Genomic DNA, 72,089 nt, shown 5'->3' on the forward strand with positions numbered 1-72,089 from the left:
GCCTTGGGTTTCGCCACACGGGTCGGGTTCTGGTGCGCGAGCATAACAGTTTCGCCTGTGTATCATTTGCTGCCGCTCCGGATATCCTCTAGGTCTGGAGCCGGTAACGCAGACACGGCCAACTGTGTATGTAGGGACGCCCGAGCAAGCCGGATGTAACACGAGGATTCGAACCGGCGATCCCCGTATTGGTAGGCAGCGGAATAGACCTCCACACTACCCGGACGCCAGATTATTTTTTATATGTTTATGTATTTTTGTGTTTTTTTGTATTTTTTATGTTTATTCCATTCTTATGCTAATCCTTTAATTTCTTTAATTCTTTATTTTGTTCTTTTAATATTCTTATGTAATTTTTTTTGTCTTGGTCTGTGTTCTTTTTTAATGTCTTTTTAGGCCTTCATGGCTTCATAAATATGTATTTATTGTATTTTTTGTACTTTGTATTTTCTTTTTCAAGTACCTGTCTTTTAATTATTACTCTTTTTATTCTAATTACTAATTCAAATGTACGCTCACTATTAATACTAATATTGATATTATATTATATAGAATACATTATATATGTTATATAATTGATTGATTTTAATATATTTTATATATGATTGTTCCTGTTGTAATGATCTGTGCCCTCTGGCTATGTTAACTTATGACATTAATAAAGCAAGGACGACTTCTCTCGTGCTGGGTGTTTATTCACCGACCGGATTCCGACTGACGTTGTTACGTACATCACGTGACTTTGTTGTGGCGCTACGGAAAGCCGTAAGGGACATTAGCAAATCAAATATTACTAGCAAATATTACATCTCCCTTTTTCTGAAAAGTGCTGCTTTCTCTGCAGAGATACAGACCACGTTGAGCTGGTTTATAAGCGAATACAATCTTAAGAAAGAATATGAAAGTGGAACTCTTATATAACTGGACTGCAACAAAGTAGTGTAAAACATTTCCTTCACTGTCTAAATGTGACACCGTAATAACATTTCATCTTTTTTTCTTTTTCATTTCATTACTGGTAACTGCAAACAGCGGGTAGGTACACAAGGTAAGTGAACGCTGTAAATATTTCTTTTCAAAACATAGCAGGTATAGTACAGGTTGGTGTAAAATTCTCTCTTTTTTTAAAATTCATAAGTCAAGGATTTGTCTTGGTTTGATCGTGCGACCTGACCTCGTGGTGTAACCAGGCTGTGTGTCTGGTTGTCGCTGATTGTTCGTGTCTGGAGGTTCAGCATGCTCTTGCTGATGGGCTTGTGTGCTGTTGTTAGCGCTGGTAACAGTCTGCTGTGAAGTGTGTGTGTGTGTAGTGTGAGTGTTCACTCTGCTTTGTCGCAGGTGTTGACGGTTGCGTTGGTAGATCTGACCTTCTTTGGTTTGGATGTGGTAGCTCCTGTCTGTGTTCGCTGGTCTTTCCACAGTTGCAGGTCTCCGGGATCCATCCTCCTGCCGGAAGCGGATTGGTGTGCCTGCGGGCAGGTGGGGCAGAGGTTTGGCTGTTCGGTTGTAGTATGCCTGCTGGCGCTGTTGACATACCTCTCTCCTTTTGTGAACATCCTCCTGACTGGCGATCTGTGGCTGCAGGTGTTTTGCTGTTGATGGGAGAATGGACCGCAGCCTCCGACTCATCAGTAGCTGTGCCGGTGATTTCAGGTTGTCCACCGGTGTGTTGCGATACTCCAGTAAGCTCATGTAGGGGTCTTTGTTCTCAGCTTTGGCTTTGTCCAGGATGCGTTTGGCCGTCTGGACAGTCTTCTCGGAGAGGCCGTTGCTCTGTGGGTAGTGGGGGCTTGTGGTGGTGTGTGAGAAACCCCATGTCTGTGAGAAGCTGCGGAACTCACCAGAGCTGTAGCACGGACCGTTGTCGCTGATGATAGTCACGGGGATTCCGTGTCGAGCCATTGCTGCTTTCAGCTTCATGATGACGGCAGATGAGGTGCAGCTGTAAAGTCTCTCTAGCTCGAAGAATCTGGAGTAGTAGTCCACAGTGACTATGAAGTCCTGTGAGTTCCATGTGAATAGGTCTGTGCCTATCACTTGCCACGGCCGCTCGGGTATGGCGTGTGACATCATTGGTTCCTTTGCATTTGCGCTGCGCCGTTCTTGGCATATGCTGCAGTCTGCTACCGCATCCTCGATCTGTTTCCCCATGCCAGGCCAGAACAGTAAGTCTCTTGCTCGGCATTTGCTTTTTTCCACGCCAAGGTGGCTGGCATGGATGCGCTGTATCATGTCCTTGCGAAGCTTTTGGGGGACAATGATTCTCTCACCTTTGAACAGGATACCGTCCATTTCTGAGATTTCTGCTCTGTGGTTCCAGTATTCCTGGATGCTGGGCGGGCACTTTTTCTTTGTGTCTGGCCAGCCAGTGAGTGTGGCTCGTCTGAGTGCGGTGAGCTGTGGATCTTGCGCTGTTTCCTGCTTGATTTCTGTGAGTCTTGTGTCGCTCACAGGGATGTTGCTGAGGACTGTGTGCACTTGGGCCTCCATCCCTTCCTGTAGGTCACTGTCGTGGTGTTCTATTGACTTGCGTGACAGTGTGTCGGCCACCGGTATGTCCTTACCGGGGCGGTGGATGATTTGGATGTCATATTTTTGGAGCGCCAGGATCATCCGTTGCAGCCGGGGTGGTGCTGCTGCCAGTGGCTTTTTTAGTATTGCCTCCAGAGGCTTGTGGTCTGACTCCACAATCACTTTTCGTCCGTACATGTACTCGTGGAACCTCTTGCAGCCGAAGACCACAGCGTAGAGCTCCTTCTCTATCTGTGCGTAGTTTTCTTCAGTGCTGTTGAGTGACTTGGACGCATAGGCAATTGGTTTGCCATCTTGGAGCATGACAGCCCCAAGGCCACTTTTGGATGCATCCACTTGGAGTCGCAGCTATTTCTGCGGGTAGAAATATGAGAGTACTGGACCTGGGTGTTGTGTAATGAGATTCTTCATCTCTTGGAACGCCTTGTCGTGGACTGCATCCCACACAAACTCACTGTCCTGTTTCAGAAGCTGTCTGAGGGGTGAGTTTATCTGTGAGAGGTGTGGAGCAAATCTGGCGAGGTAGTTGATCATGCCGAGGACTGTCTCCAGCTCTGCTTTGTTCTGTGGGGGTTGCATGTCCTTGACCGCCTTCACCTTGTGTGGGTCTGGTTTGATGCCTTCGTGTGAGAGCGTGTGGCCGAAGTAGCGTACCTCGGACACGCATATGTGACACTTGTCGGGGTTGAGCCTCACCCCTCGCTCCCTTGTGCGCTTCAGCATCGCTCTGAGACGCTGGTCATGTTCCTCTTTAGTCTTGCCGAACACTAGTATGTCGTCCACTATGGCCATCACACCGTCCAATCCTTCATATGTTTCATCCACGCGTCTCTGGAACTCGTCTTGAGCGGACACGATTCCGAATGGCAGTCTGAGGAAACGATACCTGCCAAACACTGTGTTAAATGTCGTCAACATTGAGGATTCAGTGCTCAGTTTGATGGCCCAATAGCCTGACCGCGCGTCTAACACGCTAAAGTACTCAGCTCCAGCGACCTTTGTGGTGGCGTCCTCCAGCGTGGGGAGGGGGTAGTGAGGTCGTATCACTTTGTTAAGAGCTCTGGGGTCTAAACACACTCTAAGTTTGCCTGTCTTTGGCTTCTCAACAATGACGAGTGCGTTCACCCATTCTGTGGGTTCTGTTACCTTACAGATTATGCCGCCTTTCTCCATGCTGTCAAGCTCGTCCCTCAGTTTGCTGCGTAGGGCGATGGGGATTCTGCGTGGCGGGCAGACGACCGGCGTTGCATCTGGTGTGACGCGGAAGGTGCACTCGCCTGGGAACTCTCCTATTCCCTGGAAAACATCTGCATACTCATCCATTATGCTCTGTGATGTGACATTGTTTTCCTCGCTCACAGCCATCACTATTTTTACCAAGTTTAGGTCACGGCATGTTTTCATTGCCATGACTGGTGGGGCGTTTGTGTCAATGACGTAAAAGTCCAGCATCATTGCATTGTCTCTGTACTTACATTTGAGTTTGCGTGTGCCTTTCACGCTCAGCGCGCCTCCTCCATATTCAGTGAGTCTGTGTATTGCTGGTTTCAGTGTCACATTTTTGAACAGCGCCTGGAACAGGTTGGTGGGAATAGTATTGGCCTGTGCCCCAGTGTCTAGTTTAAACTTTACCTTCTGTGGAGGTGTGCCAATTCCAACCTCTACGTAAGCCTGCTCGTTGCTTTTTCCGTTGTTCTCTATTGAGATGCAGTCTATGTACAGCTCTGTCTGTTCTCCCACAGCGGTGCTCTCCACTGTAATGTTGTCGAAGTACAGTTCTTCCTGCTCTCTGTCAGTGGTGTACTCTTCTGGGTTCTCTCCGACGGCATGTACTGTGCCGCGGTAGTACTTTGTCTGTCCCTGGGAGCTAGACTTGCATACTTTAGCAAAATGATTGAGCTTCTTGCATTTAATGCATTGTTTACCCTTAGCTGGGCAAGTGGCTTTAGCGCCGTGTAGCCCTCCACAATAGCTACACGCCCTAGCGGTGGTGCTAACGTTACCCTCCCTTTGTCTGAAGTTATCGTTAGCTGCTTTGGGTGCGTTCAGTTTGTAAGTCTTTCTGCCTATTGCGTGCACCGTTTCATGTGTGCTGCCCTGGCCCATAAACTTTAGCTGTTGCTTTGCTAGCTCGTGTGAGCGGGCTACATCTATGGCTTTTTCTAGCGTTAGCTCAGCTCCCTGGCTAAGTAGCTTTTCTCTCACTCTGGGTGAGTTGGTGGCAAACACGATGCGGTCCCTGACCATCTCGTCGGCATTTGGGTAGCCACAGTCTTTGACTAGGAGCTTTAGCTCAGTTACAAATTGTTCGAAGGATTCACTCTCTCCCTGCATCTTTTCATGAAATTTATATCTGGCATAAATCGGGTTTGCTTTGGGGGTGATGTACTCAGTGTACTTATCGTAGTACGTTTCTAGCTTCTTGGCTTGTTCTCCGCTGAGTGTCCAAGTGTTGTGCACATCGCGCCCTTTTTCCCCTATCCAGAGCAGGAGGTAGCTGCATTTCTCCTCTTCGTTCTTCCCGCGCAGGGGGCCCTTGAACATTAGCTCCGTTGTTTGTCGAAATCGTCTCCATGCTTCAGGTAAGTTCGCCGATTCCCAGTCCATCCGTGGAGCTGGAACGCCGTACGAATCCATATTGGGTATTTAAACTCCGCTACTCTGACACCATGTAATGATCTGTGCCCTCTGGCTATGTTAACTTATAACATTAATAAAGCAAGGGCGACTTCTCTCGTGCTGGGTGTTTATTCACCGACCGGATTCCGACTGACGTTGTTACGTACATCACGTGACTTTGTTGTGGCGCTACGGAAAGCCGTAAGGGACATTAGCAAATCAAATATTACTAGCAAATATTACACCTGTTTTGTTTTTATTTAATCTCTTTTAACTATATCTGACATGGTTGTCCCTTTGCTGCTTTTGTGTAAAGCACACTGAATCGCCCTGTGTACGAAATGTGCTAAATAAATAAACTGGCGTTGACAAAGGTCACCAGTTGTGTGCTTTCTGCCTTTACAGCAGAGCTGCCATCAAAACCAGGTTTATCTTGGATTCTGTCCATTTTCCATTTGCATGAGATCTTTGAACCCCAAGGCAGTACACAAAGAAGTGCGTTTTTGGTAAACCGGAACCGGTTCCGGCTGAATAAATACCGAGCGCCGCTGTTAAACGCGCCAGTCGTCCCGCGGGTCAGCTGCCAGTGCTTCCCTGAAACCATGCTTCACATCAGCTTCAGCACCACTTTGCGTGAGTGCGCCACCGATCACAGTGCAGTGATACAACGATGGCACATCCGGTCTGGAACCTTTCTGAAACGAGAACACACGCTGGTAACGGGTTTTCTTGGGGGGTTTTGTAGATACTATTTGAAGGTTTAAGCTTGCTGATACTGTTGTTTTTTTTTTGTTGTTTGAAATAATTATTCTGTAAAAAATAACCAGCTTGTGAACGCTAAATACTGTGCATACTACTTTTTACATGGAGGAAAGCACACCATAATACGAAAAGAATCTGATTATTTTTACACAATATTAAGATTTTAAAAAAATCTTGTATGAAGACTAAATCAAAATGTGGTTTTCGTTGAAAGAAGTGACGTGTTTGTCTCCCTCAGTGCTGGCAGTGGCTCATTGTGTGCTCACAAGTGCAGGTAGGAGTGTGTCTGTGCGGCTATGTGTGAGAAAACCTGCGTGTATTTTAATCTGCATACCAGTCTGATGCCTCCTCCATACCTGCTCCTTGTGTTCCCTCCGCAGAAAGAGTCATCACCTGTGAGGGCAGTTACAATGTCCATCGGTTAACCTGTGGTAAGACTTTTTACTTTCGGGGGTCTTTCTGTCCGCTACCCTTCCAGGAATACAGGCCTACCGGCTCGACTCGAGTCGGCTCGGCTCGGCTAAACTCGGCTCGGCTCGGCCTGTTTTCGTTTTCCATTACTGGAAAGTATCGGCGTTTTGGTAACTGTTACCACTTCTCTGGTACCGCCTCTGTCGAGGTTCCGAAAAAACTGGAGCAGGTATCAGAATCAATGCGACCAGCTACACTGAGGGGTGGGTACTGTTACGGTAATGGAAAATGATACAGAAGCGAGTCGAGCCGAGCCGAGCCGGTACCATGTAGCGGGAAAAGGGGCATTACATTGTAGCGAATTTGGGGGACAACGCAAACACAGGAACTGCCGCGGCCGGGACGCGAACCCGTATCGCACGCACCTCAGGAGACATCGCTAACCGCTCGACTAAAGGGTCAGACTCGCGATCTAGCGGCCAGCGTGTCTTCTATGCATGCACGTTACAATATTATAGGCAAGGATGTCACCGCTTCCGGTGTGACAAGATGGCGGCACGAATTCACATTTGGGGCGGCCTTACCCAGTACCGTCGATGCCGTGTCTTGGTCCACGTCTGCGTCTAAGTTTTGGTCTTCGTTTGTTGGCTGAGAGAGCTGGCGCTGGATCGGCTGGGAGGGCTTGGTCTGCTGTGTTCGGTTGCCTCAGGGACCACGGCCCCTGCCTGGAGCCGAACCCAAGGAGGTAACACCGAGGGCGGTCTGACAGGACGCGTAATTGGGGCAGGCTAAGCTAACTGCTAGCCCATGCAGACCGGCGGTCCATCCACAGTCATCCTGGCTGGCGTTCGTTCACTTGGACAGTGAATTTAAAAAAAAAAAAATTTTTTAGTTTGGTTATGTGTGTTAGTCTGGTTATGTGTGTCAGTCTGGTTATGTGTGTTAGTCTGGTTGTGTGTGTTAGCCTGGTTGTGTGTGTCAGTCTGGTTGTGTGTGTCAGTCTGGTTATGTGTGTTAGTGTAACGGGGGCAGTCCTATGCTGTTCTGTGCTGGTCAGCCTGCTGCATGCCCGTCACTCTCATCATTAGCTCTGCGTTGTGTTCTAGTTGGGTGGGGCCCCAGGTGTTGTGGGGGGCCCTCAGTCTCTCATCATCATCATCATCATCATGATCAAGGAAGGAGCGGGGACACACAGGACTCTATTTGGCCCACCTTGCCGTTTATTTTGGTTTCAAACCCTTCGACAACCGTCCAGTCCTCCAGCGGGAGCGGTGTTTCTTACGGACGTGGGGGTCGAAGTTCAACCACTGCCCGGACTCCACTCGTGTGCGTTAGAAGGAGAAACCGTCCACGGGACTCCGATGTAAGAAAGGATAAACAAGTATTTTATCCCACAGCTTGCAGTATCTTCTTACAGGGATACTCAAGGTTACGTTCTCCTCAACCAGCAAAACTGTCCTACGGTAAGAAACACGTGTGGCTCGGCTCGATTGCTGCTTGAGACTCCTCCCACAAAACAAAAATGGCCTCTCCCGCGTTCCGTCTTCCGTGTACCCACAAGACCTCTCTCTTAAAGCGACAGTACATGTATATGACGGTCGTTGGAAAACATACATAAAAGTAAATAATGACATAAAATAAAATGTAGTAAACACAAATAACAGCACACAGACAGGATTTGGTGATATTTCATACTCAAACAAAATAAAATAAAAACATTAATTTTAACCTGGTTACATTCACCCCTCCTGAAATTCACCAACATCCTGACAGCAGGATAAAAAGAGAAAGAGGAAAGGAAAAGTCCATCACTGACTACTGGCACAAGTGAAAAGAAGGACCTAGTCCTCCAGTCAACTTAGGAGCTACCTCGGTTACGAGGTCCAGAAAATAATGAGGTTGATCAAGTCTCAGAATTCCCTTAGATCAATGTGACGCCTGATACGCCACACCATGCACTTGGCCCAAAACAACCCTGTCTGATAGACACCTAATAACTCACATTAAACTAGTTTGAATGACTCCAACCTCCATCAAAGTTCAAACCCTCACATTCCGTAGAAATGGCATCTGAGCCATAGATTCTATTAACCTGTTCACTGACCTCACCACCCTCCCTGTGCGTGTCCTAACCCGACCATCGCTCTCTATTTGTGTGCGTGAGACAGTGCGAGCTGCAGCATCTGTATCGAGTGAGGGTGGTGCCCCTGTGTGCGAATCAGTGTGAGATATAACACCTACATCGAGTGAGTGTGATGCCTCTATGTGTGGTGCATGTGTGTTGTGTGGTGCGTGTGTGTTGGGTGGAGACTGAGCAGTGGCCCCCACAGGACTGACTACCAGACTAGACGGAATGAACTCTTCCGATTCTGCCCACTCAGATCTAGGCGAGTCTCCAAGTGATGAGACTGCTAGCCCCACTGCATCCCCTGAGACCGTCAGGCCATCTGCACTGTCCTCCTCATCGGACTCTGCGCAGTCAAGCAACTGACTGGTTGTACTGGACTCCTCACCCTGATCTAACTCAGGAAGGGGCAAGAAGTTGACCTCCAACAAACGGTTCCTGTGCACCACTCTGGTGTGCCCCTCTGCATCCTGAATCTTGTAGACGTGGATATTGGGGTTGACACCGACAACCGTGTACACTCCGTTCTCCCATTTGTCAGCCAACTTTCTCTTCCCTCGCTCACTCTGGTTCGCAACCAAAACACGATCCCCGACAGACAGGACAGTGCCCTTGGCATGTCTGTTGTACTGTCGCGCCTGATGCTGCTGCTCAGCCGTGGAGTGCTTCTGAGCGATCTCCATTGCACTCCTTAGACAGGAAAGCAGAGACTGAGCATAAGAGTCATAGTCAACAACGTGAGGATCATGCAAAACCTGCCTGAACATAACATCCACCGGCAGTCTTGGGACACGCCCATACATCAGGAAGAAAGGTGCATAACCCGTGGTCTCGTGAACAGTGGCATTGTACGCGAGCGTGAGAGAATGGATCTGCTGAGGCCACTGTTGCTTCTGCTGAAGCGGAAGGGAACGGAGCATATTCCCCATCGTGCGATTAAAACGCTCTGTCCCGCCATTACCCATAGGATGGTAGGCCGTCGTGTGGGACTTCGCTACACCCGCCAACTTGAGAAGCTCTGCAATCAGGTTGCTCTCAAAGTTTGTGCCCTGGTCAGAATGTATTCTTTCCGGAAACCCGTAAACACAGAATACATGATCCCAGAGTTTCTTGGCGACCTGCTTCGCTTTCTGATTGGTGCAGGGGAACGCGTGAGCAAGCTTAGTGAAGTGGTCAGTAACCACTAAGACATCGACTGACCGCTGCTTACTGTCCTCAGCGGACCAGAAATCCATACACACAAGCTGCATCGGTGCGGAAGTTTTAATGCTCTCCAGGGGCGCGCAAGCAGCTGGCTCTGGGGTCTTCCCAAACACACATCTCCGACAGCATCTGACATATGCTCTGATATCCCTCTCCATGTCAGGCCAATAAAAACGCTGCCTTGCAAGAGAGAGAGTACGGTCCTGGCCCTGATGACCAGCGTGATCGTGGATGCCAGACAGTGCCTTGTCTTTCAGACTCAGAGGTAAAACATACTGAGACCTCCTCTGCTTGGACACTGGGTCCTTTGTCACCCTGTACAAGACACCATCATTGACTTCCAATTTCTCCCACTGTTTCAACAGCCTGAGGACCTTCTGGTCAGCACCATGCCTCTCACGCCTCGATGGCCGCTTCCGAACAGAGACAAAGGGCAACACCTTGGAGATGCAGGGGTCCTGCTCCTGACTCAACCTGAGCTCCTCGGTGGATAACATTGGCAGTGTATCCTGACCACCCGACAGATGCTGAACGTGCTGGACCAAACTGAGTGCTGTGAATACTGATGCATCAGGCCAGTCACATTTGGCTTGACAAAAAGCCCTGACCTCAGCTGCATCACAAGCAAACCCAGATCGCGCACTACTCACTGTTTGGGACTGGCAACTGAGTCTGAAAACATCCTGCACAGAGTCCCCCTCAACCCCGTCGGCTTCCTGAACAAGGGCCGGGTAGGGCTCCCTAAGTAGCCTCTGACTGACGGGCTTGGAAAAAGGGTCGCGACTCAATGCATCCGCCACCACGTTTTTCTTCCCTGGCAGGTGTTTGAGATCGAAGGTGTAAGACGCCAACTTAGACACCCAGCGGATCTCACACGCGTCAAGCTTCGGCTTCGTTAGGAGATAAGTCAGCGGATTATTATCTGTCCAAACGGTGAAGCTTTGACCCTTCAGCCAGTGGCTGAACTTTTCACAAACACTCCACTTTAGCGCCATGAACTCCAGTCTATGAGCTGGATACTTCCGCTGTGAGGCACTGAGGGACTTGCTTGCAAAACCAACAGGTCTGGCCTTGGACTCTCCTCGGGGCACTTGAGACAGCACCGCGCCGAGTCCGTCCAAAGACGCATCGACCGACAAAATGAAAGGCACCTCAAAGTCTGGATGGGCAAGCACCACACACTCCAGTAACATCGTCTTCAACAGATCAAATGCTTCCCCACATTCCACCGTCCAGTCTGCGGAGGTAAGCTTACGGAAGCTGCCATGGGGCTTCTTATCCTTAGCCGACCTCCCCTTCCTCTTTTGTCCAGCTGTAAGGGCGAACAGGGGCTTAGCCACGGAGGAGCAGTTCGGGAGGAAATGCTGGTAGTAAAATACCATACCAAGGAAAGATTTGATCCTACGAACAGAAGGCGTGCACCCATCACCTTCCATGAGATCCTGCACTGTCATGTTGGAGATGACCTCTACTTTGGAGGGATCGACAGACACACCTCCGCCATCAACCACGTGGCCCAAAAACCGCACCCGCTTCTGCAGCAGATGACACTTCTTCGGAGCCAGTTTCAAGTTGTTTTCCCTCAACCTCTGAAACACAGTGCGGAGCCTCGACAGAGCCTCAACCTCTGACGGCGCGAAGACAAGAAGATCATCAAGATAGCACAAAAGCTTCGTGAAGTTCAGATCCCCAAAGATCCCAATCATCATTCTCATGAAGGCTGCAGGGCTATTACAAAGGCCCTGTGGCATGCGATTGTATTCATGCAACCCAAGGGGAGTCGTGAAAGCAGTGTACTTCTTGTCATCTTCATGCATTGGGATGTTGAAGAAGCCAGAGGTGAGGTCCATCGTACTAAAGAGGCAGTTACCACCCACTGGCTGCTCGCTGTTACCCAGCACAGCCCCTTCGCTGATACCTGGCCTGGCCCGTTCTACGTAGCGTGTGGAGGTGAACTGAGAAGTGCCAAATGTGGTCGGGTCTCTAGGTCCTGGTGCTCTGGTGTCTGGTTCCCCGCCCTCTAAGAGCTGCCCGAAACTCCTACCTACACCTAGCCGTAAACCCCCACCCACATCTAACTGGTACCCCCTCTCCATAGCACACTGGCGATCCAAAAGATCCTGATCACCCCCACCTACGTACGAACCACCCTCTGCCATGTTCCTACCTCTAACACTCAGATAAAATAAAAAATAAAATAAAAAAGTGAAAAGCTCAATTCATTTAAATAATTGAATCTAGAAATCACTAAGAGATTGAAACAATCACACACAATCAACAAATTCACCAATAGATTAATCACATAAAATAAAATGTAGTAAACACAAATAACAGCACACAGACAGGATTTGGTGATATTTCATACTCAAACAAAATAAAATAAAAACATTAATTTTAACCTGGTTACATTAGCCTGGTTATGTGGGTTAGTTTGGTTATGTGTGTTGTTGTAGCTCTTGGACGGGTTTTGTCTCTGTGTTGCACGGCTGTGGGCCGGGGAAACAGCATTTGGTCTCATTTCATGTGTGCAAGTGCATGAGGTGGAATGACAAAGGAAGTGTTGCCGATTCTGATTCCTGGTTGCTGGGATGGAATATGATCAGTTTCTACCTTTATCATGAGCCCTAAACTGGTGGCACACAGTTGAGCATCAAATACTCTGTATATGAAATACTCGCGATGTACACACGGCATGTACCACAGCCTCTTATATGGTCGTCCTCTTCCTGCATCCTGTCCTCTGTGTAATAGATCATGGGGTGATCAGTGTCAAGGAAGCGTCGAATGGACGCAAGAACGGAGAGACTTGTAGTGAGGGCGTACCACCAGAGCAACTTACCAACACAGCATGTTCTCTGAAGGGCGCGCTGGATGTGGTAAAAAACAGGTACACATCTGTGTTGACCTTACAATTAGGAAATACTATTTGACAAAGAATGTTTTGATCTTCTTTCGCGTTTCAAACCCTCCCCTATGCTCCGTACAGGTGTAATGGCATGAAGGTGTGTGAGCTTAGCACGGCAGTCTTTGCCAGTACTGACCCCTGCCCTGTCACCTACAAATACATGGAAACCTCCTACACCTGCCTCCCAGCATGTCAGTTTCATGTGTGCTACTAACTGAATAATAATGAATCATTATTATGAAGCAATGCATAACATAAACCTGAACTGTGTTTCATGTGTGTAAAGCAACAAGTCGTTATCTAATGTCAATCATGTAACTTTGCCCCAGATCACCTTGTTGTGTGCGAGAACTCAGTGGCTCAGCTAGAGTGTCGTAAGATCCTATTTCCTCTTCTCCATGGATATTATGATTTTTAACATACATTTTAGAATCTGTGATAAAAAAACAAACTATTTCATTGTGTGAGCTTCATCCTTCATGCCACTTTCCTGCCCTTTCTTTCTCAGCTAGAGACACGATCATAGTGTTCCACGGTGCTAATTATGGACGCCGTGACAAGACCAAATGCTCGTAAGGGCATACTGAGTCTCAGATGCAAGATGTCGACTGCTCAGACCCAACCAGTAAAGTCGCCGAAAGGTGCTGTACCCTACTCCAGTATGAGGATAATATAGAAGAGTAATTTCACGTGTCTCCCTTAAGCACTAACATTATATTGTGGGTTTGTTCAAATTTGTTGCAATTTACTCACCGTGTAAGTAAGGGAATTAAGCCATTGTGTTAACTCAAATGTTCAATCAGACAATGACCGAATGCTCTTCGCTTTGCACAGGTGTGCTGGGAAAAGCCACTGCGCAATTCCTGCTATCGATTCATTTTTAGGGGACCCCTGTGTTGGCACATACAAGTACCTGGAGTTGGCATATACATGTAACTGTAAGTATCTCAAAAGCTATGTAACATTCTGTTTGTGTGTGTGTGTGTGTGTGTGTTTGTGTATATATATATATATATATATATATATATATATATATATATATATATATATATATATTGTGGTGACCCACATCTATATAACTAGAGACATTCACCTAAGAGATAATGCACTTCCGCTTCCGGTACAGAGTTCAGTGTCGTTGTCGAATGTATGACATGCAAAGTTGGAGCTAGTAAACTACCTCGACTACGTCTACTCTCACGTCTCCTGTCTCGTTGTTTTCTAACTCCACATTGGTGACCCCGACGTGATCGAACTACTAATACGAGTATGTCTGACAACGACGACGCCGGTGCTAACAACATGGCTATTGCTAACGCTAGCATTTACACCGCTACTGTGAAGCTAACCGACTTTTGGCAGCATAATCCACGGCCGTGGTTTCAACATGTGGAAGCCCAGTTCCAGCTGAGAGGGATAACGCAGGATGCAACGCAGTACTTCTACGTAGTGGCGGCGTTAGACGCATCGACAACGGCGCGAGCAATGACGCTGTTGGAAGCTCCGCCAGCTGCTGGCAAGTACGACGCTATAAAGACATTCCTCCTGAAACTATTTGAACTGTCGGAGCTGGAGAAGGCAGACCGTTTACTGTCCCCGAATGGCCTCGGCGACGGCAAACCGTCTGAGTTAATGGAAAAAATGCTGTCTGTGCTGGGATCGGCTGATCCGGCCTTTCTTTTCACACACATTTTTCTGAGGCAGCTCCCCGCACCTGTACGCACAGCACTGGCCAGTTCTCCTCTCGCCGCCTCCAAGGACTACTGTTCTCTGGCTGCTGAAGCAGACAGGGTTTTCCTGGCCAACCGGCAACAGTTTGTGCATGCCCTGCTACCCCACCAGACCGCCCCACCACCACCTGTGTACGACTATATGGACACCGCGGCTGCGGTGACAGCCCGCCGCCAACCTGATGACGGGCTCTGTTATTACCATGCCAGGTTTGGGGCAAAAGCAAAACGGTGTCGCAAACCTTGCAGTTACAGGGTTCAGGGAAACGCCAAGGCCGGCGCTCGTCAACGGCTATGGGCGCCGGCCGTGACTGCAAGCTGTTGTTCATCAGAGACTCCTTGTCGGGCTGGCGGCTGCTGGTTGACTCTGGCGCTCAACGCAGCATACTACCAGCACAAGCTGTGGAAACGATGACCGACAGTCACGGCCCCCAGATGGACGCCGCCAACGGCACGTCCATTCGGACGTACGGTATCAGACATGTGGACGTGTGTTTTGGCGGCCGACGTTTTGGCTGGGACTTTGTGATGGCTGCTGTATCCACCCCGCTCCTAGGTGCGGATTTCCTCTGTGCTTTCAACCTGCTGGTGGATGTTAAAAACTGTCGCGTGATTGATGCCGTCTCTTTTGCATCATACCCCTGCACGCTTGGGGGCGCTGGAGCGCTGTGCCTCGCTAACACACTCTCCACCAGGGATCCATACCAACGCCTGCTCGCAAATTTCCCCGAGCTCACCACACCCACCTTCTCCTCGGTGGTGGCCAAGCACGGCGTGGAACATCATATCACCACAGTGGGCCCCCCAGTTTACGCCCGGGCCCGACGCCTCGACTCGGCCAAGCTCGCAATAGCCAGGGAGGAGTTTTCGACGATGGAGCGCCTCGGCATTGTCCGCTGTTCTGACAGCCCGTGGGCTTCCTCTCTTCACATGGTTACTAAGGCCAACGGGGGTTGGCGCCCGTGCGGGGACTACCGTCGCCTAAACAATGCCACGACCCCCGACCGGTGCCCCATACCGCACATACAAGATTTCTCTACCCACCTGGCGGGCGCTGCCATCTATTCCAAAATCGACTTAGTGCGGGGGTATCACCAAGTGCCGGTCCACCCACTGGATGTCCCAAAAACGGCTGTCATCACACCCTTTGGGCTCTTTGAGTTTTTACGTATGCCTTTCGGCCTTAAAGGGGTGGCGCAGACGTTTCAGCGCCTTATGGATTCTGTGCTCCGCGACATGCCATTTTTGTTTGTGTACTTAGACGACATCCTCGTCGCCAGCGCGTCGGCGGAGGAACACATGACGAACCTCAGACAGCTGTTTGACAGGCTCAGCAAACACGGCCTCATGATCAACTCAGCTAAGTGTCAGTTCGGGGAGTCGTCCATCACCTTCTTCGGGCACCACATCACTCCACAGGGGGCCGTTCCCCTCCCTGCCAGGGTTGAGGCTGTCACCATGTTCCCCCGCCCCCGCACTGTACAGTCGCTGCAGGAATTCCTGGGCATGGTGAACCTTTATAACCGTTTCCTGCCCCGTGCCGCCCACATCATGCGTCCCCTGTATGAGGCCCTGCAGGGTAAGAAGTCTAAGGACGAGCTGGACTGGTCTTCGGGGATGGACGAGGCTTTTGTGGCCGCCAAGACCGCGCTGGCCAACGCTGCGCTGCTAGCTCACCCGTCGCCTGCCACCCCCATAGCCCTTACAACGGATGCCTCCGACTATGCCGTGGGGGCCGTGTGTGAGCAGTGGGTGGGGGGGGGGGCTGGCAGCCGTTGGCGTTCTTCAGTAAACAACTCCGTGAGAGCGAGCGCAAATACAGCACCTTTGATAGGGAACTACTGGGTCTCTTCCTCGCAACCAGACACTTTAGGTTCCTATTGGAGGGCCGACAGTTCACCGCTTTCGTGGACCACAAACCGCTGACGTTCTGTATGGCCAAAACCTCAGAACCGTGGTCTGGGCGTCAGCAGCGCCATCTCGCGGCGGTTTCCGAGTTTACCACGGACATACAACACGTGTCGGGCAAGGATAACTCCGTCGCCGACTGCCTTTCACAGGCGGTTGTTAACGCCGTTCACTTGGGACTCGACTACGCTGCTATGGCAGCGGACCAAGCCAAGGACGCGACCGTTCAAGACTACCGGTCGACCCCTACGGCTGGAGGATGTGACGTTCGACGCGGCCAACACCACCCTCCTCTGTGACATCTCCACCGGTCAACCGCGCCCCCTGGTGCCTACTTCCTGGCGGCGCCGAGTTTTCGACACCGTCCACGGCCTTTCCCACCCGGGAGTGAAGGCCTCGACCAAGCTGGTGAGCGTCAAGTTTGTTTGGCCTGGGCTCCGTAAGGATGTTAGAGCCTGGGCCGGCTCGTGTGTGGCGTGCCAACGCGCCAAGGTGCACCGCCATACCAAGGCCCCTTTGGCGCCGTTTGTGGTTCCAGAGAGGCGGTTTGACCACGTCAATGTTGACCTGGTGGGTCCCCTGCCCCCCTCCCGTGGTTATACGTTCCTCCTCACTATTGTGGACAGGGCCACCAGGTGGCCAGAGGCTATTCCCTTGTCCTCCACGACGGCAGCAGAGGTAGCACGGGCGTTCATCGGCTGCTGGGTGGCCCGTTTCGGCACACCGGGTGACATCACGAGCGACCGGGGCTCCCAGTTTACCTCGGAGCTCTGGACGGCGGTCGCTGAGCACCTGGGGATGAAGATCCACCGCACTACGGCGTACAACCCGCAGAGCAACGGACTTTGTGAGCGGTTCCATCGGGACATGAAAGCCGCTCTGCGGGCAAGCCTCACTGGCTGCGACTGGATGGACCGGCTCCCATGGGTCATGCTCGGCCTGCGTTCGGCCCCGAAGGAAGACTTCCAGACCTCCTCCGCTGAGCTGGTGTATGGCCAGCCCCTGCGAGTTCCGGGGGAGTTTCTTCCGGATGCTACGGCTCCCTGGTCGGCCGCCTCTCACCTCAGTGCGTCCCGGAGCGCTGCCGGTGCCTTCGCTCCCGTTCCGATGTCTCAACACTGCCTCCCCCGGTCCTACGTCCCCAAGGATCTGCCATCGGTGAGGTACGTCTTCATTAGGCACGACAGCCATCGGTCCCCGCTGCAGCCCCCATACGACGGGCCCTTCCGCATCCTGGAGGCGGGGGATAAGAACTTTGTGGTGGACATGGGGGGCAGGCCGGAGCGGGTCGCTATAGACCGTCTCAAGCCCGCTCACTTGGACATTGGGGAGCCAATGCAATTGGCCCTACCCCCGCGGCGGGGACGCCCTCCTAGGTCGGCCCCGGCACCTGCCTCTGTTCCTGCTTCGGCCCCGCCTATGGCCCGGGTTTCGGCCCCATCTGTTTCCCCTCCTGTGAAGCGCAGCCGTTATGGCCGCAGGGTCCGCCCCCCGACTCGTCACTTGTTTTCCTCGTGACTTTGCACTATGTCATTGACTGTTCTGTTGTAGAGTCTATTTTTATGTTCATGACTTGCGCTTTTGCTGTTTTGCATTGTTTTGTGTAGGTGAATTCTGGGGGGGCCTGTGTGGTGACCCACATCTATATAACTAGAGACATTCACCTAAGAGATAATGCACTTCCGCTTCCGGTACAGAGTTCAGTGTCGTTGTCGAATGTATGACATGCAAAGTTGGAGCTAGTAAACTACCTCGACTACGTCTACTCTCACGTCTCCTGTCTCGTTTTCTAACTCCACAATATATATATATATACACAGCGTTTTTTTCCGAAACCGTCAATGGTGCTGCGAATGCTGGACTAATGAGGAGCGGAATATCAACACGGATACAGGAAAAAAGATGTTAATGCATAGCAGTACAGGCCTGTTTCATCAGCTGCTAATGTTTTAGTCACAAAGAATCACACAGTTTACGTTGCCCAGCGTCACGCCCCTAATTTCGGTTGGACAGCGACCAATCAAATGTGGAAACATTCAAATTATAATAGCCAATGGGGTAGGTACTTATGATGCACAGCAACCAATGGAGGGGCAGGAAACATTTCAACCAATGGGACTGGGGTTTGTCTTGAAAAGCATTTAGGGGCCAGGGCACTGTTGAAATGGCATACATTAAAAATATAACAAAGTAACTTATGTGAATTATATATTGGGGTGGTGTTGGGGCACAGTTGGGAGGACAGGTAGTTAAAAGAAACATATTTAAAAAGGCAAAGAAAAAAAACCCTAATAAATGTCATATGCGTGTCATCTAATGGGGGGTGGGGGGAGAATAATAAAGACGTTTTACTTATAGTTACAAAGGAGATATTTTTTTCGGTGTCTACAGCTGGTGGCCAATTCGTTTATATTATTCAAGGTGGATAGATGACTGCCTCTGTCTGGCATTTTCCTTCTAGAGGACACGATGTCTTAACACGGCAGTTGCAGTTGGAGGTGTTTGGTTGGGGTGAGGGTGTGTGTGCCTTGACCCTGATGCTTGTGTTGTGGGATGAAATAACCTGCTGAACATCTGGCCTGCAGTTGTAGCTCATTTTGACAGTGTTTCTATTGAATATTTTCCTCAATTGCTGGTCTGGGGTAAAGCGTTCAACCAAAAGTTTGAAAAATTGTTTTCCAATATTAGAGGCCACACGGTGGCGCTGTGGGGAGGCTTATACCAGGCGATATCCCGCCTTCTGTTGCGCTTTTTTTGTTGTTGTTGCTGGCTGTCACTAATTGGTGGTGGGTTGTACTTAAGTCTGAAATCATATCCACCTGTTTGTAAGGCTTCCTGGTATGGGGGGGCTGCTTCGTTAAAGATGGCCTTGCTGGATGATAAACATGAGAGTCTCTTGTTTATACTCACTGGGGCATTTTTCCAGATGGAGTGTGGATGACTGCTTTCTCTGTGGATGTATTGCAGTATATTGTTGGGCTTCATGTATGCCTATATGTACCATTTCTAAGGTCTAGTGAGATGTCCAGGAAGTCAATCAGTTTTTTGTTCGCCTCAATTGGAATTTTTAGTCCATTGTTTGCAAATATACTACACATTTTCTTTTTTATTCTCTCGACTTCTCTTGCCGGTTTGTTGCAGACTGCCAGCCCATCATCTCTATATATCCCCACGTTGACCTGTAGTTGGGACAAGTACAAGCCCACTAGCTCACAGGTCTCTGCCCATGGGCTGCTTCGATCATGGGCAGCTTCAATGGGGCAGAGACTTGTGAGCTAATGGGCTTGTACTTCTTGTCCCAACAACAGGTCCTAGACATCAACGTAGGGCTATATAGAGACCCCAATCCCCTTACAGAAGGCCTGCCACACCTTAGAAGTGAACTGGGGACCACAGTCGGAGACTATGTCCTGAGGGATCCCATGAAGACGGATAACATGGGAGACGAGGAGGTCCGCCGTCTCAGCCGCAGAGGGGAGCTTGGGAAGGGTGACAAAATGGACAGCCTTTGAGAACCGGTCAACAATGGTCAAGATAGTATCATTTCCTTGGGACACGGGGAGGCCAGTCACGAAGTCCAAGGCAATGTGTGACCAAGGTCGACCAGGGACAGGGAGGGGGCGCAGGAGACCTGCCGGCGAGTGATGGGTAGCCCTACTGTGGGCACAGGTGGGGCAGGCGGCCACGAACTCCTTTGTGTCTGTCTCCATAGTGGGCCACCAGAAGCGTCTGCGGATGAGGGCCACCGTCTGGTGGACGCCGGGATGACAGGCGAACCGGCTGGACTGGGACCGGGCGGTGGACTGCACAAATAGGCGATTCCAGGGTCTGTTGCCTGGGCGCGCTAAGCTCTTCTCACCACCGATTCGATAGCCTAGGTGACAGCACCCACCACCCGGGCTGGGGGAAGGATGGTGTCAGGGGTGTCCTCTGTGTCAGGGGACCCCTCTGGAAACAAGCGGGAGAGGGCATCTGCCCTGACGTTCTTGGAACCCAGACGGTAGGTGAGGGTGAAGTCGAACCGGCTGAAAAATTGAGCCCAGCGCGCCTGTCGGGGGTTAAGCTTCTTCGCCGTTCGCATGTAGGTCAGATTCTTGTGGTCTGACCACACAACGAACGCTGCTTAGCTCCCTCCAACCATTGTCTCCACTCCTCCAGGGTGGCATGGACCGACAGCAACTCCCTGTTGCTAATGTCATAATTCCTCTCTGCTGGGCTGAAACGCTGGGAGAGGAAGGCACACGAGTGGACTCTCTGGTCCTCCTCTGACCGCTGGGAGAGGACGGCTCTGATGCCCGTGTCCGACGCTTCCACCTCGATAAATGAACTGCTTGGACGGGTCAGGGTGAGTGAACACCGGAGCTGTCGTAAACAGTCCCTTCAAGGCCGAGAAAGCGGCCTCCGCCTCTGGGGTCCAAGAGAAGGGGGGAGGGTGGAGGTTAGTGCAGTAAGGGGGGCGGCCACTCGGCTGAACCCCCTGATGAAGCGGCGATAAAAATTGCCGAACCCGAGGAAGCGCCGGAGTTGCGCCCTGTCGGTAGGCCACTATCACTCCTCCACTGCTCGGATCTTCCTGGGGTCGGCGCGGGTGTGCCCCTTCTCCACAATGTGGCCGAGAAATTCCACGGAGGCGGAGTGGAACACGCATTTCTCGGCCTTCACGAACAGCCTCTTCTCCAACAGCCGTTGGAGGACCAGGCGGACGTGCTGGTGGTGTTCCTCCTCCGTCCTGGAGAACACGAGGATGTCATCCAGGTATACCACCACAAATGTGTTTAGCATGTCCCGCAACATGTCGTTGACCAGCTCTTGGAAGATGGCCGGGGCATTGGTGAGACCAAAGGCCATGACGAGGTACTCGAAATGCCCTAGGTGCATGTTGAAGGCCGTCTTCCATTTGTCACTCTCCCAAATACACACCAAATGGTACACACTGCGAAGGTCTAATTTAGTGAACACCATGGTGTGAGTGAGTGGCTCGAAAGTGGAACTCATAAGCGGCAGCGGATACTTATTTTTAACAGTGATGTCATTTAACTGACGATAATCTATACAGGGCCGCAGGCTGCCATCCTTCTTCGCCACAGAAAAGAAGCCCGCTGCAACCGGGGATGACGAGGGCCTTATAATTCCTGAGGCCAGGGACTCTGTGTTGTTAGGGTTAGGGAAGGGGGGCCCTGGGAAGGAGGTCTATGGCACAATCATAGGGACGGTGAGGGGGAAGTGAAAGTGCACTGTCTTTGCTAAACATGGGAGCTAAATCATGATAGACAGAGGGTACACCAGTGAGATCCGGGGGAGAGAGCACGGGGCTGAGGCCACTGGACGGAGAGAGAGCGAAGCGAAGGCAGTTGGCATGACATGCAACGCTCCAACCCAATATCCGCCCTATGGACTATGAGATGTGGGGATCGTGCCTCTCCAACCACGGTCTACCTAACACTAGGGGCGCTGCAGGGGTGTGCAAGACCAAAAAACGAGCAGTCTCTACGTGATTACCCGAAAGAGTGAGTGTGAGAGAAGCTGTGCTGTGCGTAGTCCTACTGAGTGAACGACCGTCTAAGGCTTTGGCTGTGAGGAGAGTATCAAGGGGGACGAGTGGAATGCCGGATTGCCGGGCCAGTGAGATGTCAATCAAACACTCGTCTGCCCCCAAATCTAACAGTGCGCTGATAGAAAGTGATACCTTATCCCAGGTGAGAGTGACAGGAAACAACCGGTTGTGCTCCTTTCTGGACTGGGGCAGGGGAGTAGTAAAGTTCATTAAGACACTCCCCACTAGTGAGTCTGGCCCGACTTCCCACAGTAGAGGCAGAGTCGGTCACGCATCCTCTGCTCCCGCTTCTCCAGTGGAAGCCGTGACCGACCCAACGGCATAGGCTGCTCCTCCGATCTGGGTGCAGATGATGCCGGGGGTAGCATGGGGTGCTGAGAGGATGGAGAGTGGCTGTGGGACGCTGGAACAGGGGACCCGCTGGTAGTTCGGGCGTGGGTAGATCTATGGGAAATTCTGGCGCGTTGAGCGCACTCTAGACGCCGCTTCTGCAACCGTTCGTCCCTCCAGAGAGTGAGATTGACGAGCTTGTTGAAGGAAGAGGGCCGGTCTCTGACAATGAGATCCTTGATGGAATCGCTGAGCCCCCCCCCCCCCGTACGCGCTCTTAAGCGCTGTGTCGTCCCACCCACTGTTAGCCGCCAGTATCCTAACCTCCAGGGTGTAGTCTGCCACTGACCTAGCTCCCTGCTGGATAGAACGGAGGCGGCCAGCTGCGTCCTCCTCGTCCGCTGGGTGGTCGAACACTATACAAAATTCGGGCGGAAGGCATCATAGTTGGTGGAGAACGGTTCGTGATGGCCAACTGCCGCCATTGCCCAACTGAGGGCTCTGCCAGTCAGCAGGAATATCACCAGGGCTACCTTAGCCTCCCCCATCCTATACCTGGCTGGCTGGTGTTTGAACAGGAGCTCACACTGACCGAGAAAACCTCTGCATTGCTCGAACTCCCCACCGAAGGCTTTAGGACAGGGGGGGGGTTAGGCTCAACACGGGGATCATGATACGGTTGATCGGAGGGAGGCTCGGAGGGACTGGGAGCTGGGATGGGGTCAGAGACTGAGGTCAGAGCAGGGTGACCGCTGGTCTTGGACACTGCCACTGTCAGAGCAGGGATCTGCACGGAGAGGTGAAGAAAGCGTGCTCGCCGAGGTACGTGAGTTAGCCTGGAGCCCGCTGATTTCGCCAGTGATCTGGGAGAAGGCAGTGCTAAGCTCTGAATAGAGTTGGGTGAGTTGAATGCTGTGGTCCTTTACCACTGCCCCGAGAGCTATAGGGTTCTGGGGCTTAGGGGCTATAACTGCCTGAGCGACTGCCTGCCCCTCAGATTTGCTTTGGCTCATTCTGGCTTCAAAGTTCTGTTACGTATCATGAATGAAGACCAGAGGCCAGTGTAGCGAAACCCAAAGGACAGACAGACACAGAGCATCGAGAAAACCTGAAGGCGATTTTATTGCAGGAAAATGCAGGAAACAACATTGCCAAGGGGATGATAACAGGGTAATCTCAGGTGGGGGTTGTTGTGACGATGTGCACACGCCTGGCTACTAAAGTCCGTATCCGTAGAGTGGGGGGATGTCCGAGGAAGGCTGGGTCCAAGAACCAGGAAGTCAAGTCCGAAGAGAGGGGTCCAGGGAGAGAGACACGGAGGGAGATCGCTGGAGAGGTCCGGGGAAAACGTGAAGGTCGCTGGGGACGAGGAGCGAGGGAGACACGGGGAGCCGTGGAAGTCGCGGAGGGAGGATCGCAGGGTTCATTACGTCGACGCACAGAGAGGTGTTCTGGGAGGCTTCTTGTAGAGGGCTGCCTGATTGCCGCAGGTGTGTCTGATAGTTGATGGCAAACACCTGGTGCAGTGCAGCGCTCGTCTCCTCAGAGCACGAACCGAGCGCTCGGATGTTTCCGGCACGTCCAAGCTGGGGGAGTGGCTTGAACGTGCCGGGGAGGCAGCTCGGGGCGGTGTAACCACAACAGGTCCCTAACACCTGCGGCGGACCTTATTAACCCGGGCAATGTCTAAGCCGGTGTGACTCGATTGTTACTCTCACTCAAAGTATCTGAGGTAGCTGGCTTGTATAACATAATTAGGAGTCTAAGCCATGAACTCTTACTGAAGACTTGTCCCAACTGGGGTTTGAACCCCTGATCTCCGGCATGGAAAGTCGACATTCTTACCTACTGAGCAATCCAGTTGCTACTGATACTGCGCGGAACCCTCAAACTCTCAGGCCTCTGGTAGAGCATCCGAGCTTGAGGAAGACACACACCACTCAGAAAAGGGTGACAGGGAGATTTCATATATATATATATATATGTGTGTGTGTGTGTGTGTGTATGTGTGTGTGTGTGTATAAATGCATCACCTGCAATAAGATTTCCTGCAAACTCAGTAAATACAAGAGCACCATGTACAAAGAATACATGCGCTGATTGCTTAAGCAGAAAAAAAAAAGAAAAACCACATCCCTGAATTTTTGGACAACCTATTGGTTAGTTTATGGGGCAGTACTGACACTAGTTTTGATCACAAAGCTGACATATACTGACAACAGACTTTTTTTGTCATCTAAATTATCTGTCTTTTCTGACGTTTTTATATAAGTGTATTTATTAATTATTTGTTTATTTTTACAGATCCTACCCAAAATTGATGGGATGATGGCAATCAGAATGATACAACTATAAATGTACTCATTTAATAAACATGTTAACCAGTCAACTGGATCCTTATCATTATTGCTGTAGGAGGAGGAGACGTGTGTGAGGTGACCTGGAAATCAAAAAGGCATTTTGATGGTGACAACGCATATTCCAGCAGATAAACTGATGAAGTCAAATCACAAATATGGCTTGTGGCCTGTGTTTGTAACCTAAGCTTAATTACACCAAATATCCTTACATGACACAGAGCATTTCTTGAAGCTTTTCTTTCTAGTTAATATAAATCAACTTTGGAATTTCTACCAGGTATATTTTTTCTCAGATAAACCAATTGTCATGGCAATTATTTAATTCCATCCATCCATCCATCCATTATCCAAGCCGCTTATCCTTATCGGGGTCGCAGGGATGCTGGAGCCTATCCCAGCAGTCATTGGGTGGCAGTCACCCTGGACAGACCGCCAGTCCATCTGACGTTAAATGAGGAGTGAGATAAAAATCCTACAGTATTGTCATGCTTTAATATGTCAATGAATAGACACAGAAAGCATAGATACTTAATTGTGTGGCCTGATCTCAGAGCACACACCCTTTTCACCTTGCTGCCCAGACATGCTTGTCATGGTCACAATGGTGTGTACCCAGAGTTTCCCTCTAATCCTGGTTGGAGGAAGTAGTTTATCTCTATTGCTGGGCTGTCATCTTAATGGATAGCACAACTTGATCAAAGAGTTCATAGGTCAGGTCTCTTCCTTATCTTCCAGCTCGTAATTCTCCAGGGCCGTTCCTTCAGACCTCACTACGCTCAAGAGAGCTTCCTGTATGTTCCTCTGCTATCAGCTAACAGTTAACAATAGGCTCTTATTAGTTCCCACAGGAGAAGACACTTTATATCACTACCCTTGATTTGCTACACATGAGCTTTAGTCCATGGGCCAGAGCCCAAAATTTCCTATTTCGGTACACTCAAGGTGGCAAAACTTACTTATAATTTTTGAAAGGATCCATGTCTGTAGATGATATTTTGGTATGATAACCATTCCTGAGTGGCAGCTGTATCACAGTTATCAGCTCATGAAGTTAACCACCCCCTAAAGTAAATTGCATTTTAGACGCTGGTGCATATCCTGGTTTAGCCTCATGGTCAGGACATTTTTCAATGTTCTATAATATTGTCTTTGGTATCATTTTAAAGGGGACCTTCTTAGCTTTCATTCAAGCCCTGTTGTGGATATTTCTCACAAATATAGAGGTCACTTGAGCTCTTCAACCCGTCAATAACACACATCTTTCCGCAATGTTCGCCTAAACTATATACTTTCTTTTAGCCCTGTGGCATCTAGGAATATCAGGGACACAAAACACAAAAACTGGAATACTCACAGGACTGTAAAGATTCAGGAAATGTATAATATACCCATACTATTTCATTGTGTGAGGTGATTGTGAACCTTAAATTAGAAGGGCATTATTATTAAGAAACTAACTAGACCAAAGCCAGTTAGTCCATGGGTCAGACCAGAAATCGATATCACCCAAGGTGACACAACTTCACTGGTGCCATTTTATTTGGTACACTAACAGAAGTAAAATACATGATAACCTTTCCAAATGAGCAGCTATTTCATTTTTCTTTCAGGAAACCTGTTTCTGTGCCTCTCACGATTGTGTATTTGCCCAGATTTTTACAAATATAGCATTTCAACACCCCTGGTACTGATTAGCCTAGCTTAAACTCTGGGACAGTTCTTAGTTGGCCAACAACCAAGGATAACCAGTACTGTGTACTTCCATTCATTGTGCTAAGCTAGGCTAACGTGCAGCCAGATAGCTTTCTACTAAACACATATAGAGGAAACTGGTATCTATCTTCTTGTCTCACTCTGGAGAAGATTGTAAGCTAATTTCCCATAATGTTAGCATGTTCTTTTAATGTATATGTTAATATGATTAGTTAAAGTGGCTACGAGGAACTTTCATCTTGTGTTGATTTTAGCGGCCTCATGTGGACAAAATACAGCTGTTGCATAGCAACTAGGTAATGTATCTATTTGTGGCTATGTAAGATGAATAATGGTAATATGACGCTGGTGAAGCAAAGTAAACTTTGTTTTAGTAGTGTTCATACACCTAAGTTACATGTATTTGTTTGTATGTGGCAGGTGAAAACTGACTGAATATGGCCACTGGTGAACAAGCAAGTTTTTACCCAATACCAAATCGCCCACGGGTGGAGTGCATTATCCACTGTTCTGATGATACAGATAAGCTGGTTTCACTACAAAGTGTCGACTCATGGAGAACTCTGCTCAGGGCAGTTCAGATACGAAATCATGCCCCAGTTTTGAAACTGGCAAAAGACATTCCTGAGGGACAGATTCCAGCAATCTACTACCACAGAAAGTGTCGCAGTATCTTCACTATGCAGCAAATTCTTGATGGCCTCCTTGCAAAAGAAAAGAAAAGTTGTGTCTCTGCTGAAGAGAAACAATCTAAGAGAGTAGCTCGACATGCTCCAAGTACATCTAGGACTTATGATGCAGAGTGCATATTTTGTCAGAAAAACAGCAAATATTCCAAGAGACAGAATACGAGAGAAGTACTGGTGCAGTGTCGAGAACTGCGAGCTGATGCAAAGATCAGGAGTGCAGCCACAAAGAAAAGGGACAGCAGAATCCTTGCCATTGTGAGTAGAGACCTTGTAGCAGCTGAAGGGCACTACCACAGGTCATGCTATAGACTTTACACCAAAGAAGAGGTTTCCAAAGGAGAGGTTGCCAGCAATGAAGATGATGATGCTGCAGCCCAGTATGAAGCTGCTGTGAATAAGGCATACAATGAGCTGTTCCTCTTCATCAGGATGGAGCTTTTTGGCAATCCTCAAGTGATGACAATGACTGATCTCTCTTCTAGACTGGTAGCTTCAATGAACTCCCAAGGCATTGCCCAAGTCAAGGAATCAACCAAGAAGCACATAAGGCGAAACCTGGAGAGTGAGTTTGCTGGAGCCTTGCAGATATTCCCTGATGAGAAAGGAAAATTCCTCCTCTATCCCGATAACTTGTCCATGAGGGAACTTGCCAAAGAAAATCAGTCTCTCAAAAGGGAGCTGCAGACCCTGAAAAGTGTCAGTGCACAAGATGTTATAGCCAAAGCAGCCATCAAATTGAGAGCAGACATTAAAAGTCAAGATGTTCCTCAAACCTGGCCGCCTGAAGTCAAACCAGAAGCAGAATGTCCTACCATTCCAGAGTCGCTCATTATCTTCCTGTACTCTCTACTCACAGGCTCAAATGATCCTGATCATGCATCCCAGAGAGTGCAGTGCCTTCTGCAGTCATTTGGCCATGACATAGTATATGCAGTGACATGTGGAAATACCAAGCCTTCCAAGCACATTGTTCTGCCATTCAGTGTCAAATCGTTGACAGGAAATGTAGAGTTGATAAACATCCTCAACCGACTTGGTCACAGTGTGTCCTATTCACAGATGGAAGAGATCAACACTGCCCTGTGTCTCCAGAAACTCTCATCATCAGGGAGTGGCATTGCCCTTCCAGCTAACATCCATCCTGGCATATTCACAACTTTAGCCTGGGACAATATCGACCGTCTTGAAGAAACTGTCAGTGGTGAGGGAACATCTCACAGAGTCAATGGGATTGCTGTGCAAGCAAAGCCAGTCAACCCACTTCCTGTCCAACCCATGCCCACTGTTCCCAAAACAAAGAAGAGAAGCATTGATGGACCCCCACCAATGTTACCAACTTACAATGCTGGACAACGGGTAGGGCCACCACAAAGCAAAAAGTCAGATGCCGATACTGCAGCCAATACTAAGCTTGCCAGAGAGAAAAACCTTCTTTGGGTCCTAGCACGCATGTCACAACAAGAAGAACAGTCAGTCAGCAGCTGGACAGGCTTCAACATCCTGACTCGAGGAGAGATGACGGTCATCCCCGACAATATAGGCTATCTGCCTACCATCAATGCTCCAGCGACACAAATGTCTACTGTCAACGAGGTGCTTAACCAGTCACTGAGCATCATGCAGTGCTTAGGCCTGAGGAAGATTGGCTGTGTCTTTGACCAAGCCCTGTATGCGAAGGCTGTCGAGATCACATGGAAACACCATGACAAGTTCCATGATATCATCGTTAGGCTTGGGGTATTCCACACCATCTGCACACTGCTGGCAATAATAGGAAAGCGTTTCCAAGATGCTGGACTCAAAGACCTCTGCATTGTGTCTGGCATGATTGCAGAAGGCTCAATTGCTGGTGTTATGGACTACACAAGCTCCTGTATGAGGCTCTCATGCGACTGACCTTGAATGGTTTCCTGTCCTGGTTGGAAGAAACTCACAGGAATGACATGGTTCACCTGAATGAGACACTGAAGACCATTGACAGCCTTGGGAAAGAAGTCTCACGACATGCTTTGAAGGAGGTCCTCGAGAACAGCTCTTGTACACGCATCATGGATCTATTTGAAGTCTACCGTGAGTTCCTTAGAGGTGGAAACGGCAGCCTCTCGAACTTCTGGATGTCCTATTTGGACATGGTTGAAATCTTGTTGGGGCTCATCCGAGCATCCAGAGAGGGAGACTGGATGCTACACTTGGCTAGCATTCGAGCAATGATCCCATGGTGCTTTGCTTATGACAGGATGAATTATGCACGCTACCTCCCCTACTACTACGCCCAGATGTCTGAGCTGCCCATCACACACCCAGATGTGTACACAGAATTCATGGAAGGAGGCTTCTCAGTCCAACTGGGCTCCACCAATCCCTTTGGCCGAATCCCTGTTGACCAAGCTATAGAAGAAACGGTGAACAAAGACACCCAAACAGCTGGAGGGACAAAGGGATTCAGCTTGAAGCCAGGAGCTGTGACCAAATATTATCTCACAGCTGAGTATAGAAGCATGTACCTCAGACAGCTGAGAGACCTGACAGGTCAAGGCAGGTGCAAATGGTCTCATCCAGATCTACAGAGTCCAAGGATCAAGAGAGATGAAGCAGATGTCCAGTCTCTCATGGACCTTATGGAGAATAACTGGCTCAATCCTATGTCCCCTGATGAGATTGATTTGGTTAGCCTCTCCACTGGCAACATGGCTCCACCTGATGTGACCATAGATCTCTTGAGAGCTCTTGAGAAAGGAGAAGAGGCCTACCAAGCATTCCAGCAAACAAGGTTAGATGCAGACCCACCACCTGTGAAATTCCACGACAAGATGACCAAGCAAAGTCTGAAAACATTCTCCAATGTCAGCACAAAACAAGCTCATGGAAAGAAAGCACAGGATGTGGTTCTGAAGGCAGATAGAAACCTTTTCAGTCACATGATCCTGGTGGCTGAAAGCAGGAAGGTGAATCTGAAGGATGTCCTTGCCTACCCATTGGGCCCACTACCATGGGCACTGGCAAATGCTGATGGGTCCTTACGAAAAACAAACAAGGCTGCACTTGCCAGAGAGCTTGAAAAGAATGTATCTCCTGCAGAAGACATCCCAATCCCATCTACTTCCATCATTGATGGGATGAGCCTGGTCCAAAAAATGAATGGCAACAACAAAACCTTTGCACAGGTGGCAGAGTCAGCCTTGACCCAGGTCCTCCATGAGGGAGCACAGAGTGGGAGGATTGATGTTGTTTTTGATGTCTATCACCAGACTTCGATCAAAGATGCTGAACGACTGAACCGGGGTGGAGACATCACTCTCCAGTACAAGAATCTTGCAGGGGGACACCACGTCCAGCAGTGGAGAAAATGTCTGTGCAGTTCCTCCAACAAGACCAGTCTCATCAAGTTTCTGGTGGAAGAGTGGAAACTCCCACGATACAGAGCTATGCTGCATGGCAAGGTGTTGTACATGACCTGTGAGGAAACCTGCTACAAGTTGACAGAAGATGGGTGTGAGGAAGCAGCAGAACTGCACTCCACACATGAAGAAGCTGACACCCGTCTGCTCCTGCATGCATTGCATGCAGCAAATGCGGGCTCAAAGTCAGTTATCATCACAGCTGAGGACACTGATGTCATGGTGCTTTGTCTTGGCTTCCAGAAGGACATCACCTGTCCCATCTACCAGAAGTGTGGGACTCAGAACCGCACACGGTTTGTCGACATCACCAAACTGGCAAGTTCACTTGGAGACAGCATCTGTGACAGCCTAATTGGCTTACATGCCTTCACAGGCTGCGACACTGTCAGTGCATTCGCTGGTCGAGGGAAGCTGAATGCCCTGAAGATAGTGAGAAAGCACACTTCCTGCCAAGAGACTTTTAGTCAACTGGGACAGACATGGAATGTGAGTGATGAGCTGTTCCAGAAAATTGAGCAGTTCACCTGTCGGATGTATGTTGCTAATAGCAGCACTGCTGAGGTGAACAAACTGCGTTACCAGCTCTTCTGCACCAAAAGGGGAGAGGTTGAGTCCAGCCAGCTGCCACCATGTAGAGACTGTCTCTTTGTGCATGTTCAACGAGCCAACTATCAGGCAGCAATATGGAAGTGCTGTCTGCAGGCTAACCCTGTGGTGCCAAGCCCTACTGAGTATGGATGGACAGACGATGAAGGCAAGCTGGCCATTTACTGGATGCGCTCCCCACCTGCACCAGATGTGGTCTTGAAAATGCTAACATGCAAGTGTGTGCATTCATGCAAAATGCCAAGCTGCATGTGCCTGTCGAATGGACTTCCATGCACAGACATGTGCAGGTTACAGACCTGCAGTAACCAAAAACAGCAGGATGGTCCAGAACTGGACTTTGAACTTGGGGAGTCAGATGATGAGAGAAACGAGCAGTTTGATGAATGACAGTGTGATGATTCTGATGGTATTACTGTGGTAGTAGTCTATTGATGCACAGGATGTTGATTCTGGACTTGGTTACCCAGAGCTTGATAACAATAATGTAACCGTATTCACATATACCCATTACCCTACCCATTACCATTACATATACCCACTAATGATATGGGATTACATGTATCATTGACTAAGTATATGTAAATGTCAATGTTGTTTAAAATATTAAAATAGTTCATTACCTCACTATGGTATTCCTTTTTATCATGTATTTTGATTGTGTATTTAAACAAATGTATAGAGACCAGTTTGTGACCTAACTGGCTTTGGTCTAGTTCTCATTTAAGGCTCACAATCACCTCACACAATGAAATAGTATGGGTATATTATACATTTTCTGAATCTTTACAGTCCTGTGAGTATTCCAGTTTTTGTGTTTTGTGTCCCTGATATTCCTAGATGCCACAGGGCTAAAAGAAAGTATATAGTTTAGGCGAAAATTGCAGAAAGATGTGTGTTATTGACGGGTTGAAGAGCTCAAGTGACCTCTATATTTGTGAGAAATATCCACAACAGGGCTTGAATGAAAGCTAAGAAGGTCCCCTTTAAAATGATACCAAAGACAATATTATAGAACATTGAAAAATGTCCTGACCATGAGGCTAAACCAGGATATGCACCAGCGTCTAAAATGCAATTTAGTTTAGCGGGTGGTTAACTTCATGAGCTGATAACTGTGATACAGCTGCCACTCAGGAATGGTTATCATACCAAAATATCATCTACAGACATGGATCCTTTCAAAAATTATAAGTAAGTTTTGCCACCTTGAGTGTACCGAAATATCGTCTGGCCCATGGACTACTTTAAGCATCTAACCAACCAATGTAGACTAAAGTTAAACATGGTGTAGCTCATACATGGTCAAAGATTAAAAGTAAGCAAACATCAAATATGATTATATGGCAGACACATTGCCTTCACATCCCCCCTTTTGATTACTTTTCACAACAACAAATCTTCTCGATCAGGGGTCTCAAACTCAAATTACCTGGGGACCACTTGACAGGTGGTCTTATGGAGGTGGGCCAGTGCAATAGGGATGAAGAAAAAACTGTTCGACTATATAACCTTCACATCCTTTTTTATTATTATGTCACATTTTTTCAGAGCTTTCACATGAATAGGTAACTATGTACATAGTGTAGCCTGGACTAGGACTACATGTTTAGCCTACTTCTTGCCAGAAACCTGGCACTACTTCTGCTGACACAGGTGAGGCACATTTGCTTTCAGGGACTGGGCAGTGGACACCCTGAGGACAGCCTGGAGATGTTCATTGGTCAGCCTGGACCTATGCTTTGATTTAGTAAAGTTCATAGCTGAGAACAGTTTCTCACAGATAAGTGCTGCCGAAAAGACATATGACCTGCCTGAACAGTTTGAACCACTGTGGGAATGTTTTGGGACACTCTCCGTCCAAGCATCTCCTGCTTTCCCTGTGCCTCTCTGAACTTTGCCTTGAGCCCAGTGTTGCACTGCAAGTCTATGAGCTCCTTTTGAATGTTTTGCAGCACTGTCCACATCACAGGAGAGGGGCCTGCAAATACCTGGAAAGTGCTGCTGTGAGTCTTAACACCAGAAAAGTGATGCTCAAACTCCTGCTGCAGATTGTCAATGGCAGTCACATCCTCATCAGCACTGACTCTGGCACCACCATCAATAATTGACTGGCATGTTGGGAAGTGGACAAATCTTTTCTCTGTGAGCTGTGTTTTCCATAATCTGAGTTTCACAGAAAATGCTTTCACACTGTCAAATGCTTAAGGCTCAGCGTTTTCGGTTTTCTTTTTTTTTAAAAAAATAAGAAAATCCGGGAATTTATCGGTGTTTATTTTGAAAAAATAAAGAATACAAAAATCCGGGTGAAAATCGGACTATAACAACAACAATGCAAAGATCGGGGTGAAAATTAGATGTTAATTCTGTAAACTACTAATAATACACGTTAGTCCCTAGCTAACGGGTCTGAGAGTTTAGCCGAGCGGTTAGTGATGTCGCCTTGTGGTGCAGTACACTCCGTATCGAATCCCGCACCGGGCAAGAAAATAGCCGGTTACATTGATGGCAGCGGTGGGATTCGGAAGTGTGCAGATCCTCAGAAGCCTCTTCGGAGCGCGGGAATAACAAAGCGCGAGGGCGCGCTTCCAAGGAGGGTGACGACTGTAAACTACTAATAAGACACGTTCGTCCCTAGCTAATGTGTCTGACCCTTTAGCCGAGCGGTTAGTGATGTCGCTTTGTGGTGCAGTACACCCCGTATCGAATCCCGCACCGTGGGAAAATGCGGGATTCTATACGGGGCGACATCACTAACCGCTCGGCTAAAGGGTCAGACCCGCCAGCTAGGGGCTAACATGCCTTATTAGTAGTTTACAATTCCAAACATAGATAATTGCCTGCTTTTCGGTGACAGTAGTTTGTTAGATGAACCCTGCTGGGGAACATGTTACTGCTGCAGCAGCACAGCAGGCTGCAAAAACCCGGCGCACGGGTCCGCAGGCCGCGGTTATTTAAAATAAATAAAGGATCAAAATGGAAAAGGCATTCCAACAGGCTACATGAAGCCTATCAAAAGCTTTTCAACCAAGCAAATAGCGTGCAGGATGATAACCCGTTCCAGTGCAGAGGGTGATATACTGCTGCAGGCAATCTCTTCTACTGGAAGAGTAGGTACATTATTACATTAGACTGGATCCGCCCCCCTCGCCACACTGACTTTTCGTATTAAGGCGAATTCTGGGGGGACGTGTGTAGTGGTTATGGGGCTACATAATTCCCCTTATTGAGCTAGTAGGAACGTTGGTTTACAGCTGCTGTTTTCTCGGTTCGGGTTTACAGTGACACACTTCCGCTGCGCGGGTTCTTGGGTGGTGTTGTTGTAATGGTGAAGGAATAAATGGTGCACGTTGTGTAGCCGAAAGAGAAAGTTGTCACGACTCCTGCTTGAGCTCCTCTACAAGACGTTGTTTTCTGAAGAGTAATTTGCCACTATAAAGCATCTATGCAGTATCTGATGTACAGTATTGCTCGTAATAATAACGAGCTTCCGGAGACTTGTGTCTTCCGGAAATGCATGAAACATGTCTTCGCATTACAATCTTTAATCGCACAATTAGACCTTGTTGGACTGTCTAGAAATTAGCTCTAATTTTCTTTCTCAGCAGAACTTTTTTCCCCCCTTCAAGGCAGCGCTAAGGGTCATGCCAGAAACCCTGCGTTGTGTACGTTCGTAACAGCTTTTCTAGAGTGTCTTTTCCGAGGGACGCTCTGCGACGGTCTTGAATGTAGCCGACCTTGGAGAAGCCGACCTGCATCAGCGGGTCCAGGTGGCACGCAGAGGATGCGTGAAGCTGTGCGACCCAGTGTTGGGAAGTCGTTACGGCAAGGCTCTCAAGTCTCACGCATTGACACACGCATTTCAACTCGTTCACACGCCACACCTTGTATTTCTCACGCAGAGAACCAGGGTAACGCCCACCAAGTTGCGCCGCTATTTTTTGTAACAGTGGAAAAGGTAGGAATCAAGTGGATTCCCCATAGACCGCCGCAACACTTCCGGGTACCTTGACAACAGGACGCCAGGAGAGGGGGCTAGAAAACCCAAGCCGCCCAAGCCGCACTGCATTAGATACTCAGCCTAGCCGTAGCTACGATGCCCAAAAGTTGCTGTGTGGTGGACTGTACTGTTAACAAGAAAAACAACCCAAATAATCGGGTTTTTTTATTGCCTATGTAGCCGGGGGGTAAAGAACCGATCTTTCTTCCTGCAGTGAAATTAAATTCTGTACTGCCCCTTTAAGAGATTAAGCTCGACGCAGGGTTATAACGTCACACGCGCGATGCCTAGTGTCAGTCAGCCCGCGGACAGGGTGAACCGTTGTCGATAGAGACGTGTAGCAGTCCTTATCGGGGTAAATATTTTAAAATGTACATTCAACTTATGGAAATAATGTTCATATCCAGTACCTAAGATCTCAAAGTGTATATTTACGAGTTATTAGAGTGAGATGGAGTATTATTTGGCATGGATGGTTCTGAATTGCGTAGTATGCATAACCGCGTGTTCGGATTTTATTATTTGCATTTACTGTTATCATTGTATGCAGTCATGTGTAATCCATTAAAAAGTAATAATTGAATAAAATGCAAACATTTGTTGAAAATGTAGCCTAGTTCCTGTGTCTTTTCCCCATGGCTGCTCTAGGTCATGATGTGTGATTTAATTTTTGCCTTTTATCATTTCAGGGTGTAATGCATGAGTGGGGTTATTAACCCATTCCCCTGTTCGATTGAAAGGACACTGGCCACCGATACTGCGAATTTTTCCCAAATATCGGTTCTTGTCCGCTGCCCACTCAATGGCCAGATGTGTCTTATGGCGACATCTACAATTACCTCATCGAGACATAGGAACTAGGCTACATTTTCAACAAATGTTTGCATTTTATTCAATTATTTTTTACTGGATTCCACATGACTGCATACAATGATGCATGATATACTACTCAATAAGGATGACAATAATAATGTGATAACAATGTTTGCATTTTAACTGGGTAAGGGAGACCGGGGTAGTTACCCCTTGTTTCTAGGAAAGATAAACAAAATTGAGCATGTGACCAAATATTCAGGGGGGAGGGACCATTTTATGATTTTTAATGGATAAAAATACATATGGGTTTGAAGAATGTGATCCCATTCAGACAGGTTTAGCTAACTGTGGAATTCCACATAGCCACCGGCTCAACCTGCGCCAGACCAAACTGTTCCAGGGAGGGAGAGAGAGGGGAAGGGGAGGAGGTGAGGGAGGGGCCAGAGCGGGTCTTAGAAAATATGAGTGGAGGAGGGAAGGCAAGGGGAGGGGAAGAGGGAGAGGAATCAACCTACCCCGCAACTGAGTTTCACAGCTAGCTGCTACAGTGTAGCTGAAGGGAGTCTGGCGAGGGAGACTACAGTGTAGCCAACATTACGAGGGTTGTAGCCTAGCTAACTCGGCTACATCTCGATCAGTGTAGCTAGCCTATTACACTGACTAAATCCGTTTTCCCATCTGGGCCCACTTATCTATTGGCATTCTAACTTGACATTTTGGTGATTATAAAATGTAGAATAGACGTAACCTATTATTAGCTAGTTAAACTAGCTAACATTACCAGTGATGAAGCACAGACCGCAGACGTATACATGTTTGCTGTCAGGATCCCAAAGTTGTCCATCCTTGTCTTCCCTTCTGATCGCCTGGAGCCATTTCAGTCGTTTCTCTCCCTCCTTCTGCCTTTTAGGCAATACAAAAAACCGAATATTTGGGTTGTTTTTCTTGTTAACAGTACAGTCCACCACACAGCAACTTTTGGGCATCGTAGCTACGGCTAGGCTGCGTATCTAATACAGTGCGGCTTGGCGGCTTGGGTTTTCTATCCCCCTCTCCTGGCGTCCTGTTGTCAAGGTACCCGGAAGTGTTCCGGTGGTCTATGGCATTGGGAAGGGCCTGCCACGCACCAGCCAATCAAATTAAAGAATATAGCTGCCGAACAGCCAATCAAATGATAGCATTGCTGTATCCGGGTAAGATTTAGATGTTCCCGCTACAACAACTTGACAGAAGAGGACAGCTATCTACTAACTTAGTCACAAATCCGAAGTAGGATGACAACGACGTGGGAGAAGACCATATCTTATGTGTACAGTAAGTTATCTCATCATTTGAGATAACTTGTCTCTTTTTACTCTCTATGAATATTGTGTCCAGGCGGTTGGTTTAACCGGAGTGTGTGAACTAGCCTAGCTAGCTTAGGGTGACCAAACGGCCTCTTTTCCCCGGACGTGTCCTGGGGGGGGGGCGGGTTATAAATTCGTGAAAATGTCCGGTTTCCTGTGGTAGGTTTGCGTGTTGCTGAACTGTTGTATATTATATTTTTACCCATCTCCAGCAAGCCAGCTGCTTTATCAGCGATGTTAATGGCAAGACACTGCTACGCGTTGCCTAGTGTGGCACTGAGTGTTTTCATAGACATTGGCATGAAAAAGATTAAAATATCTTGCCCCCCATTTAAAATTAAAACTACTTATAAAAAAAGCGAAAGACTTTAAAATATGTTAAAATTACTGCTTCAATGTTGTTCATGTGATTTCTATTATTTTCTAGTATTTCTGGTTCTGTCTTAAATGGTTGGAACACATGGTCAACAGGGGGCGCTGTAGGTGTAAGGTATCGGTGACGTGACGCCTGTCACTAGTAGAATGAGACGTCAGACGCACGAATAAGACACAGACGCCAGGACTGATGTTGTGTTTGTTTGTGTTCCAACAGGTAAGATAATCACATATCAGAAACAGAACAATATATGAAAGCGAGATAATAATTGCTAAGGCCTTAGACTGTGAGTGTGATGTGTAGTAACTAACTAGCTTTGAATGTTGACGGACTTGATAAAGGCGGTTTGGTTATTCCCGCTACCCGGGCGGATCCGTCTAATCTATGAAATTGGAAACGGGCTATGAAACTGTGTGTGAAAGAAATGTATAATAGCGAATGAAACAACTATCAATGAGGGTGTTTTCTAGTTAGCCCATGCTAAGGTGTGTTGTGAACTGTTCTTAATTGATGTGTAAACGAGTGGAAGCTAATAACAGTTGCTAACAGTAAAAGCCCGCTTTCACTGCGGCTCTGACTAATTGTTGGCCAGGAAAACTGTATATCGTTTCCTGTTACAAAATAAGAGTTCCCCTTTACATCACACGGCTACAGTATTCAAGTTCATTGTTATGTTTTGTGACCATTGGGTTAAAGAGAATAATAAATAGACTTAAAAACAGTAATAAGTTAAAAGGTTAAACAGTTAATATGGCAATAAATAGAGATTACAATAAGTTCATTGGATATAAATACACAAAGTACAAAGTTGCTACAAAGGTGTTTGTGACATGATCACATGGCTGTATTTTGAGTGTTTTTGGTTTGTTTAATATGTAACGTGTGTTGCTAGACGCCTGTCACTAGCTGTAGGTGTAAGGTATCGGTGACTGATGCCTGTCACTAGTAGAGTGAGACGTCAGACGCACGAATAATACACAGACGCCAGGACTGATGTTGTGTTTGTTTATGTTCCAACAGGAATAAAAAGGAAAATTAATATGCTACACAAGAACCGGCCATCGCGTCATTCTTAAAAGTGTAACACTAGCAACAGGTGCAGAGGAGTCTGTGAGGTGGAGAATCTGCAGCGGTCAGTATTTAAAGTTTAAACATCTCAAACGTCACAGAATTTAAAACGACTTCCCCTGAAACTAAACTAAGATATTGATATTATATTAATTTCTGGCGTTAGGTGATGTTAGATAATTTGCGATTGTTGCTCAGACATGTTGATAATTAAACAACTTTAATGTTCAAAAAAGTGAGATTGATGAGCTTGGTGTTTTACTGTGAGACAGATTGTAACCTGACATCAACCCTGTCGTTTCTATTCATAATGAACATGTATACGGCCTTACTGCGCATATTCAGTGACATTCTCCTGTTCTCGTTCAGGTCACCAGTTCTACCTGCACTAAAAAATGATGAATTAAATAAATATTTTTATTTGTATGAATTTATGTGTCATTTATCAGATCAGACCCCCGTCCCCACCCCAACCAAACCCCCACCACCGCGCCGCCAAAATCTCACTCTGAACTCAGTTCAAAACTTGAGAGCCCTGCGTTACGGTGAATTCGCCAGTATTCCAGTGGTGTGATCGTGAGGTTATCCGGGGGTGGGATTGCCATGTATGCATTGAATTCGCCCTCCATGCTCACCTTGTCTTCGTTAGGAGCCACGAAAGGAGACGCGATCTTCGTGTAATCGCCGAATTTATCTGCTGTGAATTCCGATTTGCGGTGTGGCTCAAACAGCTCGATTACTCTCCAGAACGAGACTTGGCTGTGAAAGGCCTCCTGTGACAAGTTGCGGACCACAGCGGCCTGCCACGTCTGTGACAACTCCTTGTGGAAACTTCTGAGTCCATCTTTCAACGTGTCTTGATCTCTTACAGGCAACATTGACAGAAAGAGACTCGTTCTCTCCGGGATGTAATTGGATTCGCAATTTCTGGCCATTTCAGCGGTGTTGTCGCGTGGCAAGATTTGATACACTTGCGTGTTTGAGAAAGTGGCGTCTTTCGAAGAACACGACTCCAGGTTCCGCTGGGCCTTGGTTGCAGCATTTCAATCAGAAATTCCAACTTGGTTCGTGTAATCGGGTGAAATACGTTCACACTTAAATCGATTAGTTAGGACTGAATCAGTTTTCAATTGCTCATGTCTGAAGAGATGTGACTAGGGGGCTCTCGTCATTAATACAGCTGATGAAGAGCCCGCAGCTGTCCTGTATTCATTTCTTCCCCTGTCCCAGGTAAGGATGAAAAGTATATATGATTACAGCTCATTATCAGTGTATAAATGGTTATGGACCACTGTGGATTCATTAGCTCACCGCAAATAAGGATGTTTAGTTTGGAACGGAGTCGAACCCAGCCACTGAGGATGCACAAGCCAGTGCATCCTTAGTGCCGGTCCCAAGCCCGGACAAATGGGGAGGGTTGCGTCAGGAAGGGCATCCGGCGTAAAATCTTTGCCAAATCAAATATGCGGATCATAAATAAGACTTACATACCGGATCGGTCGAGGCCCGGGTTACCAATGACCGCCACCGGTACTGTTAACCAGCAGGGTGTCGGTGGAAACTATGCTACTGTTGGGCGAAGGAGAAGGAGAGGGGGAAAGCATGTCCAGAGGCAGCTAGAGAGGAGGAAGGGTAGGCATGTGGAGGTGAGAGTTGGAACTTTGAATGTTGGCACTATGACCGGTAAAGGGAGAGAGCTGGCTGACATGATGGAAAGAAGAAAGGTAGGCATACTGTGTGTGCAAGAGACCAGGTGGAAGGGGAGTAAGGCCAGGAGTATCGGAGGTGGATTCAAACTCTTCTACCATGGTGTGAATGGGAGGAGTAATGGGGTAGGGGTAATTCTGAAGGAAGAGTATGTCAAGAGCGTGCTGGAGGTGAAGAGAGTGTCAGACAGAGTGATGAGTATGAAGCTGGAAATTGAAGGTTTATTGCTGAATGTTATCAGCGCATATGCCCCGCAAGTTGGGTCTGAGATGGATGAAAAAGAAGAATTCTGGAATGAGTTGGACGACATGGTGGAGAGGGTACCCAAGGAGGAGAGAGTGGTGATTGGAGCGGACTTCAATGGACATGTTGGTGAAGGGAACAGAGGTGATGAGGAGGTGATGGGAAGGTATGGAGTCAAGAAGAGAAACGTGGAAGGACAGATGGTGGTGGATTTTGCGAAAAGGATGGAAATGGCTGTGGTGAATACATATTTCAAGAAGAGGGAGGAACACAGGGTGACGTACAAGAGTGGAGGAAAGTGCACACAGGTGGACTATATCTTATGTAGAAGGCGCCATCTAAAAGGGATTGGAGACTGCAAGGTGGTGACAGGGGAGAGCGTAGCTAGGCAGCATCGGATGGTGGTCTGTAGGATGACTTTGGAGACCAAGAAGAGGAAGCGAGTGAAGACACAGCCGAAGATCAAATGGTGGAAGTTGAAGAAGGAAGGCTGTTGTGTGGAGTTCAGGCAGGAGTTAAGACAGGCACTGGGTGGTAGTGAAGAGTTGCCAGATGGCTGGAAAACCACTGCAGAAATAGTGAGGGAGACAGCTAGGAAGGTACTTGGTGTGTCATCAGGACAGAGGAAGGAAGACAAGGAGACTTGGTGGTGGAATGAGGAAGTACAGCAAATTATACAGAGGAAAAGGTTGGCAAAGAAGAAGTGGGATAGTCAGAGAGATGAAGAAAGTAGACAGGAGTACAAGGAGATGCAGCGTAAAGCAAAGAGAGAGGTGACAAAGGCAAAGGAAAAGGCGTATGGTGAGTTGTATGACAGATTAGACATTAAGGAAGGAGAAAAGGACTTGTACCGATTGGCTAGACAGAGGGACCAAGCTGCAAAGGATGTGCAGCAAGTTAGGGCGATCAAGGATAGAGATGGAAATGTGCTGACAAGCGAGGAGAGTGTGCTAAGAAGGTGGAAGGAATACTTTGAGGGGCTGATGAATGAAGAAAATGAGAGAGAGAGAAGGTTGGATGATGTAGGGATAGTGAATCAGGAAGTTCAGCGGATTAGCAAGGAGGAAGTGAGGGCAGCTATGAAGAGGATGAAGAATGGAAAGGCAGTTGGTCCTGATGACATACCTGTGGAGGCATGGAGATGTTTAGGAGAGATGGCAGTGGAGTTTTTAACTAGATTGTTTAACACAATCCTGGAAAGTGAGAGGATGCCTGAGGAGTGGAGAAGAAGCATACTGGTACCGATTTTCAAGAACAAGGGCGATGTGCAGAACTGTAACAACTACAGAAGTATAAAGTTGATCAGCCACAGCATGAAGATTTGGGAAAGAGTAATAGAAGCTAGGTTAAGAGGAGAGGTGATGATCAGCGAGCAGCAGTATGGTTTCATGCCACGAAAGAGCACCACAGATGCGATGTTTGCTTTGAGAATGTTGATTGAGAAGTATAGAGAAGGCCAGAAAGAGTTGCATTGTGTCTTTGTAGATTTAGAGAAAGCTTATGACAGAGTGCCGAGAGAGGAGGTGTGGTATTGTATGAGGAAGTCAGGAGTTGCAGAGAAGTATGTAGGAGTGGTGCAGGATACGTATGAGGGAAGTGTGACAATGGTGAGGTGTGCGGTTGGAATGACAGATGGGTTCAAGGTGGAGGTGGGATTACATCAAGGATCGGCTCTTAGCCCTTTCTTGTTTGCAATGGTGATGGACAGGTTGACAGACAAGATCAGGCAGGAGTCTCCATGGACGATGATGTTCGCGGATGACATAGTGATCTGTAGCGAGAGTAGGGTGCAGGTTGAGGAGAGCCTGGAGAGGTGGAGGTATGCACTGGAGAGAAGAGGAATGAAAGTCAGTAGGAGCAAGACGGAATACCTATGTGTGAATGAGAGAGAGGACAGTGGAATGGTCAGGATGCAAGGAGTGGAGGTGACAAAGGCATTTGAGTTTAAATACTTGGGGTCAACTGTCCAAAGTAACGCGGAGTGCAGTAGAGAGGTGAAAAAGAGAGTGCAGGCAGGTTGGAGTGGGTGGAGAAGTGTGTCAGGAGTGATTTGCGACAGAAGGGTATCAGCAAGAGTTAAAGGGAAAGTTTACAAGATGGTTGTGAGACCAGCTATGTTATATGGTTTGGAGACAGTGGCACTGACGAAAAGACAGGAGGCGGAGCTGGAGGTGGCAGAGTTGAAGATGCTAAGATTTTCACTGGGAGTAACGAAGAAGGACAGGATTAGGAACGATTATATTAGAGGGACCGCTCAGGTTGGACGGTTTGGAGACAAAGCAAGAGAGGCAAGATTGAGATGGCTTGGACATGTGTGGAGGAGAGATGCTGAGTATATTGGGAGAAGGATGCTGAATATGGAGCTGCCAGGGAAGAGGAGAAGAGGAAGGCCAAAGAGGAGGTTTATGGATGTGGTGAGGGAAGACATGCAGGTGGCTGGTGTGACAGAGGAAGACGCAGAAGACAGGAAGAAATGGAAACGGATGATCCGCTGTGGCGACCCCTAACGGGAGCAGCCGAAAGTAGTAGTAGTAGTAGTTTGGAACGGAGTCGAGTGCGTGCAGGGCTGGCTCGCTAGGATAGGGGTTAGCTAGCTGGCATGGCCGTGAGCCAAGGCGAGTTGAGTGTGTGACCGATGTGAAGCCGCGGTGATTGTTTGTTGGCTTTGGTATATTCTCAGAAGATGGTGTGTGTTTATTACTATGTCGAGGTGTGTTTTGTTGAGCACAGTAGTGGGAAGTGTATATTACTGGTGCCGAGTGCACGACGTGTGCATGACATGAGCGCGTGACCGTGGCTGCTGGTCGTGCAGAATACATGGTGTGTGCATGAGGTTGGCGCGTGATCGAGACATGCGCAGTGTGCGCCTTCGCTCTCGCCGCTTGTGCGCACGCGTGTGAATGTATGCTTGTGCGCATGTCTGAATTTGTGTGTTATATTTGCAGGCGCGGTAACTAGGTAGTATTGTTTTAGGTTGGAATTTGTATTTTGGGTCATTAATACAGTTGATGAAGAGCCAGCAGCTGTCCTGTATTCATTCCTTCCCCTGTTCCAGGGGTATTACACCCGCACATAGCCAATGTAACGCAATAGATATATTAGCTTGCAACTTCTAGGTATTTCAACTCATCTTGACTTTGGCTTGTTAGCCACGAGCTAACGAGCATTAGCTAACGCTGAGTTGACAGTAACAACTGGGAATTCTTTGTCTTTTTTATTTGCACGTTTTTTTTCTGTCTGCTTCCAGCCCAAATAAATGACTGACACAATGATACTGTGACCTAAACATAACGCCAGAAAGGTACCGTTGGCTAGCAAGCATAACTTCTCTTGTTTGGAATTTCCGTAATGCAGGGTGGCAAGGAAAGGTTCGTTAATATTCATAAAAGAAGCGCCGCCTGATTGGCCGGTGAAACGTTGCCGCTCGCTCTGACGTTCGCGTCGCTCCTGTCAAAGCACGTGATTCCGTTATGCTTGGCTAGTCAGGTACGTTAGCTAGTAAAAGTTATAACTGGTCTTCGCCCATTACATCAATATACTATGCATATTTATCAAAACAACTACTTGTCCTATCTCTATATATTAATGTAGTCCTATCACCACCACAGATATACTCAAAACATATCTTCATTATTTTCGCCATTATTTTCATAGGCACAATAATGTACACCAGACTAGTGCTGGTTAGAAAGATGATGCATCAGCTTCCGTAACGTTATGAATTCTGGAGGGAGAGAGTGGCAGTAGGAGCTTTTTGAGGACCTGACCCTTAAGGGGGTTCAACCTACAAACCCCAATTCCAATGAAGTTGGGACGTTGTGTAAAATGTAATAAAAACAGAACACAATGATTTGCAAATCCTTTTCCACCTATATTCAATTGAATACACTACAAAGACAAGATATTTAATGTTCAAACTGATAAACTTTATTGTTTCTTTGCAAATATTCCCTCATTTTGAATTTGATGCCTGCAACACGTTCCAAAGAAGCTGGGACAGGGGCATGTTCACCACTGTGTTACACCACCTTTCCTTTCATCAACACTCAATAAGCGTTTGGAAACTGAGGACACTAACTTTTGAAGCTTTGTAGGTGGACTTCTTTCCCATACTTGCTTGATGTACAACTTCAGTTGCTCAGCAGTCCGGGGTCTCCGTTGTCGTATTTTGCACTTCATAATGCGCCACACATGTTCAATGGGAGACAGGTCTGGACTGCAGGCAGGCCAGTCTAGTACCCGCACTCTTTTACGACGAAGCCCCGCTGTTGTAACACGTGCAGAATGTGGCTTGGCATTGTCTTGCTGAAATAAGCAGGGACGTCCCTGAAAAAGACGTCGCTTGGATGGCAGCATATGTTGCTCCAAAACCTGTATGTACCTTTCAGCATTAATGGTGCTTTCACAGATGTGCAAGTTATCCATGGGCGCTAACACACCCCCATACCATCACAGATGCTGGCTTTTGGACTTTGCACTGAGAACAATCTGGACGGTCCCTTTCCTCTTTAGCTTTGAGGACACGACGTCCATGATTTCCAAAAACAATTTGAAATGTGGACTCGTCAGACCACAGCACACTTGTCCACTTTGCGCCAGTCCATCTCAGATGAGCTTGGGCCCAGAGAAGCCGGCGGCGTTTCTGGGTGGTGTTGATATATGGCTTTGGCTTTGCATGGTAGAGTTTTAACTTGCACTTGTAGATGTAGCGACGAACTGTGTTAACTGACGATGGTTTTCCCAAGTGTTCCTGAGCCCACCTGGTAATATCCTTTACAGAATGATGTCAGCTTTTAATGCAGTGCCGCCTGAGGGGTTGAAGGTCACGGGCATTCAATGTTGGTTTTCGGCCTTGCCGCTTATGTGCAGGGATTTCTCCAGATTCTCTGAATCTTGTGATGATATTATGGACTGTAGATGATGAAATCCCTAAATTCCTTGCAATTGTACGTTGACAAATGTTGTTCTTAAACTGTTGGACTATTTGCTCATGCAGTTGTTCACAAAGTGGTGAACCTCGCCCCATCCTTGCTTGTGAACGACTGAGCCTTTCGGGGATACTCCTTTTATACCCAATCAGGACACTCGCCTGTTTCCAGTTAACCTGTTCACCTGTGGAATGTTCCAAACAGGTGTTTTTTGAGCATTCCTCAACTTTCCCAGTCTTTTGTTGCCCCTGTCCCAGCTTCTTTGGCACGTGTTGCAGGCATCAAATTCAAAATGAGTGAATATTTGCAAAAAACAATAAAGTTGTAGTGTATTCAATGGAATATAGGTCGAAAAGGATTTGCAAATCATTGTATTCTGTTTTTATTCCTGTTTTACACAACGTCCCAACGTCATTGGAATTGGGGTTTGTCAAATAATTGTGAAATATGTGTAACACAAACATTATAATACATTCCCTTACAAAAAAATGCGTTGTGGCAAACACGTGTGGCAAAGTTGCTGCAAGTTTATAATAAATAAATATACCAACACATACAGTGCATCCGGAAAGTATTCACACCCCTTCACTTTCCCCACATTTTGTTATGTTACAGCTTTATTCCAAAATTGATTAAATTCCTTTTTTTCCTCATCAATCTACACACAATTCCCCATAACGACAAAGGGAAAAAGGTTTTGTAGAAATTTTTGCAAATTTATTAAAAATAAAAAAACTGAAATATTGCATGTACATAAGTATTCACACCCTTTACTCAGTACTTGGTTGAGGCACCCTTGGCAGCGATTACAGCCTCAAGTCTTCTTGGGTATGAAGCTACAAGCTTGGCACACCTATATTTGGGGTATTTCTCCCATTCTTCTCTGCAGATCCTCTCGAGCTCTGTAAAGTTAGATGGGGAGTGTCGCTGCGCAGCTATTTTCAGGTCTTTCCAGAGATGTTCAATGGGGTTCAAGTCTGGGCTCTGGCTGGGTCACTCAAGGACATTCACAGACTTGTCCCAAAGCCACCCCTTCGTTGTCTTGGCTGTGTGCTGAGGGTCATTGTCGTGTTGAAAGGTAAACCTTCACCCCAGTCTGAGGTCCTGAGCGCTCTGGAGCAGGTTTTCATCAAGCATCTCTCTGTACTTTGCTCCATTCATCTTTCCCTCGGTCCTGACTAGTCTCCCAGTTCCTGCCGCTGAAAAGCATCCCCACAGCATGATGCTGCCACCACCATGCTTCACTGTAGGGATGGTATTAGTGAGGTGATGAGAGGTGCCTGGTTTCCTCCAGACGTGACGTTTGGCATTCAGGCCAAAGAGTTCAATCTTGGTTTCATCAGACCAGAGAATCTTGTTTCTCATGGTCTGCGAGTCCTTTAGGTGCTTTCTGGCAAACTCCAAGCGGGCTGTCATGTGCCTTTTACTGAGCAGAGGCTTCCGTCTGGCCACTCTACCATAAAGGCCTGATTGGTGGAATGCTACAGAGATGGTTGTCCTTCTGGAAGGTTCTCCCATCTCCACAGAGGAACGCTGGAGCTCTGTCAGAGTGACCATCGGGTTCTTGGTCACCTCCCTGACCAAGGCCCTTCTCCCCCTATTGCTCAGTTTGGCTGGGCGGCCAGCTCTAGGAAGAGTCCTGGTGGATCCAAACTTCTTCCATTTACGAATGATGGAGACCACTGTGCTCTTCGGGACCTTCAAAGCTGTAGACATTTTTTTGTACCCTTCCCAAGATCTGTGCCTCGATACAATCCTGTCTCAGAAGTCCACAGACAATTCCTTTGACTTCATGGCTTGGTTTCTGCTCTGACATGCACTGTCAACAGTGGCACCTTATATAGACAGGTGTGTGCCTTTCCAAATCATGTCCAGTCAATTGAATTTACTACAGGTGGACTCCAATCAAGATGTAGAAACATCTCAAGGATGATCAGTGGAAACAGGATGAGCCTGAGCTCAATTTTGAGTGTCATAGCAAAGGGTGTGAATACTTATGTACATGCAATATTTCAGTTTTTTATTTTTAATAAATTTGCAAAAATTTCTACAAAACCTTTGTCACTTTGTCATTATGGGTTATTGTGTGTAGATCGATGAGAAAAAAAAGGAATTTAATCCATTTTGGAATAAGGCTGTAACATAACAAAATGGGGGGAAGGTGAAGGGGTGTGAATACTTTGCGGATGCACTGTAATTTATGTAATTAGTATTTATTTAATCAGGGGGAACCTGTGTGTGTGTGTTTTTGTTGTTTTAATCACAATATTTAAATGACCTGTCAATTCCATTTTTCAGAACTGGTGTATATATATATGTAGCATTTGGTTTTTTTTAACCGTCAATGGTGTTGATAAAAGTGCTCAACTAATGAGGAGCGGAATATCAATATAGATGTTGGAAAGAAAACGTTTATTACATAGCTTGTTTTATGCGTCGCGCACTCATCAGCCACTATATATGTGTGTGTGTATATATATATGTGTGTATGTATATATATATATATATATATATATATATATAAATGCATAGTCTGTGATTTGTTTGAAATTTTTTGTTGTTGTTTAAATCAGAATACTTAGGCCTACATAACCATGCTGGGGTTTTTTTTGTTTTTTTAAATACAATACAGTTTATTTGCTGCTATGTTTGCCACCCAGGGACACTATCAGTCACACACTGAGAAAGTGAGTGTGGTGCCGATCTTTTGGGCAGTGCAGTGCCCCCCCGCCTTAACTCTGCCATATAGTTATGATCGCTCCGGACACTGTTAGTAGGTCATCCAGTGATCAATGCCCGTCTGCCTCCAAGTGGTATCTTCCGTCGAGCCACAGCTGTAGGTTGCACACCAATTGACCCTTTGCTACAGCCCGCCCCCCTTAGTTACAGTTGCTAAGTCCGTCAAGCTTTAACATTATTTTACGGTTAATAAAATTAATTACTTACCTTGCAGCAGACAAAGCTGTGCTTGTTGATCTTTGAGGGGTCCAACTGGATTTGAGGACGTCCACATAGCTTTATCCACAGCCTACACTTTTCAGGGTTTGATTTTGGTTTTGGAAAGGGAAAAAAACGTACATCTCCTTTCAACCTCTCCGGGTAACGAGTGCCACTGTTACAAGTGCCCCAGACAGAATGTTTAACCATAACTAGCTAAAAGTCCACAAAACCAGCTCGAAAATGAAGAAAATCTGAAAGTTTTGCATTGGAGTCAACGGAGCGCCGCCATGAAAGTGTTGGACCTCTGTCCTATGCTGCACTGTGACTGGCCAGTCTGCATTTCGAGACCTGGCTTAGCGAAGGGTCAATTGCTGTGCTCATTTGCAGGCATTTCCTAGCCCGCATTTTTAGTCGTTTGGCTGAAGTGGCCGCACTACTTGGTTTTCCAAAAGTGGACAACGCTAAAATCAGCGCACTGTCGGTCGTAACCTTCTCATAAGAGGAGACGAGATTTTATGGGTGCCTGGAATATTTCATCCTGTCTCAGTTTCTCCAGCAGCCCCCCAAACATACATTTGAGGCCATCCTCAAGATGCTCTCTTTGACTGGCTGATCCTTCTCCAGGTGGTGAGCCTTCTCCAGGTTCTGATCCTTCTCCAGGTGGTGAGTCTTCTCCAGGTTCTGAGCCTTCTCCAGGTGGTGAGCCTTCTCCAGGTTCTGAGCCTTCTCCAGGTGGTGAGCCTTCTGCAGGTGTTAAGCCACTTTGTTCTTGCGTGCCTATTTGGCAAGGACACAGAGTGTTAATCGCAGATTGTATTTGTGTGTGTTACATGAAACACAGCATATTACTCATAAACACTGCATAGGTGTTGACATGAAGGCAAAATTGTCTCTGGCAGTGTGTGTCTTTTACTGTTTTGGATTGGTGTATCCCCTGCCTGCCTACTGGCTCTGCGGGCCACTGAACAGTTTAATCAGCTGGCCCGAGGTGGCCCGGAGTGTTGAAAAAAAATGGTAATGTCAAGCCCTGCTGCACAATACTCACTTGCAATAGATGGAGTTTCCTCAAAGATTTCCTCCCTCTCAAAGTCCAAACCCATAAACATATTGTCTGGTATGTTGAGCTTACCTTTTTGGACAGACAAGGCGAGAGGTACACAGAAGTCATGAAGTAAGCAATACAGTTTTTGTTTTGTTTTTTGGTGTAAGATATCGGGCACTAATGAGACTGTGGTCTCATAACAAAAGGTATAACACCACTATATTATTCATTCCTTTGCAACTTGGACTTTAACTTTAATGTTCTGTTTTATATTCTTTCATCAACTCAAATCTTCCATGTAGTACTGTAGTTACAGATTTTGCACTGATGCAAACACTTCATCAGGGCCAGGACTATCTCAGAATAGGAAAGCTGGTGACATTCCCGGACAAGCAGCCCAAGTACTATACCTGTGGTAATCTCACAAAACAGCTTCCTTGCAGTGGGTGAGGTGACTGGAAAGAAGGTGCTGCCTTGCAGCTTGAAGGCCTGCATCACTGCATGCTGGTGCTTGTAGGGAGCACCATTATTGCCATCTGGACAGGTGCATGTGCCCATAGACACATTCACCAGGTATTCATCTGTTGATGCACTGGAAATGGTATAATTTGACTCATCTTCCTACAATATGAAAAAAGAGAAGAATGTTGAAGATGATATTATGAACATTGTTTGTTGTGAACTATACAATATGAGCCGATATGCACTGAGAGTACACACCTTGACAATTCTGTCAGCGCTCATGATGCCTTTGAATTTGGGCTGCTGCTTCGTGGTCCTGTTTGCCGCATCCATCAGTCTTCTCACATAATATGCCTCAAGCCTGGTTGTGATGAAGTCTACCAGTTGTGTGAAATTTTAGGCCTTCAGCCTGTAAAAGAGCTTGTCCTTCAGGACTCTCATTGCACTTTCCACAAAGTTGTTGTGTTGTTGGAAGGTCCGGCGACCGTAGGCAGATAGCCCAAACCTCACGCCTCTCAAAAACTAAAGCCAGAGGGTCTCTTTGTACTTTGAGTGTTGGTTTACTGTGGGGTCCTGGACTGCCTGATGGTATGATGCCTCCAGATCCAGTGGTGACTTGGCGTAGATGAGATACTTGAAAATTTCGAGGAGATGCTGCCAATCATTTTTTGGCACCCCATGGTGAGTGTCCCATAGCCATCTCCACATCGCTTGGAGCATGTGGAAGACACAGAGGATGGTGTTGGTGCCTGTCGCAGAGCTTTACAGTCGTGGGCCACGACCTGTGAGCCAAGCTCTCCCCTTCCATAAAAAGCTTCCTTGGGAAGTATGGTCTTCAGTAACTTGAGCACTGCACTGATGGTATTGTGTGACTCAGAGGTTGTGATCACCACTCCCAGTGGCAGCCCACCTGCAGCTGAATGTGTCAGGAGGAGGAAAATCCTACTGTTCATTAGGTTGCAGTTTCCTGACGAATCAACGAACATCATCTCTCCACTGTGCTTTTCATGTTTGTGCACTTTACAGGACTGTAGACAGCAGTGATGGTTTGACCGTCGTCTGTGCACATCTTAGCACATATCTCACCTTGTTCGTTGTTGTAGGCATCGAGACGTTCCTGTAGGTTGCTTAACATCCCAGAAGATGCTCCATAAGCCCTCTCAAAAATGGTATAGTATAATCTGTAATGACAATAAAAACACAAGCTGGTACTCTTTTTGACACCCTATTAAATAAAACAAAGGCATCAATTTCGGGTTGAATTTTGCAGGTTGGGTTTCTTTAGATTTCACCTTTTTTTTTCTTCAAAAAAATGGGTTAATTTCCACTAGGATAGCTTAGTGTAAATAGATAATGTCCATAGGATGGTCACGACTAGTTGTATTAAGTATGAACTGACAGCTGGCAATGAAACAGAATTGTGTCAGGTGTATTTTAAAGGAAAATGTGTTGTGCTGGCATCTTAAGTCAACCTTAGAACATAGAAATGCTTCATTAAATTTTTTGATTATTTAAACAATCCTAAACCAAAGAACATTAATTTATCTTGAATGCTCCTACTCTGTACTTGTTGTGGCGAGCAGAATCCTCAGTAGCAGGATCGGTTTTTGCCACCCTCCAGGTAATCTGGGATGACCTTTCAAAGGTCTCCAGCCATCTCTGGACCTCCTCCCTAGTGCTTAATTGTAGTTTCAAGGAGGCCATGAAATCCCCCCCCCCCTCCAGTGGCTCATGAGAACACACATTGTGTTCGTACCCCTAAGGAGAAAGTTGCTGTTTAAACATTAAATATTATTTTAGTAAATCAACATTATTTCAAAATTTAACCCTGTCTATTTTAGTAGAACAAAGTAGAGTGAATACATAGTCAATTCAGTCCCATGAGTCTAGTCCCATGTACCTGAGAGAAATGTCCTTTGTTTTCCTTTTAAAATCATACCTCAATACAAAATTGGCTAATGCATGGTCCGACTGTAACTATAATTATAATAACTTCTGTTTAACAGTGAGTTACTCTCAGCCATCTAACCTCAAGATACTCCAGTATCGCCAAATCATCTTGTTTCCAGCAAATATGACACCACTTAATTGGCATAGTGTCCTCTCTCTCTTCTTCTTCCTGTCTCACCTCTCCTTCCTTCAGTTGTCTACCTTTATTGATATGAAAGTATAAATATTAGACATGTTGGACAAGCATTCACGAGAGCTAGCATAGCTCGTCCACCGATAGGAGCTAGAATTGACTGTGATGGTAATAGCTGATGTAGAACATATGTTTTCTCTATTCCTGTTACGTTATACAAAAACATATTCATATAACTTTATCAGTTCATAAACGTTAAGGTCTTAACACTTGCAAAATTCGCATTCGTAATACATTAACAAAAGTTAATGTATTAACGAGAACCTTATTGGTTGCCTCCGATAACCCATCAGGTCAGTTTTTTATTTGGTCACATTAGGAGGAGGATATTACCTTATATCATAATCCCTATGTCGCCACTGTATAATGTATAACTCAGTGGCAGACTATGATGTCATCGCCCCGCCAGATTTGGGGCCTCCATGTACGCTTACATTTTAAAGGGTAAGATAGTGGCAGTAATGCTGACAGATTTGTGTTTGGGGGGCGGGGGCATGTGATATTTCATGTTAACATTCACTGTGAATCTTTTTCTACCAAGCAGTGCTGGGTGATATGGAACATATGACAGTATTTGATGCAGTATTAATGTCACGAATGATATTTGCTTATGTATGCAAGAATACCATGTTTAAGAATCCAAATGAGGCTAATTTTATTGAGCTGTTTGGCAATTAAAAGTATAATATTAAACCAAAACTACTTTTTAAATAAACAATACCCCCTCAATTATTTCAAATCTCATTTAAGGGTAATTACTTCTGCATACGGGTCATTGTATAAAAGTTTTACCCAGTTGCAAAAATTCTCCCCAAAAGCAAATCGAACAATGGGCTCAAAAAACAAGACTATTCCATCTATCCATCCATCCATTATATGAACCGCTTATCCTGCTCTCAGGGTCGCGGGGATGCTGGAGCCTATCCCAGCAGTCATTGGGTGGCAGGCGGGGAGACACCCTGGACAGGCTGCCAGACCATCACACAGGGCTGACATACACACACACACACACACACACACACACACACACACACACACACACACACACACACACACACACACATTCATACTTGGGAGCAATTTAGTATGGCTGATTCGCCTGACCTACATGTCTTTGGATGGATACCGGAGCCCCCAGATGACACCCACGCAGACACGGAAAGAACATGCAAACTCCCACAGGACGACCCAGGATGACCCCCAAGGTTGGACTACCCTGGGGCTTGAACCCAGGACCTTCTTACTGTGAGGCGACTATGCTAACCACTGCGCCAATATGCCGCCAAGACCATTCCACCCTGTCAAAAGCTTTCTCAGCAGCTAATGCCAAAAAAGTTGTATCTGACGCTCCCTTTTGGGCATATAGAAAGTTCAAGACCCTTCTAACGTTGTGAAATCCCTGACGACCCACAATGAACCCATTTTGATCTTCCTTTATGATTCCTGGTAGCAGATGTTCCAGCCTCTTGATGGGGTGCATATTTTCACATTTATCATTTGATTTTCCAGGTTTTGGAAGGAGTGTAATCATGGCCCCTCTCAGGGAGGGTGGGAGTATCCCTTTTTGAACAGATTCAGAAAACATTTCCAAACGGGATGGTTTTAATTTTGACTCAATTTTTTTTTATAAATATCAATGGGCAGACCATCTGGTCCTGCTGATTTTCCAGATTTCATGTTCTTTGTTGCCTCAGAGATCTCCCAATTCTGCCCCATCTCTCAGTTCTGCCCCTAACTTCAAACTTTCCTCCCCGAAGACTTTTGGAATATTGAGGTTGTTTAGAAATGTGTTTCGGTCTAGAAGTCTTTGGTCTGTTTCTGTCACAGCCCCTCGCCCTTGACACCTGCTCACCTCTCCTTCACCCCGGCACACCTGCTTGCCATCAAGCAATCACCTGTCACAGCCCCTCACCCTTGACACCTGCTCACCTCTCCTTCACCCTGGCACACCTGCCCGTGGTTTCAATCGGCACACCTGCTGGCCGTCAAGCAATCACCCCCTCTCCCTTGACACCTGCTCACCTCTCCTTCACCCCGACACACCTGCTGGCCATCAAGCAATCACCCCCTCTCTCTTGACACCTGCTGACCCCTCCTTCACCCCGGCACACCTGCTGGCCATCAAGCAATCACCCCCTCTCCCTTGACACCTGCTGACCCCTCCTTCACCCCGGCACACCTGCTGGCCATCAAGCAATCGCCCTCACCCTTAAGAAGCCTCCACTGTGGACCAGTCTTCGCTGGAACGTAGCCATTCATGGTTTGTTGCCTAAATGACTTCAGCCTGCCAGTCTACCTGACACTGAGCCAACTCCTGCTCTACCCCTGGGATCGGCCACTTCAATAAAGACTTGATTTCTTCCCTTACCTGGTTGTCCCGTCTGCTTTTGGGTTTTTCCAGATACGTGACAGTACGTTCCAGCCACTATGTACCCAGCAGACCATTCCACCACAGACCTGGCCACGGTCTGCCAGGCTGTAGCCAACCAGGAATCGGTCCTCGTCCAGCACAGCCAGGTGCTACAGGGGATGGCTGACGCCCTCCGTGAGCTCAGCTCAAAGATCTCCGGAATCCAGACCCAACTTAGTGCCTCCGCTAGCCCGGGACCCGCCCCTCCAGTTCTGCCACCCTCAGCGCCATCAACTTCGGCTAAGGAACCATGGGTTGCCCCGCCCGATAAGTATGATGGAGATTTTGGACTTTGTCGCCCTTTTTTGATGCAGTGTGAGATTGTGTTTAACCAGCAGCCCCAGTCAAATTCCACAGATGGAGCCAAAGTTGCTTACATCATGGGTCTTCTCCGGGGAAGCAATCTGGATTGGGCTACAGCGGTGTGGGAGATGCGGGCCTCCACTTCCTCATCCTATGCTGAGTTCACCACTGCTTTTCGCCAGGTTTTTGATCATCCCGTGCGGGGAAAGGATGCTTCAAAAAGACTGATCTCTCTCCGCCAGGGTTCCCGCAGCGTCGCTGACTACTCAGTTGAGTTCCGTACCCTATCAGCGGAGAGCGGATGGAACAACGAGTCCCTCCAGGCCGGGTTTTCCAACGGTCTAAGCGAATCCATAAAGGACGAATTGGTTTCCTTCCCCGAGCCTGGAGGGTTGGAGGAATTGGTTACCCTGGCCATTCGTGTGGACAACCGTCTCCGGGAGCGGAGGAGAGAGAAGACGCGCCGCTTTCCTGGTCACAACAACTTTCCACGGGCCACACCTCCAAACTCTGGGGGCCGAGCTCGCTCGACTGAGGCTGACGTCCTCCGAGAAAGCCCGAGGCGTGATTCTCCCCCAGCTTCGGAGCCGATGCAACTCGGCCGCTTCCGGCTCAACCCAGAGGAGCGTCAATGCCACATCCTCGCGAGCCCAACTGTCTGCCCTCTGTCTCCTCGTCCACGTACCCAGTTGCAAGCTACCATCAGTTTTAAAGGTCAGTCCACTAGACTTTTGGCTTTAATTGACTCTGGAGCTGATGAAAGCTTTTTGGATGCAAGTGTTGTGAAGCAGTTAGGTCTTGCCGCTGTGAGTCTGGACCAGCCTCTTGAAGCTAATGCCCTGGATGGACGTCTCCTGGCCCAGATAACCTCTAAGACCGAGCCTGTGCGCCTCCTGTTGTCGGGAAACCATCAAGAGGAGTTAAGTTTTTTTTGTTATCAATTCTCCATTTGTTCCCATTATACTTGGTCATCCCTGGCTGGTTAAGCATAGTCCCCATATTGATTGGTCATCGGCCAGAATTTCAAGTTGGAGTCCCGTCTGTCATGCCATATGCCTCCAGTCTGCTCTGCTTCAGTCTGTCCCCTGTCAGGTGTCAAGCCCTGAGACCTCTGACCTGTCACGGGTGCCTCCAGAGTACGATGACCTCCAAGCCGTGTTCAATAAACAGAAAGCTCTCTCCCTGCCTCCTCATCGCCCCTATGATTGCGCTATTGACCTGCTGCTGGGCGCTCCCCTCCCCAGCAGCCGTCTATATAGCCTCTCCAAGCCTGAGCGGGAGTCCATGGAGAGGTACATCAAGGACTCCTTTGCTGCTAGTCTTATTCGCCCTTCATTGTCACCCCTTGGTGTGGAGTTCTTTTTTGTGGCCGAGAAGGACAAGACCCTCCGGCCGTGTATTGACTGTAGAGGCCTCAATAACATCACGGTCAAGAATAAGTATCCTCTGCCCCTCATGACTTCTGCTTTTGATTCTCTCCAGGGAGCCACAGTGTTCACTAAACTAGACCTCCACAATGCTTACCACCTGGTCCGGGTTCAAGACGGAGATGAATGGAAAACTGCCTTCAACACCCCCCTGGGGCATTTTGAATATCTGGTGATGCCGTTTGGTCTCACTAATGCCCCAGCTGTCTTCCAGAGTCTGGTCAATGACATCCTACATGACATGTTGGATCGTTTCGTTTTTGTTTACCTGGATGATATCCTGATTTTTTCCAGAGACCTGTCAGAGCATGTCATGCACGTCCGCCAAGTCCTTCAACGGCTTATGGAGAACCGCCTTTTCGTAAAAGCAGAGAAGTGCGAATTCCATGCTCCTTCAGTCACCTTCCTGGGCTACATCGTGGCCGATGGGCAGATGAGAATGGACCCCGCCAAGGTCAGAGCGGTTCTTGAGTGGCCAAGCCCGACCAGCAGCTTCAGAGGTTCCTCGGTTTTGCCAACTTCTACAGGCGGTTCATCCGCAATTACAGCCGTGTTGCGGCCCCACTAACCGCTCTTACCTACACCTCCAGACTGTTCCTGTGGACCCCTGTAGCAGAGGCAGCTTTCCAAGCCCTCAAGCACCGCTTCACCACAGCTCCTATCCTCATCCAGCCAGACCCAACCAAGCAGTTCGCTGTAGAAGCGGACGCCTCTGAGATTGGGGTGGGGGCGGTCCTTTCTCAGCGATCCAGTGAGGATGGCAAGACACACCCCTGTACCTTCCTGTCTCACCGTCTCTCCCCAGCTGAAAGGAACTACGATGTGGGGAATCGTGAGCTCCTGGCAGTGAAATTGGCACTGGAGGAATGGCGACATTTTCTGGAGGGGTCTGAGCTTCCTTTTATAGTGTGGACTGACCATAAGAACCTGGAATACATCCAGTCAGCAAAGCGACTCAGCGTGCGCCAAGCCAGGTGGGCGCTCTTTTTTGGTCGTTTTAATTTTTCTTTGACTTACAGACCTGGCTCCAGGAATGCCAAGCCCGATGCTCTGTCTCGTGTGCATGGGTAGGAATCTGAGCCCAAGCTCCAACCTGACACCATCGTTCCCTCTACCTGTGTGGTTGCGGCTGCGGCTGTCACCTGGAACATTGAAAGGGAGGTCATGGCAGCACAACAGACTCAGCCCGACCCAGGTAACGGTCCCCCTGGGCGCTTGTTTATTCCAGATGCTGTTAAATCTAGTGTGTTGCAGTGGGCTCACTTCCAAACTTACCTGCCATCCTGGAGTAACCCGTACCCTAGCCTTCCTCCGTAGGCGGTTCTGGTGGCCTTCCATGACGGAGGATACTGGGTCTTTTGTTTCTGCCTGTCCTGTTGCGCCCAGAATAAGCCCTCCACTCGGGCCAGTGCCGGTCTGCTGCGCCCCCTGCCTGTTCCACACCGTCCCTGGTCGCATCTGTTCTTGGATTTCGTCTCTGGTCTGCCCGCCTCCGACGGTAACACCGTTGTACTGACTGTTGTTGATCGCTTCAGTAAATTTGTTCATTTTTTGCCCTTGTCTAAACTGCCTTCGGCCCGAGAGACTGCGGATCTGCTGGTCAGGGAGGTTTTCCGGGTGCACGGTCTTCCCCGTGATATAGTGTCTGACCGTGGTCCCCAGTTCACTTCTGCTGTCTGGAAGGTTTTCTGCTCTGCCATCGGTGCCACCGTCAGCCTGTCATCGGGGTTCCATCCTCAGACCAACGGCCAGGGCGAGAGGGCCAACCAGGCATTGGAGACTGTTCTCCGCTATCTGGTGTCTGCCAACCCATCCTCTTGGTCCTCACAACTTCCCTGGGTAGAATATGCCCATAACACCTTGCCATCGTCTGCTACTGGGTTGTCCCCTTTTCAATGCCTTTACGGCTATCAGCCCACCCCTTTTCCTTCTCAGGAGGTAGACATTCCGGTTCCGTCTGTCCAGGCCCATGTCCGTCGGTGCCGTCGGACCTGGCGGCGAGCCCGTGCTGCACTGCTCAGGGCCTCCGGCCGTTACCAGCGCTTGGTAGATCGTCATCACACCCCTGCTCCAGACTACTCCCCCGGTGACCAGGTATGGCTCTCTACCAAGGACCTACCCTTGAAATCTGACGCTAAAAAACTGTCCCCCAGGTATATTGGTCCCTTTTCCATTGTCAAAGTCATCAACCCCTCTGTGGTCCGTCTGAAGCTGCCCCGCACTCTCCGGGTTCATCCTTCCTTCCATGTGTCCTGCCTCAAACCTGTCTCTACCAGCCCTCTAGTTCCTCCGGCCCCCCCGCCCCCACCTCATCGTATGATCAACGATCATCCTGCTTACACTGTTCATCGTCTCCTGGACTCTCGTCGCCGCGGTCGCAGCCTGCAGTATCTCGTTGACTGGGAGGGATATGGCCCGGAGGAAAGGTGTTGGAACCCTCGTCGCCTTGTCCTGGACGCGAACCTCGTCCGGGACTTCCACAGGACGCACCCTAACGGGCCTGTTGGGTCGCCAGGTGGCGCCCCTCGGAGGGGGGGTACTGTCACAGCCCCTCGCCCTTGACACCTGCTCACCTCTCCTTCATCCCGGCACACCTGCTGGCCATCAAGCAATCACCTGTCACAGCCCCTCGCCCTTGACACCTGCTCACCTCTCCTTCTCCCTGGAACACCTGCCCGTGGTTTCAATCGGCTCACCTGCTGGCCATCAAGCAATCACCCCCTCTCCCTTAACACCTGCTCACCCCTCCTTCACCCCGGCACACCTGCTGGCCATCAAGCAATCACCCCCTCTCCCTTGACACCTGCTCACCCCTCCTTCATCCCGGCACACCTGCTGGCCATCAAGCAATCGCCCTCAGCCTTAAGAAGCCTCCACTGTGGACCAGTCTTCGCTGGAACGTTGCCATTCATGGTTTGTTGCCTAAAGGACTTCAGCCTGCCAGTCTACCTGCCACTGAGCCAACTCCTGCTCTACCCCTGGGATCAGCCACTTCAATAAAGACTTGATTTCCTCCCTTACCTGGTTGTCCCGTCTGCTTTTGGGTTTTTCCAGATACATGACAGTTTCAGCACTATACAGTCTTTCATAATAATCCCCAAATGACTCGTTTATTGCAATAGGATCTGCGATGGTCTCCCCCGTCATTTTTTAACACAGTGATCATTCTCTCAATTTGAAGTTGTTTAATGCGCCATGCCAGAATCCTACCAGGCTTCTCCCCTTGATCAAAGATGTTCGGTTTAAGTTTTAGTAGATTTGCTGCTACTTAAGCGGCTGAAAATTCATTATATTGTGCTCTTAATGGTAAAAGATCTTGGTGTAATTTAAAATTGGTGTAATTCAAAATGACAGCCTTGGTCGTTCTAGTGTTAAGGTACACTATAGGGACAAAAGTATTGGGACAGACCTCTTAATCTTACTGAAGAGGTCGGTGGATACGGGTATGGTCAACACCAGACAGGTGAGGTGATGAAGCATAGGCGAGACAAGAGTGAGAGTTGGCCTTCCATTTCCAATCAGTTGTTGCTTTTCCCCGAAAGCACGTCTTAAGAAGGGTAATGCTAACAAGCTAGCTACAACGTCACTCTCGTCTCTTCCTGTAGCCATGCTTCATCTTTAACTTCTTTCTCTAACTAAACTAAACTTCATCGCACTCGTCTGATACACAGACTAACGTTAGTTATGTGTGGTTCGATTGGTTTAAGTGCACCAGTAGATTTGGATCACCAATGTGAAAGAGTCGGTCAATCACAAGTAATGAGGGACTCCTCAGCAACTGCACGTCATTCTTTTACATGAGTGAGCCCGCGTCTGAATAGGCCTGGACTTCTAGAAGTCCTAGGGCGATATTTTTTTCCCACCCACTACAACAGCAAAATATGATTGGCTGAGTCACCTGTCACTTTCTAAATAGACACACAAGCACAGGACTTCCAGCAGTCCTAACCAATGAGGGAGCCAACCAGCTAACCCTTTCTCTGCTAAGAGACAACAACAACAAAATCCAATTGGATAACTCGATTTTCATGATTTCAGGGCAGTAATCCTTTCATTACGGAAGCAAACCGGATAGAAACTAGGGCTAAAATTGGAATTAGAAGAGAAATTAGCCTCTGGGCTAATTTTTCAAACTGCAGATACTTCAGTCACTATCTCCATCAGGTACGCCATGGGTCTGGACGGTTTTGTGCTTGTTTATTTATTTGAGGGAATATTTATGTTGCACAGTCCTAATATGAGCTGAAAGCTGCTAATGCCAATACAAGTATATTTGAGTTCAAGTCCAGTTAATTTTCTAAATGCTGCACCTTTAATGTATGTTCATTTTGTTATTTATCTCATCTTCAGCCGCTTTTCCGGGGTCGTGTCGTGGTGGCAGCAAGCTAAGTAGGGCACTCCAGGCGTCCCTCTCCCCAGCAGTGCCCCCCAGCTCCTCCTGGGGGATCCCAAGGCGTTCCCAGGCCAGATTGGACATGTAATCCCTCCAGCGAGTTCTGGGTCTACCCCGGGGTCTCCTCCCACTTGGCCGTGCCCGGTAAACCTCCAAAGGAAGGCGCCCAAGGGGCATCCTATTCAGATGCCCAAACCACCTCAACTGGCTCCTTTCGATGCGAAGGAGCTGCGGCTCTACTCCAAGCTCCCTCCGGATATCCAAGCTCCTCACCCTATCTCTAAGGCTGAGCCCAGACACCCTACAGAGGAAATTCATTTCAGCCGCTTGTATCTGCGATCTCACCCTTTTGGTCACTACCCAAAGCTCATGACCATAGGTGTCGATTGGAACGAAGATGGACCGGTAAATTGAGAGCTTTGCCTTCCGGCTCAGCTCCTTCTTCGCCACAATGGTCCAGTACAATGTCTGCATTACTGCTGATGCTGCACCAATCCGTCTGTCAATCTCCCGCTCCATCCTACCCTCACTCGTGAACAAGACCCCGAGATACTTGAACTCCTTCACTTGGGGCAGCAACTCATCCCCAACCCAGAGGGCGCAATCCACCATTTTCCAGTAGAGAACCATCGCCTCAGACTTGGAGGTGCTGACTCTCTTCCCGGCCATTTCACACTCAGCTGCAAATCGCCCCAGTGCGCGCCGGACGTCGCGTTCTGATGAAGCCAATAAAACCACATCATCTGCGAAGAGCAGAGATGCAATTCTGAGGTTCCCAAAACGGACACACTCCTCACCTTGGCTGCGCCTTGAGATCCTGTCCGTGAATATCACAAACAGAATCAGAGACAAGGGACAACCTTGGCGGAGTCCGACACCCACCGAAAATGTGTTTGACTTTGTGCCAAGAATGCGGACACAGCTCTCACTTTGGTTATACAAGGACTGGATGGCTTGTAGCAACTGCCCCGGTAGCCCATACTCCCGCAGTACCCCCCACAGAGTGCCCCGGGGTACACCATTGTAAGCCTTCTCCAAGTCCACAAAACACATGTAGACTGGCTGGTCAAACTCCCATGCCATAGGCCACGGAACACGTTTCGAATGGGTAGAGCCACGAATGACGTGACACCCCCCCCCAAGCCACACTCGTAACACATAACTTTATTTATTATTGCCGTTTTTATTTGTCCTGATTATAGCCTACACTTGAGTCACAATCAAAGAGTATAATCAGTATGATTAGAAAGCATAAATCATTTGACACGTCAAGTCCAGTTGCATAGGATTAAAAAATGTCAACGCTCACCACCCCGTCTTAAACGTTCCCAGAGAAGTTCCTCCGTCTCTCGTTGTGCTGGATAAGGTCACTGGCAATGGCGAGACCATCCACATTGGCCAAAGCATCCCTGTGTGCGTGGCTGCAGCTCAAGTCATTGAGTCTCCTTTGAGTCATTGTTGACCTTAGATAAGTCTTCATACGACGAAGGGTTGAGAAAGACCTCTCGGCGCTGGCAGTTGACACGGGAATTGTATAAAACAATTTCCACAGCCTGTGTACATCTGGCAATAGGGTTTTCGCTACCGGAGCAGCATTCATTGCCGATGTTACTGATGCTACCGTCGTGACGGTAATTCCAGATGTTCGGATCACATCTGGCAGCATATTCAACTGTGCGCGTAAACTGCCAAAGTCAAGTTCTGGGGCTAATTAGCAATTCTACTGCTGGTTCCTCAAGCTCAGAGGGCTCATTGTCAGCTGGGGCGAGGCTCATAACGTTGAGGGTAGCGGCGGCAGAGGGGCTAGTTGGAGCAGCGACAGTTAGACATTCTACTTCTGGTTCCTCAGAGGGCTCATTGTGGGCTGGAGTGACGGTGGTTGTCTCAGCTACCTTGTTTAACTTTGACCCGAAGAAATCAGTTATTTTTCGACGCTTCATCATTCATTTGAACGTTACTATTGCTTAAAGTTTAGCAAAAACACTAGCAGTTAGTCTACTTACATAGAGTGCTGGTATTTTGTTCTGTGAAATTCACGTCCGTGTGACGCTAAGCTCATGTAACACAAATAACCAATCAATCATTAGGAAACAGAGTTTGCTGCTTGTGATAGGCTACGTACTGTACGTAGGCTTACAGCTAGTGGAAATTAGCCCGGGAAGCGCGCAAAAGTGCAATACATTAAGAATGTAATGTATTTGCGATTTGAATTTTTACACATGTTTATGTTTGATGCACGCCAAAGTAGGTATGGCAACGGCCCTACTGGCCATACCGGTTCCGCGGCCTATGCCACTTCCGCAAGGGTAAAGAGTTGGTCCGTTGTTCCACAGCCAGGACGGAAACGCATTGTTCCTCCTGGATCTGAGGTTCGACAGTTGGTCGGAGCCTCCTTTCGAGCACCCTAGAGGAGACTTTCCCAGGGAGTCTGAGCAATATGATGCCCTGATAATTGGAGCACACCCTCCGGTCCCCTTTTTTTTAATATGGGAACCACCACCCCAGTCTTCCACTCCACAGGTACTGTCCCCGACCTCCACGCAACACTGAAGAGGCATGTCAACCAAGACAGCCCAACAATGTCCAGAGCCTTCAGCATCTCAGGGCGAATCTCATCCACACCCGGCGCCTTACCACTGAGGAGCTTCTTAACTACCTCAGAGACCTCTGCCAGGGATATGGGTGGGGCTTCCCATGAGTCTTCAAACTCTACCTCCTCCACTGAGGACGTGTTAGTCGGGTTCAGGAGCTCCTCAAAGTGTTCTTTCCATTGCTCGACAACATCCCCAGTCCAGGTCAACAGTTCCCCTCCCTGGCTGAACACAGCCTGAGTCAAGCCCTGCTTCCCCTTCCTGAGTTGCCGGATGGTTTGCCAGAACTTCCTTGAGGCCAACCGAAAGTGCTCCTCCATAGCCTCGCCGAACTCCTCCCACATCCGAGTTCTTGCTTTCGCAACTGCTGAAGCGGCAGCCCTTCTGGCCTCCCGGTACCTGTCTGCTGCTTCTGGAGACTCCTGGGCCAACCAAGTCCGAGCGGCCTCTTTCTTCAGCCTGACGGCTTCCCTCACCACCGGTGTCCACCAGCGGGTTCTTGGGTTGCCGCCTCGACAGGCACCTATGACCTTTTGACCACAGCTCCTGCCTGCCACATCTACAATAGTGGCTTTGAACATGGCCCACTCAGACTCCATGTCCCAAGCCTCCCTCAGGATACACGAGAACTTCTTCCGGAGGTGGGAGTTGAAGATCTCATGGACAGGGGCCTCTGCCAGACGTTCGCAGTTCAGCCTCACTACACATTTGGGCTTGCCAGGTCTGTCCGGCAGCCTTCCCCGCCATCTGATCCAACTCACCATAAGGTGGTGATCAGTTGACAGCTCTGCTCCTCTCTTCACCTGAGTGTCCAAAACATATGGCCGCAGATCTGATGATGCAACCACAAAGTCTATCATTGCTCTTCGGCCTAAGGTGTTCTGGTACCAAGTACACCTATGAACTACCTTATGTTATGCTCGCGCACCAGAACCTGACCCATGTGGCGGAACCCAAGACAGACAGACACGAGATGACTTCAAAAGCTACAAAGGGAGGTTTTATTGTGGGAGGGAAATGTATGGTGAAAAAAAGGCGTTCTGTTAGTGGGATGTGTGAATAAACTATGGGTGGTGTCCCGTGGTTTGCGTGTATAACTATGTGTGAGTGTTTTTAGCCTATGTGTGGTGCGGTATGTAAATGACCAGGAGATGTTGAAAAAATGTGCGTGCACCTGGCGAGAAAGTCCAGTCCAGTCCGTGATCCAAGAGGGGTTGTCCGACAAAGTCCAGGTCCGAGATCCGGGAAGTCGAGTCCGAAAGGAGGGGTCCAGATAGAGGGACAAGGGGGGAGATCGCAGGAGAGGTCCGGGGAGAAACGTGAAGGTCGCTGGGGATGAGGGAGCCGTGGAAATCGCGGAGGGAGAGTCTTGGGAGGAAACAGAGACACGAAGATAAGACACTGGAGAATAAACAGAATGCAAGGAACGCTGGAGGGCTTGTCAGAACTTTACCGCAGGGTTCAGTACGTCGAAGCACTGAGAGACGTTCTGGGAGGCTTCTTGTAGAAGGCTGCCTGATTGCCACAGGTGTGCCTGATGGATGATGGCAAACAAGTGGTGCAGTGCAGCGCTCGTCTCCTCAGAGCGCGAGCCGAGCGCTCGGATGTTTCCGGCACGTCCGAGCTGGGGGAGTGGCTTGAACGTGCCGGGGAAGCAGCTCGGGGCGGTGTAACCACAACATGGTGTTTGTTATTGCCAATCCATGACTCGCACATGAAGTCCAATAACAAGGCACAGCTCGGGTTCAGGTAAGGGAGGCCGTTCCTCCCAATCATGCCCCTCCAGGTTTCTCCATCGTTGCCCATGTGAGCGTTGAAGTCCTCCAGCAGAACTATAGAGTCCCGAGGCGGCGCCCTATCCAGGACACCACCCAGAGACTCCAAGAAGGCCGGATACTCCGAACTGCTATTCGGTGCATAAGCACACACAACAGTCAGAGCCTTTCCCCCAGCGACTCAGTCATATAGAGGCAACCCTCTCATTCCCCGGGGAGAACTCCAACAGGGGACTTGTGAGTATCCCCACACCCGCCTGGTGCCTGTCACCTTGGCCAACTCCAGAAAAGTAATAAGTCCAGCCCCTTTCCAGGTGTTTGGTTGCAGCCAGTTGGAACAGTATTGACAGACAGAACCAAACCCTAGTTTGTTCAGTAAACCATTGTTTAATGTAAAAAAAGAAGCCATTTTATATTTCTTCTTTTTTTTTCTCTCCCCCAGCCATAGTCCTGACAGTATCAGGACTATGGTTGAGCTAACTGACAATAAGAAGAGTGACACTAGAAGGGTTAACTTCAGATCAAGTTCTGGTACAAGAACTTAACAGTTTTTCCTCCAGATTTGATGTGCATGATTTTAGCAATGAAACAGCTGTTTTAAAAAGACTGACTGAAACCCAGTCACCTGGCCACTCCTTTAATGTCTACACTGCCGTGAATACTTTAAATCATTGTGAAACCAGAACAAGTCCTGGCTCTGATAATACTGGTAGTTGAATGCTCGCCCACTCTGCAAAACAACTAGCCCTTATCAAAGAAAGTTAAATCAGTTCATCTGGATACAACGTTTATTGACAGACACGTTTCATCACTCATCTAAGTGACCTCTTCAGTCTAAACTGACTGCAAGTATCCCATAGCGACCAGTATGTTCTCAGCGCGGTGGTACAGCGTCCTGATGACTCCTATTTGTGCTGCAGTGGATGATGAAGGTCAAACCTTAAGTACTGATCAGTATGTGTTGGTTTACGGTAAACGTCAGCAATCAAATGCCCCCCATCACTAATTGCAATTTAACAGTCTATGAAGGCTAACCTGTCATTTTTCACAGCCTCCCTAGTGAACTTGATGTGGATGTCCACAGAGTTAATGTGGTCGGTGAAATGTGGTACATCCAGAGATTTAACTTTAATCCAGGTGTCATCCATAAATCTGAACCAATGGCCAGGTGGTGTCCCTGGATAAGACATCAGAGTAGGGATATGAACGTGTACTAAAATCTGTACACGTTTACACGGTGCAATGTTTGCCGTTTAAACGTGTACACGTTTCAGGATTTCTGTGAATTTTGAAAGTATGTCGGTGCTATACCGCTAGAGGTCGCTGTAGCCTTATTATTCCATAGATTCACCGCTGTTAAGGTCGCCGATGTCGTACGACACAACTAGGCTACACCATTTACAAAAGATCGAATATCTCTGGATGAGTATGCGTTAGAAACTTGCTGTTTTCTTGGGGTTTTATTTTGTTTGGGAGCTTACCGCTTCCGCGAAGCCCTTCGGTGCGATTAGATCCCGCTGAGAAGTTTTCTAATCCAAACTCTCACATGGGGCTTCGCACATTTTTACTAGCCGCCATCCCATGCTTCAGTCGCGCTTGCACTTGTCACGCAACCTTTACGTTTATCGGTTAGGGATTTTTATTAAACGGTTATGGTTTTATTTCCGTGTAAACGTGTACACGTGTACCGTGACAAACCCCTACATCAGAGCCCTCATTTCCATTTCCTCCATGTACAAGTTGGCCACTACAGGTGAGACTGGGAACCCAAAGCACACTCGTGCCTCTGCCTGTAGTTGTTGTGACTTATTTGGTCACATGATTGAGTTGAATAGTAGTTCAATAATTGGTTCATGAAAACAAGTGAATTATATTGTTTATTTGATTGATTATTCTATTGAATACATGATTAGAGATATGATTGATTACTATATGTGATACATGATTACAAAATATTATTTGTGATGTTAAAAAGAATAGATCGAATGTTTAGATCGCACAGTTCATATTAGAAAAGCCTACTGTATTTCGTAATGTAAAACTCAAACTCCCAGCAGGCTTAGTGACAAGGAAACAGGAAGTTGATTCGGTTGACGGTCGAGACTCGTGCGAGAGCAGTGCGCTCAGAGATTAGCAAGAAAAACGTTACCATTAGCTTTGTCGAATGTATGTCTGCAACCATTTTCATATAAAGAAGCTTCGTTTTATAATCCGGTTTTTGTGGTCTTGGCTGTTCGAGGAGGGAATATAATTCCTACATTTTTTGGTGCCGAAACCCGGGAGATATGGACATTGAGAGCCCCGACGAAAACGCAGCTCAGGCTGCTGAAATGGCGGACCAAGAACTCCGGAGCGATATGGAAAGAATGAAACGAAAGCGCGGTACCATACCAGGTGGTGCTACAAGAATTCTGAACCAGATTGACATGGAAATGGTAAAAGAAGACCCAGACATTGATCACTTGACAACTTTATTGGATGTTATGGGCGTTAAAGAAGACAGTTTGTTAGAACTGGACAGAGGAATAGAACAGCTAACAGAGATGAACGACTTGGAGGCTGAGATTGAAACTGCGGAGCAGTACAGGGAGCGCTTGGTCATGACAAGAAGCCGCGCGCAACGGATGATAAGAAAAAATGAAGAACAGAACCAAGCAGCAAGACCACAGCGGGTGAGTGATGCTAACTCAAATGACTCAGCCAGATCCTCACAGAGACAATCAGTAAAACTACCGAGGCTGGTCATTGAAAAATACAATGGAGATGTTAGCGTGTGGCAAGAGTTCTGGAGCCAGTGTGAGACTGCTATTCACAACAATGATGCACTTTGCAAACAAGAGAAGTATACCTACCTGAAAACTTACCTCACAGGACTGGCTGCAAAGGCAATAGCAGGGCTGACTTTAACAAATGACAATTATGATGCCGCAGTCACCTTGCTACAAAGCAGATTTGGAAGAAGAGATCTAGTGATCAGCGCTCACATGTCAAAGCTCCTGAATCTAACTCCTGTGAAGAAATCCTCCGACGTGAATGCACTGAGGCAGCTATATGATGAATGTAACATTCAAATAAGGAGCTTGGAGTCACTGGGTGTAGTGTCAGAAACCTACGGAAGCCTGCTATGCCCGATCCTGCTACAAATGATTCCAGATGACGTAGCTCTTGAATATAGTCATCAGAGGGGAGTGGATGATGAATGGAAGGTCTCTGAAATAGTGACATTCCTACAGAAGGAGGTTCAGAGCAGAGAACGAGCACTACAGATGACAAAGTCAACGACGCCCAGCCCACAGAAATCAGAGAGCAAGCCATGGAAGCAAGCATGCTCATCCAGCGAGGCCAAAGTGAAGAGACCCAGCATGCAGTCCGCCGCTGCTCTGCACACAGCCAGTCAGAAGACACACAACTGTATATTCTTTGACAGTGCAGAACATAGATCAGAACAGTGCCAGGACCACAACATTGCGGAAAGAAAAGAAAAGATCGAGAAAATGGGAAGATGCTTTGTATGCTTGGGACAGAAACACATCGCTAAGAACTGTAAGGAGAAGGATGTGTCATGTGCAACGTATGGGAGAAGACATCACATTGCTGTATGCCTGGGCAAGAAAGAAGATATGGGGGCAGCGGTGCAGCCCACCGCTACCTCTGGAGGCACTCTAGCCTCTGCCTGCTCAGTCATTCCTCAGTCAGTGAAGATGAAACCAGATGGACAGAACACTGTGCTTCTGCAAACAGCTAAAGCATGGGTGGAAGGCCCAGGGGGCAAGAAGATAGCTCGTTGCTTACTAGACGGGGGCAGTCAGAGAAGCTTCATACATGAGACACTGGTGAAGAGCCTGAAGTTACCAGTAATCAGACAAGAGACACTAACCCTTCACACGTTTGGCTCCTCTGCCCCAACCGTGTCACAACGCAACGCAGTGAAAGTCATCTTGAGGAACGTCTGGGACAGCCAGCAGAAAATTGAAATTGAGGCCATTGAAACACCCCAGGTGTGCTCAGCAGTGATGAAGGTTCCGGGAGATCATATCCAACAGGAACTGGAGAGAAAGGGACTGAAACTAGCAGACTTCCCAGAAAATGAAGATGGTCCTGAGCTCTCCATCCTCATAGGAGCAGATTACTACTGGCAAATAGTATTGGGACGAGTGGAGAGACTGATGGAGACTTTGGTTGCTCTGGAGAGCACCTTTGGATGGTCTCTCCAGGGACCAGTGTCGATGTCGAGCATCTCCGAGGCAACATCCATGTTCATCCACACAGATGAAGACACACTTGTCTCCACGCAGCTGAAGGCATTCTGGGAAATGGAGTCTCTGGGTATCACAAGCGAGAAACAACAGAACCCAGAAGAAGAAGAGGCTCTACAGATGTTCGAGAGAACAACAACCTTCAAACAGGGGCGATACCAGGTGGAGTTGTCATGGAAACAAGAAAGCACAGAACTCCAGGACAACTACAGAATCGCCAAGAAAAGGTTTGAAGGCCTGAAGAAAAGACTAAAGAAGGACGTGACATTGTACAGCAGGTACAACGAAGTAGTGGAGGACTACTTACAACAGGACATGGCGGAGGACGTGCCAAAGGACGACACAACACACAATGTGAAATACTACTTACCTCACCATGCAGTACTCCGAGAGGACAAGGCGACGACGAAACTGCGAGTAGTGTTTGACGCTTCCTTCCATGAAGATGGCAGTCCGTCTCTAAACGACTGTCTACTCACCGGACCCAATCTGAACCCAGACATCCTCGACGTCCTGATTAAGTTCAGACAACATGGGATTGCCTACATGGCTGACATAAAGAAGGCTTTCCTACAGAGCTCCATAGCAGAGAAGGACAGAGACGCTGTGAGATTCCTGTGGCTCACCGGGCCACCAAAAGGAGAAGAGGATACGGAGCCGCGAGTGCTGAGGATGACCCGAGTGGTGTTTGGAGCTTCCCCAAGCCCATTCTTACTCGCCGCCACAATCAGGAAGCACCTGAAACAATATGAAATGGAACATCCCCAGGTTGCAGAGACATTGAGTGAGTCACTTTATGTAGACGATTTTATTGCAAGTTCACACAATGTTGGTGAGGCCTACTCTGTGACAACAACCGCCAAGCAAATGCTGTCCACAGCAGGCATGGAACTCTGCAAGTGGATGACCAATTCTCCTGAGCTGAAAAGGAAATGGGAGGAGAACAAAACTGGCCACACGATGGCGCCAGAGGAGCACGCAACCGTGCTGAAGGTGTTGGGCTTGGTATGGAGACCAGAGACTGATGACTTCACGTTCGACCCACAGCCTCTGGTGGACATTCTGAAACGAAAAGAGAATACGAAGAGGAGTGTTCTGCAGTCGTCTGCTCGCATCTATGACCCGCTAGGGTTCCTGACTCCCTTCACAGTCAGAGTCAAGTGCATCTTTCAAGAAATGTGGGAAAGAGGACTCTCCTGGGACGAGGAGCTACCGCCGGACCTGACTCGAGAATGGCAGCAGTGGTGTTCAGAGCTACCTCAGCTTCATCTGCTCACCATTCCACGGTGGTACAGAATAGACATGCATCCGCAGAACAGCGACATCGTGAAACTACATGTGTTCTGTGACGCCAGTGAACAGGCTTACAGCGCTGTAGCTTACCTGCAAGGTACAACACAAGACGGAGAACTTACCTCGAGCTTGGTCGCATCCAAATCCAGGGTAGCCTCTCTCAAGAAGATGACGCTGCCACGCCTGGAGCTCATTGGAGCTGTGATTGGAGCGAGACTAGCCTGCCACCTGATGACCACACTGAACATGGAACAGAAACAGGTCAGAATGTGGACAGATTCCATGATAACGCTGCACTGGATCTGCAGCTCAGCTCAGAAGTGGAAACAGTTTGTCGCAAACAGAGTGACCGAGATCCAGTCCTCGACCAGCCCAGAGTCATTGTCACACGTCGCAGGGAAGATGAACCCAGCCGACCTCCCGACCCGCGGACAGACTGTTCGAAACCTGACACAGAGCCAGCTATGGTGGAGCGGGCCTGGTGTTCTGACGTCACCTGGTCAGCTACAGGAGACTGACGAGGGCCAGGTTCCAGAAGAAGTGAACACAGAACTCAAGTCCAGTCAGCAGGTCACCGTACAGCTCACAGCAAACGACGCAGCGTTCACTGAACCCGTGCTGGAGCTGGAAAAATACAGCAACCTGAGAAGAGTATTCAGAGTGACCGCCTGGATGAAGAGGTTTATAGCCAATGCTCGTACAAGAACAAAGACACAAGGAGGACTGACTGCTGATGAGCTCTTCGAGGCAGAAAAATACTGGATTAAAGTAACACAAGAACAGAGCTTCAATCAGGAGATCGAACTACTGAAAGAAGGAAAAGACCTCCACAAGGACAGTAAAATAAAAGACCCCAAACCATTCACCGCCGACACACAGCATCCTAATGCGAAGAGGAAGGAGATCACTCGAAGATGGAAGTACCGACAAAGACTCACTACCAGCTTCTGGAACAGCTGGCAAAGGGACTACCTACTAGATCTGAAGTCCGCACACCGCTGTGACACACCGCCGCCCACCCCTCTGACAGTGGGTGACATTGTGCTGATTGGAGAAGACAACACCCCCAGACAAACCTGGAAACTGGGGAGAATCGAGGAACTGTTTCCAGGCCGTGATGGTCTGGTCAGGTCGTGCATGGTGCGCACTACTTCAGGGACTTTGTTGAGGAGACCTATCCAGTTACTGTATAGTCTGGAGATTTAGATGAACTTAGTAGTTCATTGGGGGGCAGAATGTTGTGACTTATTTGGTCACATGATTGAGTTGAATAGTAGTTCAATAATTAGTTCATGAAAACAAGTGAATTATATTGTTTATTTGATTGATTATTCTATTGAATACATGATTAGAGATATGATTGATTACTATATGTGATACATGATTACAGAAATATTATTTGTGATGTTAAAAAGAATAGATCAAATGTTCAGATCGCACAGTTCATATTAGAAAAGCCTACTGTATTTCGTAATGTAAAACTCAAACGCCCAGCAGGCTTAGCGACAAGGAAACAGGAAGTTGATTCGGTTGACGGTCGAGACTCGTGCGAGAGCAGTGCGCTCAGAGATTAGCAAGAAAAACGTTACCATTAGCTTTGTCGAATGTATGTCTGCAACCATTTTCATATAAAGAAGCTTCGTTTTATAATCCGGTTTTTGTGGTCTTTGCTGTTCGAGAAGGGAATATAATTCCTACAGTAGTACTGTCCCTTGTATGTGA

The 72,089-nt window shown here is 48.0% G+C and overlaps 1 protein-coding gene across 1 annotated transcript; it reads left to right on the top strand.

The window, feature by feature from the left end:
* Positions 1-6,244: 6,244 nt before the first annotated feature.
* Positions 6,245-24,464, top strand: LOC130130335 (L-rhamnose-binding lectin SML-like; the record flags this gene model as incomplete). The annotated part of the gene is given in 7 exon segments (XM_056300016.1): positions 6,245-6,344; positions 12,404-12,539; positions 12,639-12,748; positions 12,887-12,931; positions 13,066-13,198; positions 13,392-13,495; positions 24,384-24,464. Coding segments are annotated over 7 exon segments (645 nt in total), but the record flags the coding sequence as incomplete, so codon positions are not given.
* Between the last annotated feature and the right edge of the window lie 47,625 nt (positions 24,465-72,089).

The sequence above is a fragment of the Lampris incognitus genome, chromosome 2 (genome assembly GCF_029633865.1).
Source record: "Lampris incognitus isolate fLamInc1 chromosome 2, fLamInc1.hap2, whole genome shotgun sequence".
NCBI lineage: Eukaryota > Metazoa > Chordata > Actinopteri > Lampriformes > Lampridae > Lampris > Lampris incognitus.